This window comes from Balaenoptera ricei, chromosome 8 (assembly GCF_028023285.1).
Source record: "Balaenoptera ricei isolate mBalRic1 chromosome 8, mBalRic1.hap2, whole genome shotgun sequence".
Classification (NCBI taxonomy): Eukaryota; Metazoa; Chordata; class Mammalia; order Artiodactyla; family Balaenopteridae; genus Balaenoptera; species Balaenoptera ricei.
This window is the reverse complement of record NC_082646.1, coordinates 98915741-98985978: the sequence shown is the minus strand read 5'-3', so window position 1 is coordinate 98985978 and position 70238 is coordinate 98915741. Positions and strand designations below refer to the sequence as shown.

Below are 70238 nucleotides of genomic sequence, written 5' to 3'. Positions count from 1 at the left end.
CCTCTTCGCACAGGGTGGGGGATTGGGCCAGATTCTGAAAACATGAAGGATGAAGGCCTCTGCCCGGAGTGCTTTTCCTCCCCATCTGTGCCTATTAAAATACTACCCATTCTTGATGGTCAGTCTCAGTGCCTCGGTCCCTGAGCCTTTCACGGTTCTCCCCGATGGATCGGAGTGCTCCTTCTTGTGAGCTAAACCCATAGTTCCTGGTGTCCGCCTCCCTTACCCGGGCATGCTACGACCCCGGGGCTTTTGTATCGCCGTTCCCCCTCTGGGATGCTTCCCCCCAGGTAAGCACACAACTGGCCGCTTCACTTCCTCAGACGTCTGTGAAATGTCCACCTTTGCAGAGATGCCTTCCCTGACCGTCCCATGTAAAACAGCCATTCTCTCTACCCAGTGTACTTTATTTTTTTCATAGCACTTATCCCTGCTTGGCATTTTGTATATTCACCTGTTTATTATCTCTCCTCTGCAGTTAGAATGAGAGCAGCCACTTCGTTTTGTTTACAATTATAGTCCCATGACATGACACGAAGGGGCCACTCAATGAACAACTGTTGAATGAATGAATGAATGAATGAGTGAATGAATGAACTGTCCTTGTCACTCTTTGCCTCTCAGAAAACTTCTGTTTGAATTACAAGGAAGCAAGCTCTGCAGCCTGAGAAGATCTTGTATTTTATGCAACTTAAAGGAGAACTACCCATCTTTTATTGGATATTTGCTACAGACCAGAAAGTGTTCTAGGGCTTTTCCTTACGTTTTATCTCATTCAGCTCTCACAAAACACTCTGAGGTATCAGTACCTTCCATTTATAGATGACAAGACTGAGGCTCGGAGAATTTAAGTAATTTGCTCAAGATCACACAGCTAGGAAGCAATGCAGTCAGTATGGGAGCCAAGGTCTGGCTCTAAAGCTCTTTCCATTTTCCATGCTACTGTGTCCCTGAGGCTGGGAAGAGGGGAAGTGGCCCTCTGAGCCCCAGGATGGACCCTGCCACTAGATGTGACACCATGAATGGCCGTCCTGCTCAGGGAACCGACCGGCCCTATTTTCCATCTTGCTCATCTTCCTTTTCTTTATCTTCCTCTTTCTAATTTTCCACGTCTCCAAGCCTGGAGTGCCTTCAAACTCCTGTTTTTCTGGGATAGGCATTTCAAATTCCAGCTGATCCATTGGAGTCCCGTGGGAATCTTCGGGACTCCTGGGTTGCCAGGGAGAGATGGCAGGACCTGGGTTTCATTGTGGTGACAGCTTGTCTAAGCTGGGCCAGTGTGGCCATGTGCTGTCTGGTGAGACCAGGAAACAGGAAAGTGTCTCCTCACTAAGTTTATTGTTCCAGTTGAACTATGGTCCCGTCAGTGGCCTTGCTCCTCTGGGGCCAACTGAGGACAAAGCAGAGGACAGGAAGGATGTCCTCGGGGGTGGAAGAATGGAAGAGGCGGTGGGAGGGAGACACAGAGCCCCTCTCCTTCGAGGACATCTCCCCTTCCTTGGGACGTCTCCTCCCGGACTGGGACTCCAGGTGGTCTCCTGAGCAGATGGATGGAGGGGGCGGGCTGGAGTCTCTTGGCCCTGAAGGTAGCTGCAGTTGTACCACTTGTGATTGTTTGAGTTTGAGGATTTTTCTAGGACCCTCGAACATTGGTAGTCCACGTATCCTCCAGAGCCTGCCAAGATTGTTATAGGTAAGAGTCTGCGTCAAGCTCTCTTATTCCTTTGGGAGTGGTGACGGCCTTCAAAGGGGAGTGATGGGAGAGGATAAAGACCCCAGGTTGGCCCTGGTGACTCAGGGATGGAGAGAAGTCCTGAGTGGGGAGGTGTCTTAGGGGTCAAGGTGGCAACCTGAGTCTCGTCCTGGGGCTCTAGGTCATCTTTAAACCCTCAGTGGCAATCCTTGTGACATACTTGTGCAGAGTGCGTGATTCTGTCTGCCCTCCCCGTGCACCCTGGACCTCAGATCTTGTGCAGAGAAGCAGGCTGGTGTCTGTGGGAGCCAGAGGAGGCCTGTGGTTGCTGTCTTTGCCCCAGGGTCTTGGGGGAGCAGGATTGGGGGTAGGGGTAGGAGCTGCGGGCTGGCCTGGAGGTCTCTTCCAGCTCTAACGTGTTCTGGTTTTATAGAAAGAAGCTGGAGAGAAAGGCGAAGTGTGCATGCTCTGACTCTTCAGTTCCTACTTTCCAAAGGCAGGAGCTGGATGGATACAGTGTGATAAGCAGCCAGGCCCTGAGGACTCTGGAAATTGAAACGGGACAATGGTGGAGGCCAGAATGGGCAGCAGGTGGTGCTGAAAGATAGCCGATCCACTAGACCCGGGCTGGCCCTCTGGGAACTAGAAGAAGGAGCTGGAAAGAGAGGGGTAGCTGGAAGCTGCCCCAGAGAAATTGGGCCCAGGGTAAGGAAAAAAAAGAAACCAGACCCTGGAGAAGAGGGGAAAAAAAAGAGAGAAGGATCTGCAGGGGGAGACTTGGGAGGAGGAATATTCCAGTTATTCTGGGCAGCAGGGGGCCTGGGCTGCTGGGCCTGAGGCCGGGGATTGGGGGTGGAGGGGGACTAAGAATGAGCCGACAGGGCTTCGAGATGCGGGACGCGTGTGTGTCTGTGTGTGTGTGTGTGTGTGTGTGTGTGTGTGTGTGTGTGAAAAATCAGAGCTTCTCCTCAGGGACCTGCTCTGCTCAGATGGGAACTGGCTCCAGGGGACAGATGGCATTCTCACCTTAGTACGTGACAAAGAAGAGATGCTGGGGCACAAAGGCTGTGGCCCACAAAGTGGAGGCCCAAATCTCCTCCTGTTGCCCCTTCCTTCACCCCCGCTCTAGACTTAGGACCAGGTCCTGGGCTGCCCTCTCCCTCCCGCTGTGATTCAGCATGTCCCCTGCCCCCAAGGCAGCAGTCTAGTCCCCCAGCTCAGGGGGGCCGTGAAGACACCCTCGTTCTTCCTTATCGTGGGTCCTCTGCTCGGCTCCCCTCTTCTCTTCCCATACTTTCCTTCTCCTCCCTACTTTTCTCCTTTGCTTCTTTTTTATATGATTCCCACATTTCAAAAGGAATATATGCTCATTATAGGAAACTTGGGAAACTGCACACAGAAAAATACACAAGAGAATAAACTCAGAACCTCACTGCATGGAGATAACATAGCACTTTGGTCTGGTTTCTTTCTCCTGATCTGGTGCTTTACCCAGGCTTAACTGGGTAAAGAGGTAACATACCACTATATACGTCAAGCTTTCTCTCTTTACAGCATCTGCATTTCCCTATGCCATGAAAGACTCTTCAAACAGATTATCAATAATAATCTATCCTAAGGAGTTGCCACTATTATTTGACCATGCGACTTTCATCAGACAGTTATTACATTTTTACAGTTTTTCATCAATGTAAATTACACTGTAATGAGTCTCTCAGTGCATAATTCTTTGTCTGTGTTTTGGATAATTATTCCCTCCATTTGCTTCTGCCTGGGAAGTGTTTTCTACCTAACTGAGAGTAGGCATTAATCCAGAGACCCACCTGCAAGGCTAGCTCTGCACAAAACTGCAAGAAGGCTTCACCTAGCCTTTTTTATCTGAGGTATCTAGTGCTTTCCTGGGCTTGTCCTTCCTTTAGCAAGGAGCCAGGGAAAAACTTTTGAGAGGGGGTCTTTACAGCACTATTTCTCCCCCCCAAAACCCATATGGGTTTTCTCCCCCCAAAACCCAAATGTATCCCAACCCAACAAAACCAAAAGCCACTATAGCGAGGAGGCCACCTGTCTGACTTCTGGGTGAGGTGGCTTCCTTTGGCCACATTCTGTTAAATGTGGATTGGTTAATATTCTCTACCACCCATCTGCTCCAGGATCCAGCCAGGTACAAAACTCTCGTCTCTGGCTGAAAAGATGCACCACAGCGAGGCAAAGGGCACATTCTTCACCCCATCCTGTGCTGTAATGGGAGGCTCTTTCCCAATCCTCCCAAGGAGCAAAGCCCCACACTTGCCTCTAGCAGATTCTGATTACAAGTCAACAGGGAAGGGCCCACTCTCCACTGGGGAGGGAGATACACATTTTTAGCAAGAGGCTTGGGGTCCATATCTAAAAGGCAGGATGGTAAGGTACTGTTCAGGTGACTGTGAAAGGCTCCGGGAGTCCTTGGTGCAGAGAAACACCCCAGGCCCAGTTCACCAGGGAAGTAAATCTTTGCCGTTTGCTATTTCCGTGTTGTCTGACACAGCCTGTCAGTGTGCTTTTTCTTTTGTTCCTCCCCATTCATTTGTCAAGCGTGTACTGAGTGATTACTATGTGTCCAGATCCCAAGCTGGATTACGAGCAGGTTTAGGAAAAGTGCACGGCATGGTTTCTCTTAAAGAAGCAGAAAATCCGATGGGTCACAGGCAGGCCCCCAGATTCCTAGGATAGGACCGTAAGACAATCATGGAGTGTACAGGAGCAGGTGGTTCTCTCCAACCTGGGGGGGTTCTTCCGATGAGACAGCAGCAGGGTTCCAGGAGGGCCTCGAAGGAGGAGCAGGGGTTTGAGTTGAAGAGATATGAGAACAGGCCTTCCAGGTGTGCGGACAAGGGTAAGAGGTAGGGCGCGCACGATGCTGGGGGAGGGGAGGGTCTGTGGTTTTCGGGAGACTGTGTCCCAGGTTGTTGCTGGCAGCTTACCTGAAGAGGTGCTTTCCCATAATACAGGCGTGTGCTGGTGAGTTGGCATCACAAGGGCGAGGGAAGGAGGTGACAGAAAAACGTGGAGAATGATTTAGGCTTTAGTGAGGAATCCCAGCAGCTGGCAGCTGGCCCCTGGCTGCCCGAGGGCTGCTCACGAAGCTCTTTCTCAGGCTGAGCCCCCTTTGACTTTGGGCACCAAGTCCCACCTTGGGAGGTGGTTGCTTCATCCATGGTGCGAAGTGAGGCCATGCTTGCGTGAGCGCCCCTGGCGCGGCCCGGCACCCAAACCATGTGCCTAGCCCGGAGCTAGGTTCCCAGCATTACCCTCCTGCCAGCCCAGCAAAGCCCCACTTCACGAGTAGGGAAGCCTACTTCCTTGAAAGTGTGTGACACAGATGCACAGGTGATCTCGGGTGGCTTTCTCCAGCCCACACGCCTGTCATTTGACTGTATTGCCTCTTGAGCCAAGAGGCTAGGAGATCTGAGGTCATAGGAGGTGACTGAATGGGGCTCAAACTCAGGTCTTTTGTCTCTGAAGACCTGCGCTCTTCACTCCCAGTGCAGGTGGGCTGGGGGTAAGGGTGGTCGTGTGGAGGTGAGAAAAGGGTGCCGGGAAGAAAGAGGGAGTGAAGAAAGGTGAGAACACCAAAGGGCTTTTTTCCGGACGATATTGCCAAGGGCTAAGGCCCTATGGTATCCATTGTTGAAATATGTCAACATTTGGTCTCATCAAAGGAAGGCCATCTGATTCTCGACGTCAAAGACATGACCCTCGTGATGATGCCTCCCATGGAGGTGATGTCTCCGCTCCCCTGTGATGGGGTAGCAGGATGGGGTGAATCTTCTCCGAGAGTGTGAGAAGGTGATAGGGTTGAACGGCTGGGGTTGAGAGCATGGATTCAGAGACTCGCCCTGGGTTCAAATCCAAGCTCTGCCACCACCGGCTCTGTGACCTTGTGCAAACTGTTTCCTGTCCCTGTACCTCATCTGTAAAATGGGGATAATAATAGTGCCTACCTGTTGGATGTGTTGCAGAGATTAAATGAGTTAATGCATGTAAAGTGCTCAGAATGCTGCCTGCCTCCGAGTAAAGGCTGCGTGAGCGTTTGCTATGATTTCCCCACTCTGGCCTAGTACTCGCTTCTTGTGGCAAATACCCTCAGGTTATTCCAGCCCTATGGCTTCTCCCCAGGGTAGCAGCTGCTAAAATGTGAAGCTGAGACTTGATAGGCACCGTCAAGATGACTTCTCTGGGCTCTGGGGACCTTGCCCCTCACCCTGTAGCCCTCTGCCCAGGATTAATATGTCTTAGAGTATTAAAGTACTCTAATCCTAGAGTCTTAGATCCAAAGGGTTCCCAGAGATGGTCTGGTCCAAATCCTTTGTTCTTCAGAGGCTAAGATGGGGGACGTGGCTTCCCCAGATGTGCCCAGTCAGCCCCAGTGCTTGTACTGGCCTAGGCCCTTGTGTTCCCAGTCCTGTGATGGTGCCCGCATGACCACAGACACTTGGCATCAGAGGTATCCTGGGGCCCTGCAGGTCTGAAGCCTCGTGACAGAGGGGAGGCCGCCTGGGTAACCAGCAGAGGTTTAATTAGGTATGATATAAAGCGCGTGGCTGGAAATGCTACTCACGTTGGTTTTATAAAACCCATTAGCATGCTGGTGAGTAGGGCAAAGAGGAGGAAGAGAGTTAACTCCTTTGTCTGAGGGGTGGGGTTGGAGAAGAAATTTAAATCCAGTGGAAGAAGAGATAGGAGGCCTTGGGGAGGAAGGGAGAGGCTGGCTGAGGGCAAGAGCAGCCTCCACCCTGCTGGGCTGATGGGGAAGGAGGAGGGAGGCAAAAAGAAGAGAAACGCCAGGTGGTGGAGGGGAGCAGGATGGGGCAGGGAGGCGGTGCCTCTGTCTTCATGACTTGGATCGCGGAAGACGAAGAGGAGTTCTAGGGACTTGTGGTGACAGCTAGCAGGCACAGAATCGCAATCCCCACCCCTTTCACCCTATCTCCATCCCAGGCTGCTTCGGGGAGCACCTGTAATACCCTTCTTGCGAAAGGGCCCTGCTGCAGAGTCTGTGGAGGGGAGCTCCCTGGAGTTAACACTCTCCAGAGGTTCTGATTGCATAGGTGTGGGGTGGAGCCTGGGAACCTGCATCTTTAACAACAAGCTTGCTGAGTATTTCTGCCGTCAGTGGTCCATGGACCGCACTTGAGAAGCTTGACTCTGGAATCTGCAGTCAGACCTTTTTGGGGAGGGCAGCAGGCGGCTTCCTGGAAGGAACGATGGGTATTTGTTCAACATCTCATTGACGATCTAACATTTGTTGACGGTTACTTACCGTGTTTCGCGCCTTGTACTGGGCACTCGGGGAGCTACAGAGATTCTCTGCCCCCAAGGAGTTTGGAGATAAGCTGGGAGACAAACCAGAACCAAAGAACTCGAATGACACTCAGAATAGGACAAGTCCTGTAAGAGATGGACAGACAGCAACTGTGGGCTCAGGGCAGAGAGCGGCAAGAGAGCAGCTTGGAGACGGTGGTGGCACCGGCTCTGGGAAGGCCTGCGCTGCCACACTGCGGATTTTAGACTTTTTTCTACAGAAGGCCCAGAGAGGTTGAGCTAAGCCCCCTGGAGGTCAAGGGACTTGCCTAAGGTCACACAGCTAGTTAGTAGCAAGACCAGACTTCAAACCCACTCAGGAGAAATCACTCAAGGAATTTCAGTAGGGATATGATTGAAAGTGCTTTGGGGACCTTCATCTTGTACATAAGAAAGATCAAGTGTGGAGAGGTTTTTAAATTTTTTAAATTTTTATTTTTTTATTATTATCGTGGAGGATGGGCCGTGCTGGAAGGGCTGAGGACCACTTTAGGAAATGATCTTAAATGCCCGTATACTAGTGTGTAGGGGCTGCAGCTGGAATGGAGGAGGGGGGATTGAAGAGGTGTTGGACTTCTTTGAACCTCCCATAGCATCTGGTATAGCACGAGTGCCACCAGGCCTTTGCTGAATGACTTTATTAATAGAACTTGGAAAGAGATCTTGGCCGCCCTTGTTTATTGGTGGCAAAGAGAACAGGCAGCCCGGAACAGGTGAGGCTCCCACGGCTGCTTGTGCCTCTGAGGCAGAGCGGCTTTTGGCTCTGCCTGGGACATCAACCCCTCTGCCCCTCACCCGTATTTATCCTCAGTAGCGTGCTAGGAACACTAGAAAATTCACACCTCGTTATTCACCCGCCCCCTCCCTTCCCCCTGGGAATCAACAGTCTGTGAGTGGCATATGCATGAGGGACGGAGAGTGAGAGCCCGTGAGAAACAGCCTGGGTGGATCGCTCCTCCCCTTGCCAGGGTCCTGGCCAGCCATGCGGACACCTGGGGGGGGGGGGGACCATGACATTCTTCTCTTTGTCCTGAGCCTCCTGCTCACCTTCCAGAAGAGCCCTGTTCTGTCAGTCGGGACCTTATGAGGACAGCAAGGGGTAAAAGAAAACAAGCGCTCAGCTCCTACCATCCCTGGAGGCAGGTGAACTTGGTAGCGGTCACTGTGGCAACGCGGGCAGGAGCCAGGGCATGTGGTACTCCCCGCAGCAACCAGCTGAATCAGCTCTTCCTCCAGTCCCGGGTCGAGTACAGACAAAGAGCCCTCATAGTCAGAAGGTTGAGGTTTGAAGTCTGGTCTCAGCAGCTAACTACCAGTGTGACCTTGGGCAAGTCATTTGACCTCTATGGGGCTTAGTTTCTTCAACGGAGAACATTTGAACAAAATGTAGTCCTAAGAGGGAAGCTTGGGCCCATTTTATTCTTCCCAAAGAGGATGGGCCCCGCGTGTAAGCTTGGAGATGTGCTTTGGTCGTGAGGGGCTCTGGCTAATGGCTTGGGGGTTGGGGGAATGGTGGGATGAAGTTTCTTCCAGGAACCTCATCTCCTCATCAGGGGCCTACAGAAGAAAAAGAAAAGAAAAAAAAGAACTTGCCGATCTTACTTCTGACACGCCAACCTTGAGTGAGGACTGGCTCCCCGTCTTGGACTGGCTCTTGCTTGGAGCCTTGACAGGGAGACAAGCCGAGGGGATGATGGGAAGATGGAAGGTCAAGGTGGGGTGGGGCTGGGGTCGGGACTGGAGTGCCTGAGACTCCCTCGTAAGCGAAAAAAAGGATTTTTTTCTTACCTGGGACATGGGTTGGCACAATAACTAACTTTCCAGCCGCTGTCTGGATTTCCTCTTCAAATCTGTGGTGGACACAACTTCCAGATTAATCTCGAAGCACTGCTTTTATGATGAAGCTCCCACACCCTCGCCACATAAACCAAAACACTTTCAATTCCTGACAAAAGCAAAACAAAAACAACCTGTTCTGGTTCACAATGCCTGACCCTGAACTTCGAAAACACTGTCTACCTCATTGGTTCGGCACCTTTCTACTCTGTAATCTTTAACTGTCTCTTCAAGTTTTCCAATTAAGTTGGCGGCCAGTTGATTCATTTCTTATTCATTGCTTCAACAAACGTGTACGGAGTCTGTATTGAGTGCCAGGCAGAGTGCTCGGAGAAAAAAACGCCTCCTCGTGTTCAAGGAGCATGTCTCATCTAGAGACCGTGACAGACACAGAGACTGAGAATTACAACGTAGTGTGATTCCCGAATGTTCTGCTAGGGGTGCACCGGATGGGAGTGGTGCAGGAGGCCACGGTGCTGTGGTGCTGATGGAAGTTTCACGGGGAGGGGATGTGAGAGCAGAGCCCATCCTGAAGAATGCAGGGAGGTTAATTAGGTGGAGAAGCAGGCTTGGGGATTCTTGTTGATTGAATGGAATATTCAGTGGCCTGGAAGAGGGGGAGGGGAGAGGGGAGGAGAGGTGGAGAATGGGAATCAGAAAGAGAGCAGCAAATCCTGGAGCATGGCGTCTAAGGGAGCACAGCAACCTGTGAGCCCAAAGAGGTGGGCAGAGGCCACATCCTTAAGGGTGTGTCTTCCTTCCTGATAGCTCAGGTTCTGAAGACAGTGGGAGCTCCTGAAGCTACTTTCAACTGGGTGGTGGGATGCAGTCTAGGTGAGACGTGATGGGGGTTTGATTTGCCTGCAGCTGTATGAAGGGGGGCCAGGATGGACCTGAATGGCAGATGTCAATCTGATAGAAAAGATCTCCAGCCACTCTTCCTCTCCTGAGCGCCTCATCTCACCCCACTTAATCCATGTCATAATGTCATAGAGCTGGAGGAGAACCTAGAGATTGTGTGGTCCAACTCCTCTTCCATTACACAGAAGGGGAAAACTGAGGCTCAGTTAAAGGACCTGCCTCGGCCAAGGGTAAGAAGAGAAATGGCTGCTGGAAGTACGTGGGGCCCATAATTAAGGTTAAATCTACCTGCTGGTGATTTTGCATCTGAGGGCTGCCTCCTCTCTAGTTCCTGAAAAGGAGTGAGGTCCCATCCTACTAGGTGGATGTGAGTCCTAGTTCAGCCTGGGCACAGGAAGCGGGAGTTAGATAAAGCTGAAGCCACTCACCTTGCAATGCTATGGAGGTGCCATCTTGATTCTACCACCAAGAATGAGTCCCAAACTCAATTTTAAAAGGTGACTTTAATAGAAAGTCCCTCTAACCCTTTAGCTCTATCTAGTATTAGGAATAGCAACAAAAAATATGAGTCTGAGCTTTTGAAACTACCCTCTAGAAATGCAAACTGAGGTCTGTTAGATACTTCGTGACAAAATATCTGGGAACTAAAACACGATGGCTCCCCATCTACAACTAGAAGAGCCAAAAATTTCGAAGGGATACCTCAGCATCCTACCAGAGTCAGACTGAGCTTTGAAAAATATTCTGAAAGTGAGGTGGTCAATGGCTATTAACCTGAAATAGTGCTGTGGCATGAAAAAAAAAAAAAAAATCCAGGCCAGGGTGGACTTATGAGGATTTTAAATGCCTGTAAGGCGTAAATGAACAGAACCCTCAGACTCCCTGAAGAAGGGCTCTGGCCCACCCAATGGTTTAGTTCCTAGGTTACTGTAATTATGTATCCATAACGCATGTTATAGGAAAGGAAAAAAGGCAACTGGGTCCTGGGCTGTAATGATCTAGGTCTGTGTCAGCTGCGTGCAGCCTCTGACATGTTTCTTAATAGCAAAGGCCTTGGACCCTCTGTAGACTGATTACCTAGGCTTTAACCTACGTTTTACCCAGGGTGTTCCAACCTTGCTCTAACATGTCAAGGAGGGGAGCTTGTCCCAATCTAGGCGACGCAGATTTTAGAAACTGGAGTTGAGCTCATGCTGTCGGAAAAAACAAACAGACAAACAAACAATGGATCCAGGGTTAAAGACCCTGAATTGGATTCTCAGTTATCTTCCCCTATGCCATATTGTGAGGCCCCCGTTTCCTCATTTGTAAAAGAAGAGCTCCTTCTGCGTCAAAGTTATTTTATAATGAAATGCAAAAACCCTTTGGCGTGGTGTTGGTATTCGGTGTTTGGTAGGGTGAAGATGAAGCCTGGGAAGGAAGGTTAGGGGGGTACAGCTCAGCAGAGGAGCCTAATTAGGTGAAGGGCCCACGTGTCCTTGTGCATTCAATGAGTTGTGTTCGTCTCTTTGTGGAGAGGAGAGCTTTTGTCTGGTTGATTTTGATTTGTTCTCTTGACGTGGAGGGCATTATACCCCCCGCAAAATGTGTTCAACATTTTTTCACCGTAAGGATGGTTTTTGTCTTTCTTTTCAGATGTGCTCTCTCCTCTGTGGTCCCGCATGCTTTTGGTGGTAAACTTGTTGCGGCTTTGCACACATGTAGCCTCCTTCCCAGATCCTCCCTGTATGAGGTGGAGGTGGGATGGAGTGAGGCAAGGGGTGTCCCCCCTTTAGGCAGCAGCAAGGGGCAGAAAAGCAACTGAGATGGCAGAAGGGCTGCAAGTCCTTTGTAAAGATGTGCCAGCTGCCAGGTACCAGGAGACTGGTCAGACTGGTAAGAAAGCGGGAGGCAGCCCTGCTTTGGAATGAGCTCTCTGAGTCCCCAGGCTCAACCCAGTCTTTCTTGTCTATGACCCAAGTCTTCCCCCAGGAGATCCCAGGCCTTGCTCTCTGCACAACCTCCTTCCAAGAACTGCCCTAGGCTCCCTCTCACTCTGTGGCCAGCAGAAGAACGTCAACACTGGCAATGTCTTCCTCTTCCTCATATCTGGGTCCCTAATTATCTTGCTGATCAAGACACGTTTTTCTGGCTGTCTGGGTTGTGCTCATTTAGTTCAGTCTAGTCTACTTCTGGAAAAAAAAAACAAAAGACAAAAATACCTCCTCCTGCCCCAACATATCCAGAAATGCTTACAAGATGCTATTTTCATGTCCAGTACTCTCCATCCTGATACAATTTCCCCTTTGAGCGGAGCTGCGTTTCATAGCATGTATCACCTTCTGTCTCTTGTCGAGTTGCTTATGTATGTGTCAGAGCCCTCCAGCCAAAGGTCACCAGAAACACACCTCTAGTTGAACAAACTTGGTTTATTGGCTCATTGCAACAAAGGAGAAACACACCTCATGGGGAACATGGGCAGTCTCAGTGAGAGGGTGTTAGAAAGGACTTCTAGGATTTGGGCTTGTTTAAGCGATTTTGGGAGGAGGATTCAAGGAAGCAGGGCTTTGCTCTGGATCGGATGCTGTCAGGAAGAGGTGTTAATTCTATGATTGGTATCTTAATAAGTCTTTCCTAGAAGGCAGGAGGAATGAAGTGAGATTCAGGCCATAACTGGTAAAGAAGCAGCAGTCACTCAGATTAGCCAGAACAGGAGGGTGTGTGGTCATTGTTGTGGCTTGGAGAATACCAAGGGCTAAGCGAGAATGCCGAGTCAGGACCTGTCAGGGGCTGCTTCTGTCTTCACTAGTCCTCCCTTTTGGCCAAGGGCAAAGTCAGACAGCAAGGCATTCATCTGTGAATTTCAGGTCTTCACTATTGCCAACATTTTGCTGATTGGGAGGCTGTTTGCAGAGTGTAGTCTGTAGTTGGATAAGAGCTAGTCTCCCCTGCTCCTTTGTGGCGCAGGGTAAGTTTTCTTAATCTTCTGATGTGAGAAGGGTTGCCTAGCAGCTTTGAAGACTCTGAGCAGAGTACACCAGGCAGCTGTCACAAGGCAGGGAGTGACCAGAAACAAAACTTGTTATTGGTCCTTGTAACTGATCCTGAAGACAGGGGCCAGAATGATCAAATCTAGGCAATGAAAATGTGTCCCAAATCCAACTGTTTTTTTCTAGAGATCCGAGTGACTTTTTCTTTTAGCCTACTTCTAGATTGTTCTACCCAAGCCTGTAGTGTTTATATAGGTGCCGCCAGAAGGGTTTGCTATGGTGTAGATTCCCTTGGGTTATTTAAGAAGAAATTAAGGGCCATGTGATCATCCATGACAACGCTGGCTGATATATTTACATTAAAATGGTTGGTTTGGCTTCCAGAGCAGAAGCGGTGTAATTTATGACATCTATTAGGGTCAGGGGAAAGTTTGGGGCCATCTTTGCCAGCTGACTTGTCTCTTCTGTGGAAACTGCAGCTTGCCTAGTAGGTCCAACGAGCAAGTCTGCTCTCTCCTCTGGCAGCCCTCTCAGGTAGTCTGTGTGTGCCTCATTTTGGAAGTTTCTGGACATTCTTTTCAGGGAAACATGATCCACTGGAGGGTTGGTAATTTTAAACATCTGAAAGTCTCTAAAATTTGTCCTGAAAACAGAAGACAAGTTAGAGTGTGGCAGGTGGCATAAGCCTGACGTCCACATAAAAAGCAGTATCACAGTGGTGCACAGACCATGTTGGCAATGTCATTTACCCCAGCAGGAGTGAGCCAGTTCTTTTTTTTTTTTTTTTCTTTTTTCTTTTTTTGCTTTCAGGGTCAGAAGATTTCCTGAATGGAGTTAACCAGTTTCTGCAAAACAGTGTGGAGTGTCTCTACAGAGAACAAACTATTGTAGCAAAAATATTTCCACTATTAGTTTCCATTTCTGATGGGCTAAGTTTTGCTGATAGGGTTATAATGACCTAAACAGAAGCATACTTGTGACATGGGGGTCAAGGTCCATTTTTCTTTTTTTTTTTAAATTAAGTTTGAGATTAATTATATGAGGGAAACTTAAGTAAGGACTTTTAGAAGGAAATCTACCTTCTGAATTATTTAAAGAAACAGTTATTAGATGTTTGTCATCGATTGTTGGCAGTAATTGTGGGCTGAGAAAAATACACTAGAAAGTTTCGCTTTTTTCTTAAGGTGAGGAAGACCTCAGGGGGGTGAAAGATGACAGGATTTAGATAGGGGAGGTCATGCAGAGAAATCTTTTAGTTGGTTAATAGAGAGTGTCAAAGTATAGTTAGTAACAAGATTAGTGGTGAAGGGAAAGGAAAATGACACTGCAGAATCAAAATTAATCTTGTTTTGTGGTCTCAGGTGGAAGTGATCCACTTCTGTAGGCAGCAGCTTGTCTGTTGTCTCAGGCAGAAGCTCTCCTTTTCTGCAGTAAGCTTTTCTTTGAGGTTTTATAAGAATCCTCAGTTTGAGGTCTTCCAAAGGAATGGATGTCCACGAGTTCGGTGATGTCTATCTTTTCAGTGGGGAAACACGAACCTGATGATCAGCACCTTGGCATTTTACTGCTGTGTTGGTGGTTAACAGTACTATAAGGTCTTTCAAGGCTCAAAGGCTGTTTTCATCTAGCCATTTCAGAGTACCAGGCTGCTGAACCTCCGGATTGCAGGGCATGCAGAGGCTGCTTGAGTGGCACCTCCCCTGGGTGGAGGCCCCGGGGTCTCAGATGTGTGTCCTATTATGGAGTCCAGGGTCCTGGGCCAAGGCGGGGAGAGCTTTAGCCGTATCTCCCTGGAACCTCCATGTCTGTTACTACCCTCTCCCCAACGCACCTGTAGCTGAACAAAGTTGTGTTTATGGACTCATTGCAATGAAGACGAACACACATCATGGAGAACTGTGGGGCTCTTCGAGATGCTTCTTTTCTTTCTCATATGTCTTCCTTGACCGAACTGGACACTTTGGGAGGACAGAGCCCCTGTGCGGTGTCCCTCACTATGTCTAGTGCCACACTAGGCCCAGAGTGGGCAGCTCAGCAGATGCCATTTACGTGATCATCTGGGTAAGGCCTGAAGGGATTAACCTTGTAAAGAGAGGTCTGTTACCTGGCAGAGTTGAGAAATTACAGTCACTCCTCTTTCTCTAGAGGCCAAAAGGGTCAAAAAGAAGACATAGACTCGTTTGGAGAGAAGTTGAAGACAGCACGATAGAGAGCAAACCTTAAACTCAAGCCCTCCTTCCTGTTGCTTTTCAAGAAAGGGAAGCTGAACTTCTACTCCTGGGCTGAACTGGGACCGTGGATGCTGTGTGGGGTGGAGGCTCTCAAGGGAGAAGGGAAGGCCCTGAGAAGGAAGGGAACTCACAGAGAGCTGCCTTTCCTGAAGAAGTGAAGCCATAGTAAAGCAGGAGCAATTATGATTATTTCCTGCCTGTTTATCTTGGTTTCAGTTGCACCTGCTTTCCTTGTCCTCCTTTCCCTCTTCTGCTCTTGCAAATTCAACAATTCTGTAAACATTCGTGGTACTTATATGCGGGGCACTGGACTTGGCTTATAAAGATGAGTAAGGCATGATTCCCAAGGTATTCTCGCTCTCCAGTGACTGATGGAGTTGGCGGGGTGATGGCAGAGAAATGGTAACCAATCAGATTACAACTGCTTCCTGTTCCGGACCCTCCAGGCTCCAGATGACTTTTGGTTTCTTCTTTTGTTCTGTGCAAGTGCATAGAGAAAGAGGCATCTTTTGCTCCTTGAAAGCCAAGATGAGAGTCTCCTGATGTGGCTACTTGTGGCCATTTGGAGGGAGGGGAGGGCCTCACGTATTGGAGGCGTGGCCTTAGCCAGCAACGGCCCAGCGCTGAGGGGTCTGGAGGAACAGGATGGAGATAGGGAGGAGGGAGGAGCAAGGAGCAGAGCGGTTAAGTGGTGAGTCAAGGATGGCGAAGGTCAGAACGAGCGCTGGGAATGATAAACGGGGCAGCGAGAGTGGTCTGGCGGTTGCTGGGAGAGGGTCTTGTCCAACAACCCGCAGGACACCTGAGCCTGTCCTGATCTTCCTTTCTGAGATCTGGAGAAGCAGGGACTGGGGGGCACTCCCCCTTGGATGCGATGACTACCCTCTCCATGCCCTGGAAGACCCTCCTGAGGCCCGAGGGCTTCATTCTCTCCCAGCCGGTGGACTCGTCTCTGACTTCTCTCCCTCCAAATCCATCTTCATTAGTAACTATAAACGTCAGAGTCGGAGTCGTTAGAAGGCTGTTCCTAGATAAATAATGCTTTTCATATTTAATTTACGAGTAGTTCTGCAGCCTCTTTGGGGTGTGCTGGGTTAATTAAGAGCTGAATTAGATGGAGCTGCATCTCCCTAAGGAGACTCAATTAAACTCTTTCTGGCAAAAAAGAATAAAAGTGAAATGAGGGAAAGAAAGATGGTTGAAGAAAGGGGTCCACTGGAGGATACTGCCCCTTCACGCTGACCTCAACCTACGGCTGTGCGGAAGAGATCTCAGCCTTTCCTCCTCTTACAGTTTGGAACCTCCCCCAGTCCCCGAGGCAGGCAGTCCAGGCCTGCGGGAGGTGCAGGGTATTGACCATGGTCAGTCAGCCAGGACGGCTTCTGTGGCTGGCATGGGGCTAATGCCCTGTAGCTGGGAAACTAGCCCGGAGCCCATAGGACGCTGCTAGGAGTTGGATGTGGTGCTGGGGAAGCCGATTCCAGCCTCGGCCAGGATTGTGGCTCTGAAATTCCAACCCCCATCCCTGGCCCTTCTGTCCCCAAACTCAGACCCCTTTGCTGGGGCTGAGCAGGCCAGGGCTGTGTGTGCCCAAGCATTTCACGAGCAGTTGATGAAGCCCCACAGAGCTCTGGCCTCTGGGTCCCGGCTGCTGGGAGAGACTGCTGCAGGGGTTGGGGGATAAGGCCCCTCTCTAGTGGGGCTGCATCCCACCCCTGCTCCCGCCACTTCAGGGGATCAGACTGCAGAACTCAGACAATTTTGTCCACTCCTCCCATTTAAGGGGAATTGATTCAGCCGAAGTCCCAGGGTGAGTTGGTACAGAGGTGGGCCTGGAATTAGAACCCTCGGCTGCTGCCACCAACAAGATCCAAAGTGCTTGTGCACGTGCACGCACTCCCCCTTTCAGGGGCTCATGGTCTCGCACACCTCCCATCCAGCAGCCCTCAGATACTCAGAGGCCTGCAGGGACACGTACCCCCCCCGCCCCATCACACGCAGACCCTCCAGTCCCTGGTTCCCAACCGCTGTGCAGACAAGAGCCTCCCCACACCCCTGGAGACCCCATCACATACTGTGTTGTCACTGAGTCTGCACACTTTCAGAGCAGCAGACACTGTCAGTACCCCTATGTCCCCAGACATAGTCACCGAGCACCAGACAGCCAGTCTCCTGACCTCGTTGCCACACGCTCCCCCTCCTGGTGTAAGCCTTGGGCTGGGGAACAGCTCTCTGCCCATCATGCACGTGCACGAGTGTGTATAGACACAAAGACACACACATACACCCCTCAGCACGGGGCTCAAGTCCAGACGGCTGCTTAGCCATGCAAAAAGTTTGGAGCGCTCTGTGTGACTGTCCCTCAGCCTCCCAAGCAGTTAATTGTAGACTTTGCAGCAAGTGGAAAATGACCCTCCTTGTGAAGAAGCCATGCACGAGTGGGGCTGAAGGGATCCCTCAGTGTGAGCATGCGGACGTCCCCCTACCCTGCAGACTCCAGGAGCCATTAGCTCCCTCACCCATCAAACCTGGCTTTGTGACATCTTGGACTCTGAGGACCTGTTTCCTTCAAAGGCTCCTACAGCAAACCAGGCTGAAATTTGGCCTCTGCCTGCCCAGTTACCTTTGGTGAGCTCTCCATCCCATGGCGAGATGTTGGAGCCTGAATAGATGGGCCTCTTAGACATGGGCAGGAGGGCTGCTCTGACTCTCTGCATTTATTTGGTTCCTCATGCGTGGCTCCCCCTCCAGTTTCATGGCCAAGTTCATACTGGGGATAGATTCGGCTTCTCTGGCTAGCCCGGGGGGCTTCTCCTTGGGCACAATTTTGTCCTTTCCCTCGGTACCTTGCAGGTGCCCACCTGGACAGATCCTCTGGGGAGATGGCCTCCCCAAAGCAGTTTAAGAGGTTTCAGTTCTGACTTAAGGGCTGGGAGGGCCTCAGAGATCATCTCTCCCCACCCACCGTCATATACAGAGGAAGAGGAGGGACTTGACCATGGCCACACGGTGGGGAGTGGGGGGCCAGGGGCAGACGGATCCAGACCCAGGGCTTCTGGCTCCTGCCAGCCTTCTTCTGCCCGGCCACCCTTCACTGCCCACACTGCAGCTCTTCCTCATCTTTGCTTTTCTTCCATTGTTTCATCTTTACCTTGCATAGGTGTATCTTGCTTTATACAACAGATAAGTTCTTTTAAATGTTGCAAAGAGCTTTTACACATCGAATCATATTGTAAAGTGTGTCTTCCCTCCCTAGGGGAGTTTGCTCTTTAGGTCCTTAAATTTACAGAACTGTAGTTTAAAAGGGGCTTTACACATTTCCTTTGATCCCCCAAAGAGCCCCAGAGGACGGCAGGGTGGGCAGTGAAATGACCCCTGAGAGAGAGAGGCAGAGCTAGACCTCTGCCTCGTGTCTGCCTTCCGGTGGGAAGCCTCTGTCTGTCCCACTTGATCCCTGAATTCCTTGTTAGATTAAATACTACCAAACGTAAAATGGATAGCTAGTGGGAAGAAGCCACATAGCACAGGGAGATCAGCTCGGTGGTTTGTGACCACCTAGAGGGGTGGGATAGGGAGGGTGGGAGGGAGGGAGACGCAAGAGGGAAGAGATATGGGAACATATGTATATGTATAACTGATTCACTTTGTTATAAAGCAGAAACTAACACACCATTGTAAAGCAATTACACTCCAATAAAGATGTTAAAAAAGAAAAGAAAAGAAAAGAAAAAAATGAAAGGCTTTTCATGAATCAAATTTATTACAAAAAAAAAAAATACTCGACTTGGAAACTGGATTGCTTAGATCTAGTTTTGTGTTTTCCGAAGCATGTTCCATAGAACATTGGTCCTGAGAAATCTGCTTTGATAAAAGGGTTCCTTGGTGGTAAAAAAAAAAAAAAAAAAGTTTGGGAAATGCTGCATTCTATCTCTCCCTCTCAGAAATTTGCCATGCACGTTAGTGTATTAAAGACTCTGGGAAGTCCTGCTAGAAACACCTGCTTGGCTCTGCTTTTCCAAAACTTATTTGACCATAGAATTCTTTATTTCTGGTAAATACCTGCTCTTTGGAACACATGATAGGAAATGTTGGTCTAGTTTATTTTCTGTGTTGATTTGGGTTTGTCACCTCTCATATATACGTGAGGCCCCCCTGCCATATTCCCCTTGCTGGGCACCCTGGCTTCCCTGTCCTCGTCGGGGCACAAGAGGCTGGAGCTGTTTTCTCTGGCTCCTTAAGGAGAAGGGACAAGAGCAAGGAGGGCTCACGGTGGGGCTGGGCAGAGTGGCCTGGAAAAGCTCAGGGGACTACGTGAGACAGGAGGCCGGTGGAGGTGAGACCAAGCCGGAGCATAGAAGAGGAAGCAGAACCTGTGCATGAGGAGGCAGGCCCTGAGGGTCTGTGTGGGGCCTCTGGTCTCGGGCATTGTTCCACGCCCTGCACCTGACCGTGGCCTTCCTGCTATCGCCCCACCTGCCGAGCACGCTGCACCAGCATCCATCGTTCTCTCGGGAGCCGTTAGAGACGGCCTAGGGGTTGTCCTCTCCTCCTCTCCTTGTCTCCATTACTCCAACCATAGCTTGGATTTCTTCCTTTCACCCCTTGACTGGCCCCCTGGGCTGAGGGGCTATGAGAAGTGGGCTTTCCAGCCACCTTCTTGCCTTTGATTATACTGCTGTCCTCTCCACCTGCAGTGGTCCACCCACTGCGTCCTGTTCTTTGAGGCTCAGCCCAGTGTTCACCTCTGCAGTGCCTGATGCGGAGCAGGGCCTCCCCAGGCACCTGGTGGATGACGGGGGGTGGTACTCACCTTGTCTGTGGCCCTCAGAAGTGATTCCAGCACTGGCTATCCAGTCCACCACAGAGAGGACAGGATGCGATACACCTCTTTGAATGCAGCATGAAAACCAAGCCACACTCTGCTCTAGCCCTTTAATGCCTTGTCAGCACTTAAGTCAACCGGGCACAAGGCTTCCTTATGGTAATGTCTGCCCGGCTCTTCCCCGGGCACCTGCGGTTGGCTTTTGGGCTGTAAGGGCAGGAGTCCCTTTCCCCTGAGGACTTATGATGGTCAACGCACTTGTTCCTCCCTGCCTGATGCCTCCACAACCTCAGCCTGGCCATTCATCGCAACGTGCGAGAGGGCAGCAAAGAGTCCCGGATGTGAAGCCAGGCGGTTTGGCTTTAGAGAAGCCACTCTGTGCCTCAGGTTATTAATTGCCCAAATAAGGGAGACTGGTGCTTTCCTCATAGGGATCTAGTGAGGGTGAAGCGTGGCGATAGATACAAAAAGTACTTTATAAACTTTAATAAAACAAAGATAGCTTGTCAATTCCTTCCCGGTGAGAATGGAGGAGGCCACCTGGCAGGGTTTCCAGGCAAATGGAGTGATGGCACTTAGCCATCGTAGGTGCTGGTAAAGTGAACTTCCTTCTGTCACTCTTATAAAATCTTCCTCTCACTTGCTGCTGGTCACCTGAAAACCCTGCTCTCAGCTGCATCGGCCTCCGACCCGAGTCAGCCTCTACCTCCTGTGTATTCTTTGCCTGAAAGCACAGCAGGATTCTGCCCCAGCTTCTGCCCTCCGGAAGCACGGTATGGCTACGTCTAGGGCAGCACCTGCCCCCTTGGACAGTGACCTCCCCAGGGGTGGGATTGTGACACCAGCCCCCCCAGCTGGGTGCTTCCTGTGTGTTGAATGAGTGAGTGATCCATCTGGAAAAACGAGTGCCTACTTCCTGCCTGGACCCAGGTTCTTCTTTGTCACCCCTGGGACTCCCAGAGCCACAGCCCAGGCTCTTCTCAGGGAAGCAGTCTACGAATGTGTGGGGCACAGCAGGATTTTCAGTCCAGCCTCATCCCCACATCTGACCCTTGGGACCCCTCTTGTGGGAGCCCTGTCTTCCCTCCCTGCCTCCTTCTCTCCCTCCCTCCTTCCCTCCTCCCACTGGATTCTGTTTCTGGGCAAAGAATGTGACCTTAGGTCAGCACAGGGCGACTAGCCCCCCTCTGCAGGCAGGCCCAGCCCTGGGGGCTGGGGGTACCATGGCAGTGTAGGTGAGTAAGTGCTGTTTGGAGAACTGTAGCTTGGGTGGGTTTAGCTGGAGCCTCGGGGGGACAGTCACCCAAATGCTGGCATTTGGATCTGTGTCTTTTCTGTCTCCCTGAGATGAAGGAGGTGGTGGTCGGCATGGTGAATAATCAGAAGGGCGTGTTCGCAGTCTTGTGTGCAGGACAGGACAGTCCCTGGGACAGAACGGTCTCTCCCCATCTGAGTCTCAGGCCGGGGTTCCCTAAGCACCAAAGGATGGACAGACGGCAGGATCTGCTGGTCCAGACCAGTGCCCTGCTTTGGGGTCAGTTGGAAGAACTCACTGAGTCATGTCAACCTCGCATTCCGAGGTCACGTCTGGGGTTCATTTGGCAGTTACTTAGTGGCCGCCTGCTATCAGCCTGGTCCTGATCTAGGTCCTGGGTTTACAGAGACGAGTAAGCTAGAGCCCTGACCTCAAGGTGCTCCCAGTCTAGCAGGAAAGGCAGATGCATAGACGTCTAAAGGGGCAAAATGGTAATGGATGGGAGTGTGAAAAGTGCGTTGGATTCCCCTTTCATGGGAGGGAGCTGGGGCAAACGGCTTGGCAGGGGAGGTGACCTGAAGTGAGACATCAAGCCTGAGTAGCTGCTCTCCAGACAGATGAGGGCGAGGTAGGGAGGCTGGGCCTGAGCTGGCTCCTCTGTGAAGGGGAAGGTGTCAGGCCAGACCGTGGTGCTGGGGGTGGCATGAGGTGGGGGTGGCCTGGGGCAGGAGGTGGTGTGGAAGAGCAGGGGGCCAGCACAGACTCGCCCTGACTGAGGGACCGGGGATCAGCCCGATCCCTCAGAATCAGCCCGATCCCTCAGAATCAGCCCCGGGTCGGAACAGGTGCCAAGGTCACCGCTGAAAGCCAGAGTGCTTCAAGGCAGTAGTTTAAAAAGGCAGGTGGAGGGTGAAGGCTTGCCAAGTTTTATGCAGATCTCTGGGCAGCTTAGCCTGTTAAAGGGGACTTTGGATTTGGCCTCCTGGGGAGCTGTCAGTCCATCAACAGCCCCCGAGGTCACTGTGCCGTCCCAGAGCATGGGAACAGGGCAAACCAGAGGGAGGCAGCCCTCCCCGCCCTGAAGGAGCAAGCGTGCCCTGAGAGCTGCCCCCTGTCTCCTGCCGCAGGGGGGCCCGATGTGGAGGGCCCGCAAGGTTGCTGAGGGAGTGGTGAGAGCTGGGGATTGGTTGAGAGGCCCCCAGAAGGTCCTTCCGGGTTGGACTCTGGCCTGTCACCAGGCCCCCTGGTTCTCTGGCCCCATGCAGAGTGTGCTGACAATTCTCTCTGCGTGACCTTAACAATCTTCCCTCTTGTCAAGGTTCATTTATTTTCTTTTTTCCTCCCCGTAAGACAGAGTTGATATAAGGGCTCCAACTCGTGGTGCTGTAGGGTGCGTGCGTGTGTGCGTGTGTGTGTGTTTCCCGCCTCCAGGTTTGATTGGTCTTCTAATTTCCTTCCAGCCTCCCTCGCAGTCACCTGTCTGAGCCCCGCTCTCCTGCTCAGCTCCTGCTAGGCTGCCTCTGCCCTTATCTGCTGCTTGCAGCTGTCTCTGGGGACTCAGGCCCCCTCTTTCCCCCCTTTCCTCCACTCTCCACTTCTGGCTCCGAAGGCTTTGCGCATCTCCAAGCAAGGCTTGAAGTCCCATTCCAGAAGCCCAGATTTGTTTGTTTGTTTGTTTGCAAGCTTGAGCAGACATTGATGGTGTGTGTGTGTGTCAATAATTGAGGGGAGGAGGCGGTGGTGAGGGGCTCAGGCAGTCTCAAAGCCATAATAATAATAATAATAGCTGACATTTATTGAGTGTCTACTATGTGCTTGTTACTTTAAATCCTTTATTTAATACATTTATTTCCCTTACTCGTCTCAGCAATCCAAGGAAGTATGCATCATTCCTGTCCCCATTTAAAATGGGGACCCAGAGAGGGGGTGAGAGGAGCCAGCTGTTTCATTGCTTCCTTGGTGGGAGATCTCTCTCCCTCAGGAGAACGACTCTCTAAAGGCCAACTGGGGAACCCCTCTGCTCCAGCCAGGACTGACCCAGAGAACCACGTCTGGTGAGGAGGGCTCTGGACCAGGCTGAGGGGTCTTGGGTAGAAGTTGCTTTTTGGTGTCTTGTTCAAGGTCCTAGTCAGAAAGTTGTTCTTCTGGCTGAACTGAAACCCTCCCTACCCCCCAACACACCCCTGTATTACAGGGAGTGTCCTCTGGAGTTGGGCAGTGCAAGGAAGTGGGGTCAGTGTTTCCTCTCTTACCACCCCACCTTCTCAGTGGGTTGAAGCAGGTGTCTGGACCCCAGGAACCTTTCCCAGGGACCCTATTTCAATGTTCTTCCTTCCTTTGGGTCCCACGATCCTAACGTTCTCCCTCTGCCCCCAGAGATAGACCCTGGGCCTGGGGCTTTCCATCCCCCTCTCCTCCCTCACAAGCCCTGCTCTGTGACAGTCCTTACCGCTCTAAGGAGTGGGATAGGGAACTCCGTACCCTGGTATGTGTCTCTTTGCTGTTTTCACAGCCTGGCTCAGGGCCCTGCGGGCTGCGGCTGGAAGATTTTGCCCTTTAAAGAGATGTCTCTCTTTTAGAGGCTGAGGAACTAATCATTAATGTAAAGAGACCCTTCTAGAACAGATGTATTTTGGGCCTGCCTGGAAAATAGTTGAGCAGCAGTGGTTGAACCACTTTGGAGAGGAGCAGAGATAACTCACCTCCAGGGCAGGTTTTTCTGGAATGCCCAGAAAGCCAGATGGGCTGGTTGCCATAACTCTGGCGTCTCCCCACCTGCCTCTCAGGCTCGGGGGGCGGGTGGGAGTGGTGGTTTGGACCAGTGAGAGCCTCCCACAGGCTAGGCAGTCAGTGATGCTTGATGCATCACTGACTGACGCATCATTACAGGGGACTTTTGGAGACAGCATTTCTGGCATGGATTTGAGCAGGGCGAGTGGGTAAGGGGGAGAGGGGGCTGTTTTAGGGTCTGGGGAGACCCTCTCACCCCAGAGAAGGGACTGCCTGCAGCTCTCACTTGCCAAAGAATGACCTTGGGTGGCAGGAAGTTTCTTACCCACAAGGCCTGGCCAGGTGCAGCCAGTGACCTGGGGAGGCGTCCTGGGTGGGGATGTACTGAGTGGTCACAGTAGTGCTGGGGAACAGCAGCCCTGGGAGCCGGGGCTTTGGGTACCCATCCCAGCGCCACGCTGACTGCCCTCTTGGAGGCTTGGTGCTCACCTGTAAAACAGAGGGTTTTTGTCCCACCTTCCTGCTGCCTCTGAGGCTGTTCTGAGGGTGACATGAGCTCCTGATGTGATGCTCAGAGCAGACTTGGCCCAGGAGACATGGGGTCTGCAGGTGAGCCCCTTTCCTGGCAGAGTGAACCCCTTCCTCTGTGTTCCAGGGTGTTCGATTCCCCCTTAGTTCCACCATTATCACCGTGTGGCCTGGTCCCTTACTTTCTGGCTTGTCTCCGCCCTGCCCCACCATGCTGGAATGTGAGCTCATTCAGGACCAGGCTGCTGTGTGTTTATTGTTACCTCTCCTAGGCCTGGCATAAGGCCTGTACAGGAGGTCGTCCTTAATGTCCCCAAGTGAAGGCTGCAGACGCCACAGACTCTGCCTCCTACAGGGATTTCATCCTGGAGGGATGGAGGTGGAGAGCTGCTGCCCATCAGGGTGGTAACAGGCTATAAAGAGCCCAGCCTGGGACATCTGTATGATCCTTACAGACAGGGAAAATGGGGCTCAGAGGTTCAGTGACTTGCCCAAAGCAACTCAGCTTCCAGGCCAGACCAGCCCAGGTCAGCCCCAGCCGCAAGGGTCTAATGCCTGTGCAGTGGGGGTGTGTGTGCAGGCCCTGTCTGCTGGGGTTGCAAAGCTGGGGGGACCTGGTAAGATAAGGAAAGCCAGGTAGGTGATGCTGAGATGCTGCACTGACACCTGTCCCACCTGAAGCCCCACCATCTCTGCCTTGGTGTTCTTCCTTGTGGTAACTCTTGGAGACCTGGAGATGGGCCCGGGGCCATCCTTCCTGCCTCTCGGCCCTGAGACCTGAAAACCAGGTTTCCAAGCCCCCCATCCTGGGCTCCTCCTCAGCTGTCAATACTCTGAACTGTTGTGATGACCCTGGGGCAGGGAGGGACCCGGAAGGGACCTGGAGCCCTGGCGGGGACGGGCCCTCTCCCTTGGTCACCCCCTTCTGCGAGGCGCTTTACGAACGTGCATAGAGCTCTGCTTAGATGCTGCTGCTGGGTGGTGAGGAGGGGATCCTTCCGGGACGCGCCTGCTCTGCTCCAGCCTCCGTGCTCTGGCTCCTCTGCATCTCATCTCCCCTCACAATAATCCGGACAGGGACATGTCATTCTGTAGATGAAGAAACTGAGGCACAAAGAGATGAAGTTACTTGCCGGCAGTGTTATGGCCAGGAAGTGGCAGAGCTGGGATCCGGAGCCAGGACTCTAAACCAAGCTGGTCCTTTTCGAGCAGGACATGATGAGCGGCAGTGAGCTAAAGCCCCACGTTCCTCCTCCGAGGGCTGCCCCTCACTGCCCGCCTGCAGCCAGGTTGGGCAGGTGTTCTGGCCACACCTGTTGGCCTCCCTGGGCCTGGGCCTACCTGGGTTTGCTTGGAGGCACCAGGGAAAGGAACGTACGAGAAAGCAATAGTAGAGTGAGGAGCAGTGGGCAGGGCGGGGACCTGGGCAGCCGCCCTCAGCTGGAGGGCGGGGTGGTCAGCACCCCCGCGGCACCCACCCTCTTCAGGGGCTGGTAGGGGGCTGGGCTCTCTGAGGTCAGCAGCTTCTCCGCAGCTCCAGCCCTGGCCCAGCCTCCAGACCCTCAGGCCACAGTGGGTCCTGGATGGTCCACGGTGGAGCCCAGCCATGAACTTTTCCCAGCTGGGCAGCCACAGCCAGATGCAGTCTGGCTGGGTTCGAGGAGGGGAGACAGGCTGGAGACAGGTGGGGAGAGTGGAGAGAGGCCGTTTGACTTTGGAATTAAATGCTCTGAAGCAATGGATATAATGGCTTGGGAATTGGCAACTCAGGCACTCTTTTATTGTTTGCTTTAATTTCACTTACTTTTTGAAGAAGTAATACACTCCTATGGGTTAAGAAAGGGGTATATGGTGGAAAGTCTTCCTCCAGCCTGTGGCCAGCCATGGGGCTCCTCTTCCCAGAGGCAACCGTGGCGACTGCGTGTCTGTCCAGAGATAATCTAATCTAAGCATACAAACAGATTTGTACAGACAGTATTTTAAAACATGTGTTTGCGTATACCTGGAAACTAATGTTTTACACATCACTCTTTTTCACTTAACAGTGTATCTTGGCGATCTATTAATGTATTAGTATACAAAAAGCTTCCCTCGTCTTTCATTATGGCTGGGTAATATTCCATTCTATGGATGTACTGTCATTTTTTTTACTTAAATATAATTTACATATAGCAATTTATATACAGCAAAATGCACAATCTTCAGTGGACAGCACAATGAAAGTGTGTGTCTACACCCATGTGACCACCACCCAGAGAGAGAACTTTGCACTATCCTGGAAAGTTCCCTTATGCCCCTTCCCAGTTAATACCCCTGTCAGGGAGTTACCATTATTCTGACTTCCATAACCCCACCTCAGGTTCCTTATCTTAAAATGGGGGGTCATGTTGAGACTGACTCACTTGGTTGTTGTGGGGATAATGAAGGTACCTAGTCCAGTGCCTGGCACATAGCAATTGTCTGACAAAGGATGGATATCAGGATTATTATAAATAAGTCCCTGGTCGGTGCTATTTCTCCTGCCTCTGCCTGGGCTCTCCAGTTACCTCCAGATTCTCTCTCTCTCTCTCACACACACACTGTCTAGCCACTGAGATAGACCAAGAGGGTCATTGTGCAAAGCCCAGGCTGTGTGAATGGCTCCACTGTTTCTGGGCTGACTTCTCAGAGCCAGCCGGTGCAGCACTGACCAGGGCTGGGCTGTCCAGTGGGAGGTGCCCATGGGCCCCTTGCCAAGGGCTGACTGCACCTGGCAGAACACTCCCTTCCTCTCCTTCCCCAGAGGGAGGAGGGAAAGAGCCACGTTTTGGCCTGGGGCTGGGCAAGGGGAGCCCAGAGGACACCTCCCCTTCTCCACTCGGCCTCCTGGCTCCCGAACGCCAGGGGCTGGGATGCCTGCAGGTGGTGGACTCTGCGCTGGCACCTCGGAGCCCAGAGGTTGGGGGCAGATGAGGCGTGGGGAACAGGTGAGAAAAGGGAAGTGGACACTGAATGCTTACTCACCCCTTCTCCCCTCCTGGGGTCAATGGATGTGGACAGCCTGGGGGTCTGGAGGAAGTGGCCCATAGGGAACACCTAGAAGCAGCACCCCTCTCCAGGCAGCTCACACCCTGGGAACTGGCCCAGGAGGCAGGCCTCCTGGTTGCCTCTGGGCCGGACTCCCCAGGGTGGGACTTCATACTGGCATGAAAGGTGAATCTTTACCCCTGCTGAGCTTCTCCAAGATTCCTCAGACGTGAGGCCTCCGGACAGCCCTGGCATCTATCTCCTGACCCTTCACCCTCTAATGTCCACCTATGAGATCCAGTGCGGTGCCCACTCTCGCCCTGCTTGTCACCATCTGCCAGCAGAGAATGTGCCAGAAGGGCTTCTACCTTCTCAGCACCAGCCAGGGCTGGGGAAGGGATTGATTGCCTTGGGGACCAACATGAGGTGAGTGCCCATGAGCAAGAGGTAATGAGGGGGCGTGAGGAGTGACAGGCCGGAGGCAGAACAGGGAGGGGCTGGCCTGGAGGCAAGTGAGGGCATTGGTGGACCTGGCGAGTCGGGGACAAGGGTTTACCAGACAAGGATCCAGGCTTCCTGAGGGCTCTTCCTGCCTCAAGAGACCAGACTGGACTTTCCTGGCCGCTCTAGGCAGCCCATGTCCCTAGAGTCTGGGCCAGGGTGCTGGTGGCCTCCCATAGTCCCAGGACATGCCATTAGTTACTTTTTGGGCCCAGATACTGTCCCTTCTTCCCTATCCCTGCCACCTGGGCACCTGCCCCACAGAGCTTGGGCCTCTATGTTGCCCGGTTCCGAGCTGGACCATACACCCTGGTCTGAACTGTCCTGTCCAGGGGCTGAGGCTTCTGTAGGCAGGAGCAGAGGAGGGAGCCCAGACCTGCCAGGAGCCTGTCTTACCTGGTCAGCCTCTCTTGCCATGGTAACAGCCCTGCTGAGGCCTGGGAATTACCCAGGATGGGGGGTTTTAATTGCAGCCCACCATCCTGTTCTGTCCACTCCCAGCTCCCAACACCTCCCCAGCCCCAGGGCCTATCCACTGTACCCTATTTTTACATCAGACACAGGGAATGCGGCCCATCTTAGGCCTTGTCTGCCTTTGGTCAGTCTGTCCATCTCTTCCATGGTTCTGTGGCCGGCTGTCTCGGGGTTTGCCCTGGGTGGGGAGACTGAGGTGGAGGTCTTCTCCAGATGAGCACAGGCTATGGGCCTGCATCTCCACCCTGCCAGCAGGTAAGCTCTTGGAAGCACCTATGGAAACATTGGATCCCGAGAGCACCCCCTGATTTTCCTCAGCCTGGGCCTCTGTGGGTAAGTGTGGCAATGGCCGCAGAGTGGCTTAGGGAAGGTCAACTTCTGTGCTGGACTTCTTCCTCAGAGGACAGCCAGAGCAGACTCCTTCTTCAGAAGGAAGTGGCCATCTGGCCTCCTGTGACCTCTCTGTCCTCCCGGAAACTATGGGGGACTTGGATGAAACTCGCCTTGCCAAGATCTGGGCTGGACCATGTGAGGCCCGAGGAAGGAAGATGGAGCCTGGAGGATGGGATGGGGCCTGCGTCAATCAGCTGAGAATGAAGACAGACCACTCCTGCCTCCCATCCAGCAGGCCCAGAAGGGCCGGAGCCCTGGGGTGGCCGGGCTGGTCTGGGCAGCAGGTGTGTTGTGGCTTGGTTACCTACTAGAAGTAAATAGCTTAGTTTCCTTGTTTCCTCCCATTTACCAAGATTTGCTGGCATCCTCTGATTTACTTGGAGCATTTTGTTCTGTAACTGGAGAAGGAGAGGGACTGTCTGTTGGGAGTAGGTCCAAGAAGAGAAGGAGTAAGGAGGGAACAGGGCCCTTCTCCCTGGCCCCTTGGCCTGCCTCTGAGGCCAGGGATTAGAGGTTGTAGCCCCCAGCAGGACAAGCTCTTCGTAGAGAGGTATTGGGAAGCTAGGGTACAAGCAGTTATGCCTCAGGGCCCTGGGGACCTAGGACCCCTGTGTTGGGGAAGATGCTGCTCATCTGGCCCCTGGCAGCCCAAGGACTGGGGCTCTGGGGGCATCAGGAGTCACCCCTTGGCCTGGACATTAGCATCTCCACAAAGGCCAAAATCAGGGAGACATGACAGGGGGTGAGGGCACTCCTTCAAGTAGCCTCATGGCCTTTGGTAAGTTCTAGAGCAGAAGCAGACAAACATGACAGATGGCCAGCGGTGACTGCAGCTGACACCCTGGTCTGGGAGAAGCACAAATTCCCTTTGAGGGATTCACAGAGACCCTTTTAGGTGGGGCAGTAGGGTGACCTTTCAAGGGGCTTCGGCTGAGAACCTGACAGGGCAGGAAAGGACAAGAACAGGAATTTTGGGGTTTTGGCCAAAATGATGTGGTATTCTGAATCCAGGAGCTGGCAAGGCCTGGTGACTTCTGGGCCTGGTGACCCACAGGGATCTTATGGGGAAGATATGGGATCACATATTCCTGAGGGAACAGTTCAACACCTGCTCCCAGGCAAGGTGTTCAAATATTTCTTTTATTTTAACCACAGAGAAGTTTAGGTCCCTTGATTCATCCAGAAGAGGAATTTATCCAGAACAAGAATTCATCTAGAACAGGGCAGAATTGGGGAATAAGAGGTATGTATCAAACCTTTTCCTCAAAAAGCTGGAGACCCAGCTGAAGGCTCAGCTCACTTCCTGTGTGGCCTTGGCTAAGTCATTTAACCTCTCTGGGCCTCAGTTTGCTCATCTATGAAATGAGGGAGTTGGTACAGCTCGGCTCTGAGGGCTCCTCCAACTCTTATCATTGAATGGGCCTCCTCACCAGCACCCCTTTCACTGCATCTGTGGGGAAACTGAGGCTCCAGAGGACGGGTCCACTGCGCTTTGCCACCACTGCCCAGGCTTTTCAGGTTGGAACTTTCTCTACAGGTGCTGCAGGCTCTCAGGCCTGAAGTCTGGGAATAGTCAGGAGCCATTTTCCATGCACTTGCTGCCTTGTCAGCGTCCCCGTGAGACAGGGGAAATTCAGGATCACAGCGGCAGATCTTAAATCAAAGCCTGTGCCATCAATCTCCTGGAACGGACTGAAGTAACCAGGTGGGTGGCACAGACTGCCACTGCATGGACAGCAAGAGATATTAAAAAGCTGAAATCTTGAGCCCCCAAACCCCTTAACCAATTTCCCCAAACCCCAGGGACCTGCATGCTGAGGGGAGAACTCATTTTAGAGTTCCCCAGGGGGATCTGGGGGCTTTATTTGAGAAAACCCCTATGCCTGGGGGCTTCGGAAGGCGCTAACCCCTGCCATTGCCCTCCCCAGCCCACTTGACCTGCTGTTCCTCCCTGCGGGCACCCCCACCAGAGTCGGGCTGGCAGTGATGGGGCAGCTAAGTGGTTAGTAGGTAGAGCCAGACTGCTCGCTCAAATCCTGGCTGCATTGCTCACCAGCTCTGCAAACCTGGGCAAGCTGCTTCACCTGATTGGCTCTGTTTCCCTCATCTATAAAATGAGAATGATAATAACTCCCTCATAGGGTTGTTCTGAGGATGAAACAGAATAATACACACAAAGCAAATAGTACAGCGCCTGGCACAGGGTAAGACCTCTAACATTAGCCATTAATGTTAATCTTCCTATATTATTCCACAAATGAGCTCCATCCAGCTAGCTGCTGCTGCTTCTCACAGGCTCTCCTGCTCTTTTACCTTTTTACACCCTACCCATCCCTCAAGCCTCAGTTTAATTGCCTCTTCCTCCAGGAAGCCCTCCCTGAATGACCCGCCGAGGCTACATCTTCCTCTGACTTCCAAGGCTACGTATTTTGTACTCAGTTACATTTGCAGCAGCTGCTTTTTGCTGCTTCATTGGGATCCAAATTCCCTGAGCAAAGGCCGATATTCTCCTTCCTCTCTTCCCCTGTAGCATTTGCCACAGTGCAGTGCACACAGTAGGTGCTCACGAAACACTCCCGCTTGTCAACTGGGAGATTCCAGAAAATGAAACAGAATCCCGGTGTTCCTGAGACCAGCTCTTTTGTCTATTTTTAGAGTTGAACTATTCTTCAAAAAAAATTTCCAAATTTCACTCCGTCTTTACACTACAACCCCACCAATCTTTTCATGTCAGCCAGATGTACATTTCCCTCCTCTCCACCCGAAATACACTAGAATTTGAAAAATGAGGTGTTGGATCTGAGAGGGCGAGATAGAGAAGGTGCTCTCTAAACGCTGGCTATTCTTGTCAGGCTGAAGACTTGGGGAGGGATTAGCTCTGGGTGAAAGAAGGTTCTGATGGCTCAGCTCTGGGCTATGAGAGGTTGGTTTTCTACAGAGGGACAAATGGGATTTTGAAACATGAAGCTCTTGCTTCTGGAAGGTCAGCACTCTTGTTAGGCATCCCAGGGCACTGCCACTCCTCGGGGACACGCGGGGAAACAGATCCGGTCACCCTGAGTTCGGGATTGAGGACTGGCGCTACCATCCCGGCTGTGGTGGGTGGAAGGCGGGCAGGGCTGAGGCCAGGCTGCTGCGGCTGCAGCAGGAAAACACACTGGTAGATGAGTTTGGATCACGCTGGCTCACACTGGCTTGATGGGGATCCACAGCCAGGCTTGTGGCCAGCGGTGGTGGGGGAGTTTCTAATTACGAATTTGCAATTGTGACCAAGATAAATGACTGTTTCGTTTGGTGGGACCCTGGGGGCAGGGGCTTTCATACCATGTGGTTCTGTGTGGAGAGAGAGTCTTAGTGATCCGAATCCTGAGTCCCCCAGAGAAGCATAGAGGCCACGTCCTCCTCTGGGTGAGTGAGCGAATGTTCATTCCTGGCTGCCCTGAACACCAAGTAGTCAATGACAGTAACAGCGCTGCGCAATTACCAAGCGCTTACCACGTGCCAGACACTGTGCTGAGTGCTTTGCATACATTTTACCATCTAGTGTTTTACAGCAGCCCCATGAGGTGAGGGCCGGTATCTCCATCTTCTGGAGGAGGAAAATGAGGCGCAAAGAGGCTGCATCATTCATGCAAATACATGGCAGGTTGTGCCCCAAGAGCTCCTGTGCCACGCTCTGCAACACTGTCTGCGGTTGGGTGGCGGCCTTCAGTCTTGGGTGAGGAGGCTTCCGCAGGGTGCCTGAAGTCCTCAAGTCATCCGTGGCTCTCTGGCCCCTGTCTGGCTATGACTGGAAATCAGAGATTCAGAGATGGGTGGAGATGGAAGCTGACTGCCTTTCCTGGCCTGAGAAGATAATTGCTTGGGCAGAGCTGAGGAGCGACAGGGGATCAGCCAGTGCAACCACGTCCCCTTCTCCAGATGAGGCTTCGGTGGTGGCGAGCCCCAGCTCAGATGCAGTGGCAGAGCTGCGCTCCCCTGCTGTCCCCTCCAGCCCAGGGGCCACTAATCTCATGTATTCTCTGCCTGTTTACCCTGCTTCTCCTACACTTCACTCTGAGAGGCCAGGGGTCCGTTTGTCTTGTCACCGAGTCCCTGGTGCCCATGCAGGCCTGGCCTGCGGGAGATGCTCAGTCAATATTTGTGCAAAGAATGAGAGGCTGAGGTGCTCAGCCTGTGGGATCCGGGCTCTGTGGGCAGGTCTCCCTACGTAAGGGCAGCAGTGACTCCAGGTTTCCACCTAGGAGTGCCAAGGGCTGGTAGGAAGGGGCTGGGCGGGGGTGGGGTGGGGCATTGGCCTGGAAGAGGTTCTGCCAGCAAATCCACCTTAATGCCCCCCCCCCCCAAACCACCCCCTTGACCCTGCCCAAGAGGTACAAATGGAACGGGAGCAAATGATTCATCTACACAGCTCAGAAGTAAAGGGGGTTGAGGGGGGTGGGCTAGGGGGTGCGTGTTGAGGTATTGGCACCAAAAGATGGTTGGCTCCAGTTCTGGGTTTTGGAGTCCCCCCCGCCCCCAACCCCGTTGCGCTGGCTGGGGAAGGGGTAGAGGACAATCGGCCCGGGGCTAGTCTGGGGCTCCAGCCGAACTTCTGGAAGGGGAGGGGCACTCAGGCAGAAGGCCCTCTGAGAGCGCCCCCGGGGGGCGGGGCGGGGGGGAGAGGGTACGGAAAGAGGTGCCAATGGGTAGCCTGCGCCCTGGCTCACCGATCTCCCAAAACCCGGGGTGTGGGTGTGGCTCCCCCGGGTTTGGGTGGGTTGGCACAGAAACCGGCCTGTGGAGGGGGTGTCGCTAGCGCTGGTGGCTCGGGCAGAGCGGGGAGCGGGAGCCGGCAGGGCGGCGCGGGGAGCCGGAGGGCGCGCGGTGGAGGGGTGGGGAAGAGCAGGGGGCGGGCGGCAGCCGAGGGGCGGGCGGCTTTGGGGGGTGGAGCCCGGACCGCAGCGCCTGCCGCTCGCTCGGCGCTGTAGCCGCCGCCGCCGCCGCTGCTCAGGACTCGGGACGCAGGGCGGGCGGCCGGGCGGGCGCTCGGCGAGGCTCAGGCGCTTGCGGCTGCTGCTCTCCTCCGGCGCCCCGGGCTGCGGCGCTCCGGGTCCCGGCCCACGGCCCGGCGCCCCTGGGGCCCTCGCGTTCCCGTCCCCAGTCCCGCGCCCTGCCCCGGAGAACGCTCTCAGCTGGCCCAGCCGTCCCGGGCTCGCGCCCCCGGGCCATGAAGAGGGGCCCGTGAGGGGCGCGCGGAGGCGGTGGAAGAGGAGGGAGGAGGGAGGCCGAGGAGGAGGGCGCGGGGGGCGGAGGATGCCGCCGCCGCCGCCGCCGCCGCCACCGCCGCCCGCCGGCCCCCCGCGAGCCTGACTCCAGACCCGAGGATGGAGCCGGCGCGGGGCGCTGCAGCGGCTCCCGGTGCGCCCCCGACCAGGTACCGGCCGGGCCCGGCGGGCCCCGGGGCGGGCGGGCGCGGACACTGGCCGCAGCAGCCGGGAGGGGCGCGGGCGCGGTGGGAGACGCCCCTCCGCTCGGGGACGGTCGCTAAGGGCGGTGCGGGGCGGGGGGAGGACAGCAGCTTGTCGGGCGCAGGAAAGGGCTTCCCGGGCTGGCGGTGGGTGAGCGCCGCGCTCACCCTAGCCCTACCCGCCCCCATTTGGGGAGGGCAGCAAACTTGAGACGCGCGGCGGCCCCGGGGCGCCCGCTCCCCTTCGCTGCGAAGCGCACTCGGGGGCTGCCCGAGGCTCATCGTCCCACAGCCTGCCAGGCTCTGGGCTGCTGAGAAGCCGGGAAACCCTGAGGTCCCCACGCCTGCACCAACTTTCCAAACCAGGGTTGCACGCGGAGACAGGGGCAGCGTCCTGCTTCCTGCCCCCCGCCCCTGCCCCGCACCGGTACCGACCACGCTGCGCTGGACTGGCCGGGGGGGGGGGCGGGGCAGGGGCTGCTGGAAGGTGCAGAACCCCCGCGGAACCACCCTCCTGCTCTTCCCTGGGTAGGACCCGGAGAGCAGCGCCTCCCGGGCTCTGGGAACCCAGAGCGGCCTTGGCCGGGAAGCTAGGGGTTAAAAGGTAAGACCTAATGGTCGTCCTAGGGTGACACCTTGGCCAGATTTTGGATACCACAGGGAGGCTTCTAAGAAAGGCCACTGGGGAGTCCAAGTACCAGAGGATGGGCTTAGACCTTTGACAGAGAGGTGGGGGCAGGAGATGGGGAGGTGGATGTCCAGTCAGGGACAGACATTGAGCCCAGCATCTTCCCGAGGGCCTATAGGGGCTGGAGGCAGAGGGGACCTGGGATTGGGGGCAGGAGGTAGGCACCCTGGCTGGGAGGCCAGAGGAGCTGTAGGTATAAGAGGCAAGCAGGTGGGGGCCGAGGTACCAGCAGGTACCTGCTTCAGGGGTTCCTCAACCCCTGGAGGTGGGGTTGGCTGTCTCAGGCAGAGAGACCTTACCTGGGCAGGCAGTACCGAGGCTCCAGTCCTCGGCTGCTGGGGACACTTAACAGGCATCACCATGACCCTGTTTCTTTTTCTAAGTGCTCTCACCGTCATGACTCACACATCGGATTCACCAGGGAGGTATCAAGCCTCCAACCTATTCTCTTCCTCTCCCTCCTGGGTTTTCAGGGAGCTACTGGGGAAAGGAGGGGGTGGATTTGCCCTGGGCCCTTAGCCCCCTGAGAGAGGCCAGGAGCCTGGCATTGCAAACTTTGATTTTCCTGCTGCTGTCCTGATCAGGGCAGGTGAGTGGCCTAGGCCAGGCCAGGGTGGGAGGGCAAGTGAGAGAAAGTCTCTTCTAATGATCCCCCCAACCCTGCTGAGGCTTTGAAATCATAGCGCCGCCTCCCTCCTGGCACAAACAATTAATGCCGACCTCCTCACCTTAAAGCAGAAACACATTTCCCCCCTAAAATCCAAATTTCCCTCTTTGCTGAGTATTGCAATGTTTTTGGCCAGAGGTTTGCTCTTCTACATCTGAAGTCAAGCTCCTCTTGCAGACAAGCTTCCCTCCTCCCTGGCCCTGAAGTCCCGCCATTAGAAGGGATGTAGAGCCCCCTTACCTCCCTGTTCCCCGCCCACAGGGCCCTACTTCCAGAGGAGGAGTGGTGCCGATGGTGCTGATGTAGGGGTATGTGTGTACCGGCTGCACACACACGGAGGAGGTGTACATCTGTGCTCCAGAGTCTGCAGGGGGCCCCAGATGCCATGCTCTCACTGCGGGGGGGCAGGCTTGTGCCCCACCCCCAGTTCCCCTTGCCCACATTCCTGTTTCTCCCCCTTGCCCACTGTGGGTCTCTCTTTACTTTTCCAACTCACTCTGCATTGGTGCGGGGAGAGAGCATTTGATATTCATAATCTGGTTCAGAGAAGGTCCCGAAGCCCTGAGTCACTGTATGGTTTCTATGGAAACAGACTTGTTCAGAGGACTCGGTGTAGCGCGGCCAGCGCTGGTCGGGGAGAAGGGAAACATATAGTAAAATCAGGCTCCACAAGTGTGGCAGGAGTTGGACCAACTCCCTTCAAGGGGGGCAGGGAGAGGCTGGGCAAGGCTCTGGGGTCCTTACAGGAGGGGCTGCCTCTCCCTACCCACTGGGGTTACGCCCCTCCACCCCAGGAGCTGCTCAGCTCCCTCTGTGGCTCTTGGCAGGTTGCTGCTTCTCCCATGGGCTTTCTGACTAGGTGCCAAGGCTTATGGCTGCCACCGTATGCCTCAGTCTCCTCCTCTGTGAAATGGGGAAAATAAGAGCACTTTACCTACCTCATAGGGTTGTTGGGAAGGTCAAATGCGTTAATATGAGGAAGACACTCAGAACGCAGCCATAGTAAGTGTTCAATAAGTGTCATTATTATTAATTCAGGGTGTTGGAAGGAACTCCCCTGGCAGTGCATTCACCTGGATCCATCCTCTGTGTTTGGCAGGTGGTCTTGACATCTGGCAGGGCTGGCCTCCTGCTTTGGAAGAGCCTCCCCAGCAGTGCCGGTACACCCCCAGCTGGGAACCAGCCATCCATTTCTTCCTCCCACGGAGCACTTATTTAGGTTGCTGAGGGCTTGAGCACCACGCTAGGGAGTCCTGGCTCCCGTTCAGACCCCACCTGTCTAGGAGCTTTGTGGGAACAAATCCTCCAAGTCCAAACGGATGGGCAGCTTCCCGCCTCAGCCCCCTAGAAATTGGGCCAGAGGTAGAGGGGCAGGAGAGGTCCAGGCTCTGAGGACAGAGAGAGGGGACTGGAATGGGGCAACTTTCCCTGATCCTGGAGAGGCCGGTTCACCTGGCTGGAGAAGCATCTCCCGATGATCCACCAAAGAGGGGTCAGGAACTCTCCAGAAAGATAACAGACGCTGGCCTCCTCATCTCCGCAGGTTAGAACCTCTGTTGCTGAAGTGTTCGCGACGTACCCTACAAGTCTGGACTGGCTCGGGGCTCCAGCCTGAGGCACCAGCTGATGTGCTACTGCCCAGCAGGCTGGGAGGGGGGCCTGCCCACTTCTGCTTACCCCAGCAGCGCCTGCCTCGGCAGCAGCTGCGCGTGGCCTGAGGGCATTCTGAGCTCCTGTGATGGCCCAGCCAGTCTCCCGCACCGGCCCTTCTTTCAGTTGCTGCCCTCCCCTCCCTGGCCTGCAGACAGCCCCTCCTCCTCTCTGTGTCACCGTTCCCCCCCTCCCCTCCCATAAGGTGGGCTTCAGCTCCAAGCTCCCTAAAGGCAATCCCTGTATCAGTACCAGCTCTCAGAGCTGCAAACCATCCTCCATATCTGCTTGTCCTTCCTTCTGTTTTACAGATGGGAAAACTGAGATTCTTGGGGTTTGCCTGTTAAAGCCATCACCCAAGCTAGCTGTGGCTGCTCCCAGCCCCACCCCAGCCCTGGGGATGCCCATCCCTCTTCCCTGGCTCTCCAGGTAGCCCCAGATGCTGCCCAGAACCTTCCCTACCCTCCTCCATGCTGACAGTTTCCTGCCAAGGTTCTTCCCCCAGGTCTCTCTGGACCGCTTTGCCATCCTCATTGGTGTTCACAACACCTTCTAATTTAATATCCTCTGCAAATTTCATTAACGGACTGTTTACTCCCTCTCTCAGGATCATTAATGAAGATGTTAGATAAGATCTGACCCAGCGCTGGGTCTTGGCAGCCCTGCCCCCTCTCCCAGACTCTGTCCCTCAGCCCCTTACCTCTGGGTTTGCCTCCTCCACCCAGGACCCTTGGGACCTGCCCCCTCTTGCTTTCAGCTCCATGACAAGTGCTTAGGGCCAAGTCTGTTTGAATTAATTTTGTAAGATTGCTTGAGGCGCTGTATCAAATGCTTTGCTAAAAATCAAGATATATTACCCTGCCTGCATTTCCTTCATCTACCAGTCTTGTAGTTCTATCAAGAAAGCTATCAAGTTTGTCAGGCATGATTTGTTCTTTATAAAGCCCCACGGTGCCGCGTGGGGCACACAGTTCCCGTGTTTTCTAAATGTTTAGAGATTCCCTCTTTGTGTTTGCTCCTTGATTAGAGTTGCAAGGCTGTGGGCTGGGAATTGTCGGGAATGCTCATCTCTTCTTCTGGGATGGGGAACAGAGCACAGCCCTCCCCTTCTCCGGTCTCTGCTTGGGGGAGTGAGTAGTTTAGCACCCACTGAGTCCCTGCCGTGTTCTGGGGGCCCCAAGCTGTGCACTGGGGGTGGGGGTGTGCAGGGGGCCTGGTGCCCTCCCTCAGGGATTCTGTAAGCAGATGAAGACGACAGACAAGTCTGATGCTGACATTCCGAAGGTATCACTGAGTGAGTACTTCGTACCATGCACTGAGAGCGTTACCATAACGCTAAGAGCATTATGTTTGAGATCTCAGTTAAGACCCTCACCTCCCCTGGGAGGTGGGCATGATCTCCCCTCCCCAGGGGCCTGCTAAGGTCTTGGGAGGGTAAGGCTGCCCTGGATCCAAGGTCTGGGTGTCACCCTCTGCTGTGTTGCTCCTAACCACTTAAGTGCACCTTACAGGGTGTACAGCGTCAGGAGAGTAACTGCAGTGGTTCAGACCAAGGGTTTTAGCGGGTCAGAGAGGGAAGGAAGGGAAGCCTTTAGGGAACGCCTTGGACAGGGGAGGACTTCGCTGCATATGCACCTCACGTACAGCACCCCGTGGCCCGCATCCAGTTCCCTACCCCGCCGCTTCTCAGCTATGGGAACAAGTTGCGTAACCTCTGTGAGCCTCGGTCCCTCACCGGTGAGATGGGCCCTCCATGAGCAGCTGCCATTATGTCTTCTGGAGGTCCCTGTTGACGTAGGGGCAGGGATACTCATCCGATTGTCATGTTACCAGTGAGGGGCTCTCCCTAACGCTTCTCATCCAGGAGACAGAGGACTGACAGATTGAACTGTCTGGCATCCTTGGGACCAGCTGCAGGCTGGTGGTAAGTTCTGGGCTTAGGGACCAGGGGGGACCTCTGGGCCTTGAGCCCAAACCCTTTGCCCCATTCCAGACCACTTTAGGCAAGGTGGTAATGAAGACACCATTGGTGTCCTCTTGGCTGCATAGGATTTGGGCATTCCTGGCCATGAAGCTACCCACTCCCCCCTCTACTTGCCTGGCCAGACCTGCAGCCCGGGAGTGGGGAGCAGAGTGTGTTTTGGTTGCTGCCCATCATGTGGGATGCAGCACCAGGCTGGTCCACACCCATCATCTCTTCTAATCTTTGCGATGATCTCCCCTTTGTCATTCAGCTGGGGAGGTAGAACCCCCTGGGAAGTGGTGAGAAGATACCCACGCGCACGCATGTGATGTGCTGGGAACCAGGCAGGAAGGGCCATAGGCAGCCCGCATCCCTCCAGCTGACACTGCAGGGGTCTGGTCCTTGGAGACGGTCACTAGGTTGGATGAGCCCACGTCTGGGTTTGGGTGAACGCCGAGGTCAGGGTTGGCACCAGTGTGTGTGGAGACCCTGGTGGCCACCTTGGCCCTGGCACTCCCTGCCCCTCCCCTCTAGCCTCCTGGTGCTGGGTGCAATCTTGCTCTTGGGTGTGGCCTGGGGGCTTAAGCTTTGTGGTTAGGGCTGGGGCTTGGGGGTCCTCGGAGCCGAGCTTGAATCCTGGCCCGACCGCGGACTGGCTGTGCGCACTTGGACAAGTTCCCTCACTTGCCCCAGCCTTGTGCTCCTCATCTGTGAAAGACGGCAGTGGTACCTGCGGTAAGAACCCACTCGATGGGAGCCAGGACCGTGATCATATCTGGGTATCCGCTCCTGCAGCCCCTCCATCCGGTGTAATAGCCCCCGGGCTCAGGTGAGCCTCCCCCGGCGCCCAGCCCTCCCTCCCTCGTCCCCAGGGGCCAGCTGGGCCTTAGGCAGGTGGCCCGAGACTGGAGACTCCAGGATCCAGGGACAGATGGCCCCCCGCCCAGCTCCTCCAGCAGCAGCTGCCCGTGCTTTAGCTCCTGTTGGCGGTTTCCCATCCTTGAAGCTGGGAGGAGGGGCTGAAGCCCCGGTATCCAGGGGGTGGGGCCTGGGTACTCGACTCGGGCCGTGGCTGCTGCGGAGGGGAGGGGGGACAGGAAACCGGGGCCTTTCCGCCCAGTGTCGGTGCAGAAGGGTCCCGCCTACCACAGGCGGTAGGCCGGGCTGTGGTAGGATCAGCCTGAGACAGGGAACCGGGCCCTTCTGACTCACTGCTCCCCGGTGGGGAGTCGGGCACGCTGGAGCCTTGTGCCAGGAGGTCGGTCCCTCTCCCCGCTGCTGGGGAAAACTTCTCTCAGGTCGGGCCGGACCCGCTGACCTGCTGGGCCCAGGGCAGGGCAGTAGGTAGTCTCTGCAGCCCGAACAACAAGGGTCTCCAACCACACAGATGGTGGGAGCTTCGTGGAGGAGGCTGTGGCACTGTTTTAATTCCCTGAACGTTTCCAGGCCACTGTAGCCTGTTCGTAGGTGAGAGTAGTCCCTAAAAATCAAGCCCAGGGTTCTTACTTAATGCGTCCTGCTCTGTGCCCAGCCCTGTGCTAAGCCTCATCAGCTTTCTGTCTCACAGCCCAAATACTCGAAAGATTCTGTGATCGTCTTTCCCATTTCACAGATAAGGACAACTGAGACCTATTGAGGTTAGGTGCCCTGCCCAAGGTCTCATAGCTGTAATGCATCAGCAGTGGGAGTCAACCCGGGCCTGGCTGGCCCTGCAGCCAGGGTGCCCAACCATCACCCAGCCTGCTGCCTTGCGTGCCTGTGGGTAACTTCTCAAGGAGGCTTGAGATAACGTGCATGTCTCCAGGGTCCTCACGTGTGGACGCTGGAGACACCAGAGCTCGTAAGAGGCAGTCAGGCAGCTCTGCTGATGGTGAAAAGTTGGTGGACGGTCACTCTCCGGATGCTTGTCTTTGGAACCACGATTGTAAGAACTTGCCCTCATTGGAGGTGCCCGAAGGATGTTCTGGTTCTGTGGAGTCTGTGGATAAGCCACAGGGCCCAGGGGCTATAGAGATTGTACACGAAACCCATGTTCGTGTTGGTGCAGGTTCTGGGGAGAAGGACCATAGACCTCGCAGTGTTTCAGACTGAGGGGGCACGACTCCAAAGAGAAAGAAGCACTGGGGCCTCCAGTAACCCCTTGGCTGACCCAGACCACAGAGGCTGAGTTTGGACCCCATCAGATCGCCTCCCCTGGAAGGTTGCAGTGGCTGAACTATATGTGGGCATACTGCTCCCCTTGAAGGTTGATTCAGGACACAGCCCTGCGACGCTTCTCCTTGGACTTATTAGGTGTGAGGTCTACCTGCTCAGGGCTCTCTAGGAGACCCTTAAGAAGAAATATTGTGCTGGATTCAGTAGCAGTAATAGCTGGGTATCGCTTGAGCAGGTGCTTTAATCTTCATCTCACGGATCCTATGAAACATGTAAGTGAAATATTCCCTTTTTCCCACTGGCAGCCAGGTAGCTCTGACCTGTCTGTGTCGCCCAGAAGTGTCTTGGCTGTTGTACACTACCTGGCTCCTAGTTCTTTCAGACTTTCGTACCCCTGTTTTCCCCTTGCCTCATTTTCATCACCCCATTTTCCTTAGGAAGAAAAAACCTTGCCGTTTTATGTGTTTTAGCCTTAACTAAACAAACATTTATGGTGGATGGATGCTGGCTACGGCAGACGCAGGGATTAAGCATTTCCTTTCTGCAGTCTCCATCCCAGAGGCCTGTTTGCCAACTCCCCCCCCAACCCCGCCCCCGTCCAGTTCCCTCTGCCCCTTACTCCAGTTCCTGGGACCCCAGAGCCTTGGGGCCCCTCCATACTGGCGCCCAAGTCTGGTGAGAAATAACAATGTTCAGGTTTCTTCCTCTGCTCTTCCTGTCTCCCCAGGGCTTCACAAAAGGAGGAGAAAAGTGGACAGGGAGAAAAAACAGAGAGGGGAGTCATTTCCCCATCTCAGGCCTTAGCTGCTCCCCAAAGCCCCAGGCTCCCTTTTGAGGTCTCGCCCTTTTTCAGCTGCTGCCTTGTCTCAGCAGCCCCAGGTGACTGCTGTCCCCCACCTGAGCAGACCAAGCCCAGTTCTGGCGGAAAGGTGGTGAATTCAACCCTGGTGCCTTGGAAATGGGGGGAGGAGAGAGCTGGCCGGCAGTGCCCTGGGGACGGAATCGGGGGCACGGTGAGACGCCAGTGCTGAGTTTCAGTGCCCCACTCTGTCGTCAGTTGCCCCTCCAGTTCTTGCGTGGGGTAGCTTCACTCTCTGTCCCCCAAGGTTAATAAACTCAAATTGAATCAACAACTCAGTATAAACTGTGCCTTCCTCCCACCCGTCTCCTAGCTCCTCCCACTGGGCAGCTACAGTTAACTGGTTCAGTGCAAGTTCTTGTGGTTGTTCATGCATAAATTCAAATCTATAGATATATATTCACACACATCCCCTTTCTAAAAATGAGAAATGGTGGCACACTATTGCCCATGTCTTTTTTGGCCCTAGATTTTTTACTTAATAATATATTTTGGGTGATGTTTCCACATCAGTGCTTACACATCTGTGGAGCCTTCTCGGATAGAATCAGTTGAAAAGAAAACCCTAGGGTCGGGGAGAATGCTAATAATGAAGGGGTTAACCCTTTAGGGAAGAGAAGGGATGCCCACATGTGAGTTTTAGGAGGTTTAAGAACCTTCTAATTGTGTGTATAAAATTGTGGGCACACATGGATCTTCCTGGGAAGAGGGATTGTGTCTCTCCAAGGGGGGTCCGTGGCCCAGAAAAGACAAAGACCCATAGCACTGTGTTGCATGGGATTTAATAGAGCAGGTGGCAGGGGCTAGCTCTGCAGAGGGCAGAGCCCCTTGGTCCTTGGGCCTCACTGGGGCAGCCACGGATCAGACTGAGGCAGGGGCAGAGCTGCCAGCCCTGGTATATTCTTGGAAGGTGACTGGAGCCTTCCCACTTCCGAAGGAGGGTCCCCCAGCCTGCAGCAAGGGTGGCCCTGACTCTGAGGATGGAGTATGGGGCCTTCCTTGGATCAGAAAACTCCAGTGGCCAGACCTGGGAAGCCCTTAGAGTCATTGCATCTATGGAAAAACTGAGGGGCAAAGAGGCCAGGCGGGTGAGTCCAGGGTCACCCAGCCAGGGAAATGCAGAGCCTGTGGGCTGCCCCTGCCTGTGACATTCAGTTTAGGGTTCCTTCCCCTGCCAGAGCGGAATGAGACTAGGAAGCAGAGGCCCTCCAGATGATGTGAGGCTGCCTGTTGCTGCTTGCCTCTTGGTGTGTGGGTGAGGGAGAGGGGATGCACAGAGCGGGGCCCGTAGCTCGAGTGGCGTGTCATCCTCACACCTCATGCCACCTGCAACATCACCTCCCGCTGCCTGCATCCTCACATTAGGCTGCAGCCAACCAGCCAGGACTTCTGAACACAGCCAAGACGCAGCGCTAAGCGGCTGCACTACAGGACGTGGCCACTAGAGGGAAGTAGGAAAGCCACTGCGGTGGCTCCGCAGGAGAAAGCTCCCAGGCTGGGAGAGGAGCCGAGGGAAGAAGGGGTTTTGGGCAGAGGCCCGCCTGGCAGAGGTCTGGGCACAGCGGTCAGGGAGAGTGATGATGTGTTCTGAGGGGCTTCCCTGAGACAAAAAGCAAACAAGACATTTAATGATGATAACAGTAACTTACATTTGTTGAGTGCCTACTCCATGCCAGGCACTGTATTAACTAATTAGTCCTTACAACAGCCTTGTTAAGATTGTCCCTGCTTCTCAGGTGAGAAAACAAAGGTCCAGGGAGATTGAGAAATCTGGCCGTCAACGGGGCTGGTGCCAGAGCCAATGTCCCAAGCACAAGGCTGTGCCATATTATATGCCTGTTCATATAACCACTGCTATGGTTATACCTATGGTTATACCTGGTTTACGGGTGGGGAGACTGAGGCTCAGAGACAACTGGTGAGTCACCCAGGTCCAGGCACCTGCTAAGTGACAGATCCAGGTGGGTATGGTTTCATGGCTTGAGCTCTTAGTTCTGAATTACAGTTCTCCCAGGAAGAGGTGTTTTCCACTCCCATCCTGTGCCCTGCTTTGAAGGTGGCTGATACTAAGCTTTCTTTTGGGAGTGGGTGACTTCTGTAACAAGTTACAGATTCTTGGCCCCCGTGTCTAAGGCTTGCCTGGATTTTGACTAACCAGAGGTGGAGGGAGGCCATGCCAGAGGCTGCTAGAAGCCCAGAGAGGGGCTCTGGGGCTCACAGTCTGGCTTAGAGGTTGAGGGCCTTGAGGAATCCTTTGCAGTGGCCAAAGCTCCCCTGGGAACAAAGGGCCTGGCCTCAGGGCCTCTGGTTTCCAGGGCAGATGCCTCCAGCATACCAAGGACGCTTGGCCGGCCGTGGTCCCGGCTCTGCCAGGCTGGCAGGAGAGCAGGGGCAGTTCTAGGAGGGCCAGACTTCCTCCATCTTCCCGTTCCCATGCCCTCGCTTTGCCCTCCTGGGGCGGGGAGAGGAGGATGGCTTGTGTCTGGGCCTTCAAACACATTCCCCTCCTGTGTGTCCAGGCTGTACCTAGTGAATCTGAGTCCTACTTTTTTAGGGATTTATAACATTGCAATGATGCTTTAGTTACTTCTGATTTATTGACAAAGACAGCAGGTTCCAGGCCTGGCCTTACGTTTCTTTGGGTGGCGGTAGGGAGAGGAATTGGGGGGAAGAAACTTAAATGGTCTCCTCCCTGAAAGATGCTCCTCTTTAAAGAAAACCTTGGGTGCATTGTTTTTGGAACTGGAATCCTAGAGTTAAGTGGAGTCTCTTTAAGACTTCTGTTTCCTGTCTTGGTGGGGACCAAAGGGTGTTGAACGTAGTTGAAGAGGGAGTGGGTCAGGGAGGAGGATTCGAGCATGGACTCTAGAGCATACCGCCTGAGCTGGTATCCTGGCTCTACCTCTTACTAAGGGTATGAGCTTGGGGAAGTTATCTAACCTTGCAGAACCTCAGTCTGCTTATCTGTAAAACGGGACTATGACCTCATAAGATTAGTGAGGGCTAGATGAACTGATGCCTGGGAAGGGAGCATATGCCTGGGAGAAACATCTCGAATGCCCAGTAAGTGCTTGCTTTCCTTTGTGTTATTTTACCCGTAGTGCCCAGAACAGTGCCTGGCTCATACTAGGTAACTAACATGCTTGTGAATAAATACAAAGGAAATACAGCGGAACGAAACAGCATTGCAACTAAAGAATGGACCCCTAAATAACTTAAAAATATTACTTTGCATGAATATTGGTGGCTTTCCCTCCCTGTTCTCTAAAGGTGTTCACATTTGTCTTAGGGCACTTGGAAAGGGTGGGCCTGCACTTTGCAGGGGAGTCACATGTAATGCAGAGAAACTGTTCTCTCTGGGTACCGATGGAGACAACATCTTCTGCTGTCGTGGGGTGAGGCAGGGTGGGATGGGATGTGGTCAGGGCTGTGGTGTTTCTCTGATTACATTGGAGTTTCTCTGGAATTTAGACTGTGCTTTCCCCTATTTACTGCCACCTGGTGACATGGTACTGCTTCCTCTAGGTACCAAGTGGAGTTTCATACTTAAAACAGGACTCCTAGGCCCCAGAGCCTCAGCCGGCCCACTGCCATCTCACTCCAGCTTCTGTGCCCTTCCTCAAGCTTCAGCATGTTTCTTCCCCGCTATGCTGGTGTGAAAGGGCCACAGCACTGGCCTAAGAGTCTGTCCCAGAGGGATTCGAGTCTCTGCTACTTCTTGGTTGCTTATCATGCCCATTTGCTTAGTCTTTGAGTCTTAATTTCATCATCTGAACAATGGGAGTGAGGACGCTGACCTTCCAGAGGGGGCTGTAAGGAATAACATGATGTGGCGAGTTGGGTGAGTGAGCCGAGCCAGGCAGCACTGCAGGTTTGGGAAATGAGGACCTGCTCGCCCTGCCCTCAAGGGAGTCGTTCCATACAGGGGATGTGGGAAGAATATTCACAAGGCACAGGAGTTCACCCCATCAGCCACGAGCCAGTAGATCGACCAGACCAGACAGCAAAGGGAAGAAATATGCTCTAAGTCTCAGAAACCGTCTGAATGTCCCCTTCTAATGTCCGGTCGCTCTCATGCTGATTCACAAACAAATGGGGGGCATTAATTGAATGCATGTTTGAAGGCCAAGTACAGGTAACCTGGAGGAACAGTAAGTCAAATCTCCTCAGAAGGAAGGAGAGCGGGCTCTGGGGAACCTGCTAGATGGGGGTAAGCCAAGCGTGTGAGTTCAGGCAGGTTTCTCCACCTCTCTGTGCCTCAGCTTTCTCTCCTGTGAAATGGAGCCAATACTGGCTTCCATGTAAAGTTCTTGCAGGGAATTGATGAGCTAGGGCGGGGAAACTGCTTAGCACTTAGGAAATACTCAGTAGACACTAACAAAAATAATGTTGCCGTCTTGGTGTTTTAACTTAGGATCTGTGAAGAGCATCCAGATGCCGGATGCTCCCTGGTCCACTTTTGCTTTGAGTTTCAGGTAGCCGTTCTCCTCTCTCCGCGTGGTTAGAAGAGGAACCTCACTTCCTGGCTGTCCCCTCCTCGTGGGCCTCAGCGTGTGGGTGGTCTCGACTGAGCCACCGCTTCCGCCTGGAGATCTGGGGTGAGCACCCCTGTCCTTGCTGACTTCCGCTAACACCCCTCTTGGGGAATCACTGAACAAGTTGAATTGCGAAGGGTCAGGATGCTCTGCTGATTTTAACTGCAGAACCAATCTGGACTGTGCCCCGGCCCCATTTGCTGGGACAACTTTGCCTCTGACCGTTCCGTTCTTGGGCACTAGCCGCTGTGTCTGGTTGGGTCAGTCTGGTCACCAGAGCTGAATTGAGCTCGCCAGGCCTGGGGATGTTAGCGGCCAGTGGATTTCTTTGCAGCTCCCTCTGGTGGTAGCTGGGAGGGGTGCCTCCACGGGGTGGTTGCCCAAGTGGGGCACCAACGCTCAGCCAGCTGGGCGGACAGGCTTGCCAGCTCCCTGCCCACTGGGGCGTGGTGTGAACACAGGGACTGAGACTTGCTAGGAGGATATGGGTAGGGGGTGGAAGAGGTGGGTGAAGGGGGTGGGATGCAGCCCAGGCCTCAGAGGGCTGGATCCAGGGGATCAGAGATGGCACTGGCTTATTTGGAGCCCTGAGTCAGTGATAAATCTGGGAAAGCAAGCAGGGCCTTTGTTGCCCAGCCCTGGAGAGCTGTCTGTGGGGCGCAGGACACAGGAGAGAAGGGGTCGGGAGGGAGGAGCTTGGAGCCCCCCTTCAGCACCCCTGCCTTCCCTGTCTCCTTGCAGTCTTCTGGCCACAGGGCTGCTGCACAGGCAGTGGCTGCCGCCGGGGCCTGGAGACCTGGTGGCTGCGGACTGCCCAGCTCAGAACAGCCCCTGTTTGGTGAGTAGTGGAGTCCTCTCTGCCTCGCCTTCCCCAGGGCTGGTCACTGAGCTAGCCCATCTCGGGGGCGGCTTTCAGATGCCCAGGTTAGCTCCTCACCCTCGCTCTCCCTGCCCTCCCCATCCCCCATGCTTTCTCAGTTCCTTGAGATGCCCCTTCTGTACCACCCCTTCCTCTTCTCACTGCCCTGCCTGGGTTCTCTGGGGCCACTGTTGGATCACAGTGGGGTCCCTGCGCTTACCCTGTGGGCAGAAGGGGGTGAGGGCCTAAAGATGGAGGCCCTTGAGGACTGGCTGGGGGAGGGGGGCTGGAGGAACCAGTTCACTCTGCTGACAGTAGGGTCATCTGCCCCATGGCCTGGACCCCTCCCTCAGTGGCCAGGAGCAAATCCTGGAGGGCGCTGGGGCCCAGGAACGGAGGCTTCTCTGCAGCCCCTGGACCCTGTCTCTGCTCTGGGCCAGCTGGCTCTCAGGGACTCCGTGAGCCCCAGGAGTCCTCTTCCGGAACAAGCTGGTCACCTGCATCTGTAAATTTGGGGGGCGGGGGGGAGGGCATGACACAGCTGTGCACCTTTCCCGGCCCAGTGGGCATGGGATGCTAGCAGCCCACCAACTCACTGAGTGCAGGGGTCCTTTCTGCATGAGGACTTGGGCCAGGGGGAGGCATCTGACATGGACTCTTCTTCCTCTTGGGGGTGGGCAGAGGATGGAGGAAAGATGACGCCCTGGGGAACTGGGTGCCAGCTCGTGGGGGTGGAAGAAGATGCAGGTGGGCCCAGGAGATGCCAGCAGGGGTGACAGGCAGTGACAGGGGAATGGCTTGAGGTGGGAACTGGTCATTCCCCAGTGTGGGAGTTGGGAGTGTGAGGGTCTTGCCCAGTCAGGCCCCACTAAGGAACTCAGTTCATGATGGGAGGCCCCGCAGCCTTCTGTAGGGTAAACCCCAGGGTATGGGAATCAGTCCCTAATAGCTCCCAGGAGTTCCCAGAGAATGGTAAAGTCTAGTGCAGGAGCCATTTAGGCCTCAGATGCATGTGTGAGCTCTGGGGCAGGGAGCTGGAGCCCTTCCCCAGGCGGGCTGGAGACCACCTTCTCCAAGGGAGCAAGCCAGTGCCCCTGGCCTTAGGAGGCACCCAAGCCTGGCTGCTGCTCCCTGACGGCTGCCCGCCTTTGCCCACAGACCTCACATGGTGGAGAAGCAGCCCCATGAAGGTGCCCAGCCATGCAATGTTCCTGGAAGGCCGTCCTCCTCCTTGCCCTGGCCTCCATCGCCATCCAGTACACGGCCATTCGCACCTTCACCGCCAAGTCCTTCCACACCTGCCCGGGTCTGGCGGAGGCGGGGTTGGCCGAGCGGCTGTGCGAAGAGAGCCCCACCTTCGCCTATAACCTCTCCCGCAAGACTCACGTCCTCATCCTGGCCACCACGCGCAGCGGCTCATCCTTCGTGGGCCAGCTCTTCAACCAGCACCTGGACGTCTTCTACCTGTTTGAGCCGCTCTATCACGTCCAGAACACGCTGATCCCCCGCCTCACCCAGGGCAAGAGCCCCGCGGATCGGCGGGTCATGCTGGGAGCCAGCCGTGACCTCCTGAGGAGCCTCTACGACTGTGACCTCTACTTCCTGGAGAACTACATCAAGCCGCCGCCCGTCAACCACACCACCGACAGGATCTTCCGCCGTGGGGCCAGCAGGGTACTGTGCTCTCGCCCCGTGTGCGAGCCTCCGGGCTCCGCGGACCTGGTGCTGGAGGAGGGGGACTGCGTGCGCAAGTGCGGCCTGCTGAACTTGACGGTGGCCGCCGAGGCCTGTCGGGAGCGCAGCCACGTGGCCATTAAGACGGTGCGGGTGCCCGAGGTTAACGACTTGCGGGCCCTGGTTGAAGACCCCCGGTTAAACCTCAAGGTCATCCAGCTGGTCCGAGACCCACGTGGCATTCTGGCTTCCCGCAGCGAGACCTTCCGCGACACGTACCGGCTCTGGCGGCTCTGGTACGGCACCGGGAGGAAGCCCTACAACCTGGACGTGACGCAGCTGACCACGGTGTGCGAGGACTTCTCCAACTCCGTGTCCACCGGCCTCATGCGGCCCCCGTGGCTCAAGGGCAAGTACATGCTGGTGCGCTACGAGGACCTGGCCAGGAACCCCATGAAGAAGACCGAGGAGATCTACGGCTTCCTGGGCATCCCCTTGGACAGCCACGTGGCGCGCTGGATCCAGAACAACACGCGGGGAGACCCCACCCTGGGCAAGCACAAATACGGCACCGTACGAAACTCGGCGGCCACGGCCGAGAAGTGGCGCTTCCGCCTCTCCTACGACATCGTGGCCTTTGCCCAGAATGCGTGTCAGCGGGTGCTGGCGCAGCTGGGCTACAAGATGGCCAACTCGGAGGAGGAGCTCAAGAACCCCTCCATCAGCTTGGTGGAGGAGCGGGACTTCCGCCCCTTCTCGTGACCAGGGCTCTGTGGGTGGGGGCGAGGGGGACACGGTGTCGGTTTTGATAAAATGGACCGTTTTGAACTGTTGCCTTATTTCCCCCTCCCTCTCCCACCCCGTCTTTGTGTCCTCCCTGCGCCCTGTCCAGACCCCGCTTCCTCTGCCTCTCTTTGTCTCTGAAATTTGCACTAAGTCTTGGACAGGAATCTCTGGGGCAGAGGGGGCCTGAAGTGGGGTCCAGCCCCAGCCCCACCCCGTTCAGACACAAGGATGTGTGTCTCTGGTAGATGGTGACAATGTTTACAAGCACCGCACTTACACATTCACATATGCGCGCACACACACGGGCACCTGAGAGGAGAGACACCCCAAACCACACAACTTCTGAAGCTTCTCCAATGGACGAGTGGCGAGGGTATGGTAGTTTTTGCACTGTCTTACTTCTACGAGGTAAGGAGTTAAAAACAAAAAGGCCACCTCTCTCTAATTTATGAATGGCGTTTATCCCTCCCCGTCCTGCTTCTGTCCCCCAATGCCCACTGCCCCTCCCTCCCTTGGAGCAGAGAAACTGCCCCCTCCTGCCCGCCCTTGCCTGTCAGGTGAGCAGGTTTTTACTGTGAGGTGAATGTGGACCTTGTTTATTTTTTCCAGTCTGTGGCAATGCTGTTCGTCTGTCTGAGTCTTGTGACTGCCCCTGGACTAGTGACGGCTGATAAATGTTATGGTTTTCTGATTGATCTTGGGGTCCATCTGTGATATTTCTTTGTGCCAAAAAGAAAAAAAAAAAAAGAGTGGTTCAATTTGCTAAATGAACATTGAAATGCTTTATCTGTGTTTTCTGTAAATAAAAGAGTGCAATAATGTCTGACTGTGATTATGGGACATTCTGAACGGGCAAAGGCAGAAATCGGTGGGGTCTAGGTGTTTCTGGCTTTGGGGAGGAGAGAGGAGGAGATGGAGGTGGGGATTCAATGACCAGTTGCTGGCTTTCAGAATTCATGTCACCCTCATCACCCTCAACACTGAGTTCACGGTTTCATTTCCCTCCGGTCAGTTGAGACCAGGCACCTTCTAGCCAGGCGTGATGTTCAAAATATTTAACCAGTGGTATGGCTTGCCGAATCAGTGTCTGGAGATCCTGATGAGGTCCTGGTGACCCTTTCCTGTGCCAGATGTTACCTCTATTAACTGCTGGGTCTGTGGAAAGGATAGCCAGGTGGGGGAGGGATATTCAAGGGGTGTGTTGGCTCAGGCCAGTGGCTGCTTATCAGTGGTCTGGAAGTATTTCAGGATTTTAACAAGTAGTGCAGGTGTACTGCTGTCCACACTGGTGGAACATCAGCTGTGCTTACTTCCTTTCCCATCCTTGGCAGTCTAGCAGCTTCCCCAGCTCTTTTTCCAAGAAAACAGCTGGTCCCTGGGGTGGAGCTCACCGCTTTGTTGTCCTGGGACAGAGCGAGTGCCTGGGATTAGGTAACCCCAGTGGTCTTGGGCTTCTCAAGCTTGGAAGAGCCGTTTTACCAGGTCACCCAGGGCAGTTCAGCCTTCAAAGGATTTATTTATGATAACCAAGCCCGCATGACAGAGAATCAGAAACCAGAGTGCTGGCCTGCTTTTAGGGTGAAGACCCAACTCTCTGAGTGCTCTTGGAGGCCCTGCATGTCCTGACTCCTGCCCAACTCTAGTTTCACCCGCACCATGCTCCCCTTCACGTTCACTCTCTGGTCTTCCTGCTTTCTTTTAATTCCTTGAACCCTCTGACGTTACAGTCCCCAGTTTGTTCACCTCTCTCCATAGCCACACCCTTGGGTAGTGCCCTCCCTCCCACACCGATTTGGGCTCAGCCATGTGCCTTGCTTTAGCCAATGGGACAATAGTCAGAGTGATGGGTACAGCAGCATGAAAAGTACCTGAGCTTTGGAGCTTGTCCCTTTTTGCTGCCTTTTGGAAGCCTTTAACTGCCTTGTGAAGGAAACCCAGGGTAGCTTGCTGGAGAAGGACAGACCATGAGGTGAAGAACCAAAGAGCCCCAGCCAATGGCCAGCCAGTTCCTCACTGACTTGGCAACTAACGCAGATGCATGAGTAAGCCCCAGCCAAGATCAGTGCCACAATCTGGCCTAGACTGTTGGAACTGCTTTGCTGGACCCAGCCAAATTTCTGACCTACAGAACTGTGGGTTAAAAAAAAGTGGTTGTTGTTTTAAGCCACTAAATTTTGGAGTGACTTGTTACGCAGCAGAAGCTAGCCAATGCACATGGCACTTTAGCTCGTTTCAGGGTCTTTGCCTAGATCATTCCTCATGCCTGGATTACTCCTATTCCCCTCTTAATCTAATTAATGTCTGCTCATCCTTTGGATCTTAGCTTCATTATCAACACTTCCTTGGTTTTATCAGATTAGTTCAGTTATCCTGATCATAGGCCCCTATATATCCTGATTATAGGCCCTTATGGCACCATGTACATCTCTTTGATAGTGTTTACCACAGTTATAATCACAGTTTTAATTACAGGACCTGGCATACAGTAGTATCCAATAAACATTGGTTGCATGAATAAAAGGAGGGATAAAACAGGTGCTTCCCACCTGATAAAAGAACTTGCTTGTCCTGGGCCTTCACTAGGGGGTGGGCTCTTAGGGGTCTGAATGAGACCTGAGGCAGGTAATGCCCTCCCAGCCTGTTTCTCACAAGTGACAGGGGGTTGAGCTGGGTTTTGGGTCCAAGAATCCACATCACCCCCACCGTAGTCAATAATTCTTTCTAACTCCACACACCAACATTGGCTTTCCTATTTCTTCGCATCGGTGCCATCACCCACTTTGCCACTTGTTACAATTTCCAAGGTTAATGCTCAGAAGGAGAATAACAGTGAACAAACACATGTACAGAATTTTACAGTTTACAAAGCACTCTTCCCCCTCCTATTAGTCACACCTCTCCAGCGGCTGTTTCCTGCTGACACAGAGGCACCTTTTTCTAGCCAGGAAATGGTGGTCAGAGCACCACGTAGGCAGGGCTGGCCCCGCCCCCACCTCATCTGTGTGTAGCGCCTTGATGCCTTAGATCCTAAGGAGCAACTTCCTGGTCTTGTCCCCACACTCAGGGCTCCTCTCACCCCATGGCTCTAAGGGCCATGTCCTGTCAATTCTTTTCATCACGGCCTTCCTCTGTTTGTGTGTTCCCACCTGCTCACCCTAGTTTCTTTCCTTGCCACAGCAGAGACTCTGGCCTCCTGACCCCACTTCCCTGGGACCCTGCAGAGCTCGCTGGGCGCCACTTCCCATCACTCCAAAGGGTATTGTCCAGAACAGACCTGCCATTCCCTACTCATCCCCTCCCTGGGGAAGAATTTCTCCCAGCTGGAATGCCTTTCCTCACTGGAAAGGAAAAGATGTAATGAAGCCCCTTCACAGACCCACTGAGAAAACACATAGGCTTCTGTTTCCTGAGGGCTGAAAAACAGGTTGGAATCAAGTCCTCATGGGCAAATAGCCAAGGTTTGGATGCACCAGGGGGTGTAGCTGCAGCCATGGGCCGAGTGGTTATTGGGGTGGGCTTTGTGTGTGTGTGTGTGTGTGCGTGTGTGTGTGCACACACGCAGCTGGGAGACTAATGCCCAAACTGAGGATCTGGCTGGCCTGGGAGCCTGCAGCCTGCCTGCCCAAGGCACACACGGGGCAATTACCCAGGCTTCACAGAGCCCCTAAACCTTCACCAAAACCTCCAATCTGCCTACCCTGGCTCTCTCTAGTTGCACTTTTTGCTTCTGGGAGTTGTCACCTGCAGATGACTTGACTTAATTACAGTTAAGTCTTATTCATCTTGGGAACCATTGTGATAAAATGCATAGTTCTAGGTTCCAGTCCCATCTTTGTCACTACTTGATGTGTGACCTAGGGCACATCACTTAATTTTTCTGAGCCTCCATGTTCTTATGTGTACAGAGGTAATTATTATAATACCTGCCTCAGAGGGCTACTCTGAAGATTGCATAAGGTAATGCACTTAAGTGCAGAGCACCGTGCTTGGTGTATAGGGAGTGCTCGGTAAATGCTAGCCATTGTCATCATCATCATCATCATCATCATCACCATCATCATTTTACCCATGGTTCTTAGCAGGATGCCTGGAATATGCTCAGTGAATATTTGTTGAATGAATACATTTTTTTGTGAGCTCTTTTTTGTGAATTGCTATTGATGCACAAAGTTACACCTGAACAAAATGGCACAGCTGTCAATGAAGTACCCTTATCAGCCAAGGCCTAGAACTGAAGGCTAACTAGGGAGAGACAAGTAGGGGACAGCCAGAAATGCCCACAGAATGGCTGCTAAGCATAAGGACAAGCTGGCCTACCCACAGGACAGTACCCGTAGGCTTCCAGCACCCTTAGAGGACTAACCCTCAAGAGTAGAAGTTGGCTGAGTTGACCCGCCATCTTCTGGCCACATGCCCCAAATTGTCTAACTTCCTGGGAAAATTGCTTGCCTGGGGATGGTCCCAAGTCAGCTGCTCAGCTGCTACCTCTAGGTCAGATGGACTTGGCCTTTCTGCCCCCTTTAAGGCACCTGCATTCGTGCTCCTTTTCCATTCACAAAGGACCATTTTTAGCATGGAGGCCCAGATGTCTTCTTCCTCTTGAAAGTCCAGGAGAGCCCACTGTCTCCAGCAATGAAGGATGTAGAGTTTTCTTAAGCCTGAATCTTTGAGCTTCCTGGAGAGGGTCTGGGAACAGCCAGACAACCACACCCAACTGTCGGAGGTTTCCTCCTCTGGCAAATTCCAGCATCAAATTCCACGGCCTTTGACAACAATGCCTTCTTCCAGCATTGCTTCCTGCTTTCTTCCTTCCTTGGTAACACCTCAGCCTTCAGCAATGTCACTCTGGCCTTGGGCTGGCTTTTGGAAGCTGGACGTGGCTTTGGGACAAGGACCTTTGCACGGAGAGGAACAGGAGGATTTAGAACCATCCGGGAAGAGTAGAAAATTAGCAATTTAGGTAACAGGAGACTCATCTTGAGAACTTGTTCTACTGCGTCTTGCTGGACAAGCCAGAAATCTACCCTGAGCCTCAGTGTCTCAGCTATAGCCTGGGGACAATGTTGTAAAAGAATGTGTCTTCTGCAACAGTTGGATATAGTGGACTACATATGCCCATCTAGTCAAGTTAAACATATTGGCCAAATATGTCTCCAGACTTAAAAAAAAAAATCTGTTTATTCTGATGATTACTGAGAAAGGTGTGTTAAAGATTTCACACTGTGATTGTGGGTAGATTGATTTATCTATTTCCCCATGTAGTTCTGTCATTTTTTGCTTTTTGATTTTGAGATTGTGTTTTTAGGTGCCTACAAATCTAAAATTGTCATATATTTCTGGTGATTTGAACCTTTTCTCATTATGAAGTGTTCCTATTTGCCATAGTAATGCTTCTGCCTTTAAGTCCATTTTGTCTAATGTCAATATAGCAACACTAGCCTTCTTTGGGTAGAATTTGTGTAATTTAATATTCTATCTTTTAGTTCATATACATGCCGTATAATTACTGATATATTTGAATTTACAGCTACCATCTTATTTTGTGCTTCCTATTTGTCTCACCCATTATGTGCTTTTATAACCTTACTTTTGATTCAGTATTTTTTTTTTTGTATATTACATCTTTTTCCCTCCACTGATTAGAAATTTACATATCTGTTTCTATTCCTTTAGTGGTAATTAGAAATGACAAATTCCCTTCTCAGTTAATCCAAGTCTAAAATTAGTCAATATCTTTACCTTTCTCTTGAAAAACACACTTAATACCTTAATACAATTTAATTCCATTTGCCTTCTTTTAAACTTCTCTGTGATTGTTGTGATGCATTTTTAAAGCATCATATGTGGTCCTTCATTGACTTTTTCTAAATGATCAACTTTATTAGGGTGTCATTTACACACAATAAACTTCACTCATTTTAAATATACTGTTTGATCAGTTTTGACAAATGCATAGTAATACACCACCACAATCAAGACATAGAAAAGTTCAACCCCCAAACTCCCTTGTGCCCTCTTGCAGTCAATCTTCTTCCCCAACCCCCAGAACTTGGCAACCATTGAACTGCTTTCTGTCTCTATAGTTTTGACTTTTCTAGGATTTTGTATAAAAGGAGTCATAAATATGTAGCCTTTTGTGTCTGGATTCTTTTACTTAGTTGACTATTGATAGTCATTCATGTTGAATGTATCAGTGGTCTCTTTCATTTTATTGTTGAGTGCTCACCATTCCTTTATATAGACCCAAATTTCCACCTGGTGTCCTTTTCCTTCTACCTGAAGAACTTCTTATTTAATACTTCTTGGAGTACAGGTCAGCTGATGATAAATTCTTCCAGATTTTCTCTAAAAGTCTATTTGCCTTCGTTTTTGAAAGGTATTTTTGTTGGCTTTAGAATTCCAACTTAGTAGTTTTTTTCAGCAATTTAAAGATTTTGATTCACTGTCTTCTGCCTTGTACTGTTTCTGATGAGAAATCTGCCATAATTCTTATTTTTTTCCTTTGTATATAATATCTCTTTTTTCTAGCTGCTTTTAAGATTTTCTCTTTATTCTTGGTTTTCATCAACTTTGATTATAATGTGCTTTGGTATGTTTTTCTTTATCATTTTTTTGGGGGGGTTCATTAAACTTCTTATATTTGTGGATTTATAGTTTTCATCAAATCTGGAAAAGTTTTAGCCATTTTTTTCTTCAAATATTTTTTTTCTGTCCTCCCACCCCCCGCCTTTTCTGAGATTCTGATTACACATATGCAAGGCACCTTGACATTGTCCCACAGGTGACTAATGTTTGTTTATTTTTTTCCAGGCTTTTTTCTCTCTGTGCCTAATTTGAATAATTTCTAATCCTATGTTCTCAAGTTGTCTGATTGTTTCCTTTGCAATGTCTAATCTGCTATTAATCCCATCCAGCATATTTTTTTATTTCATATTTGTATTTTTCCTCTCTGTATGGCCCTTGGCCATATCTTTTATTTTATATGTACTATTTCTCCTCTTTGCATTCATGTTCTCCTTTACATCTTTGAACATTTTTATAAGACTTATGTTTCAAAGTTCTTGATGACTAATTCTATTATTGCTGGGTCTGTTTTTATTGATTAATTTCTTTTCTTCCCGGTTATGAGTCAAATTTATCTGCTTTTTTTGCACGCCTAGTCATTTTAATTGGATGCTGAATGTATTGGTCAAGGGCCAGGCAAAGACAGAAACCACAGCAGTAATTTCAACAGGGACAATTTAATATAATTAATTATTAGCAAGTAAAATATGATTAATTACTGAAAGGGTTGTAAAGGAGGACTCTAAGGAATATAAGAATAGCAAATTCAGGAAATTCCACTTCCTCTGGGGCTGAAGGAGAGTGAAGAAAGAAGGAATTAAGAATTTGGAAGAGACATCCCCCATACCTCCTGCTTAGATCCAGACCTTGTTGGAGAAGATGTGGTTGCCACAGGAACACACAGCCTGTCAGAGGAGGAGAAACTTTCCAGAGAGTGTGGACCAGAGAGTTCCATAATGGCAGTCCACCAGATGGCTGAAAAACTCACCATAGGGTGTGGTGGGGAGGGGGGGGGTCATAGCTGATCTAAAGGATCTGCCTGTCAAGTGACCAGTAAGCTAGGGTACTGGTGGGTCAGCATAAGTCTGCAGGAAGTGGTCTATTGGGTTTCTGGAGAACTTGTTGGAGAATGAGTGCCACTAGGCTTCCTAAACACCACTGATATCTGTGGAGATAAAACACAGCAGAACCAGGAAGAGAAACTCCTTCCTCAACAATGGTCTTTTAGTGATATCTCCTCACCTGCTCCAGCACCCTTTAAAGACAAAATCTAACATAGCACCAATTGGCAAAGGAGATGGGTATTGAGGGCCCAGCTCCAGTATCACAAAGCAGGGCAAAGAAGGGTGCATTTAGAGCCAAGAGGCAATAACTGGCATATGGACATTATGCATTTTCTCTTGTTGAAAGCTGAATTTTGTAGGATTCCTTTATAGAGTATTGGAGTTTGTCCTGGGACACAGTTAAGTTACTTGGGATCCTTCTGATCCTTTCAAGGCTGAATTTTAAGCCACTACTAAATTATGACCCTTCTAAGGACTCTATCCAATGTCCCATGTATTGTGAGGTGTCACCACACTATATGGTGGGAACATGAACTATTTCCCTCTCTGTGTGGACTCCTGCACTTGTTTAGTCTACTACTTTCCATTGATTCTTTCCTGCCCTTGTAGAGTTTCATCTCATGCATGTGTAGACCAGAACTCAGACAAAAACTCAAAGGGACCCTCTGCAGCTCTCTGGATCTCTCTCTCTCTCCCTCTGCATGTCCCTTTTCTCTGGTAACCTGCCTCACAAATTTTAGCCACATCAATCTCCCTAAACTCTGATGTCTGTCTATTTAATTCAGTGAGACCCCTGGGTCTCACTTTGGGCTCTCTTTGCATCTTCCCTCTCTGCATTGCAGTCTGGAAACTGTCTCCAGGTAGTTAGCTGGGACAATGATGGGCCTCATCCCATTTGTTTCTCTTCTTTCAGGGAACAGTCCTGTGCTGTTTGTACAATGTCTGAAAACAGGTTTTTTGGGGATACATTTTCCCACTTGTTTATGGTACTAGGGTAAATCCTGTAGCAGTTTAATTCTTCATAAGCAGATGTGGAAGTCCCTTGTCATGCATTTTAATTCTATCTTTAAAAAATCCTCTTGCTGTATTATTTTTTATATAATTTGATGCAGTCAATACATAATTAGATTTCCCCATACAGTTACTGCTTCATTTCTTTTTCCACCTCAGACCTTCTTTCTAGAATTCCTTTTTATTTCCCTGTTGTATCAATTTAAGTGAGGGTCTGCTGGTGGCAAACTCTCAATTTTTGTATATCTGAAAATGTCTTTAATCCTTGATGTTTCAAGATATCTTTTATGGGTATGGAATTTTGGGTTGCAAGTTATTTATTTATTTTCACAGCATATTAAAAATAACATTCCATTTTCTTCTGGTTTCCATGGCTACTGATGGGAATCAGCCATCATCCAGTGGTGCTCTTCTTAAGGATAATCAGTATTTTCTCTCTGGCTGCTTTAAAGATCTTCTCATTGACTTTGGAGTTTGAAGTTTTACTGCGATGTATCTGGGTGTAGGCTTCTTTTTATTTAATCTCCTTGGATCCATTGATCTTGAACCTGTGGGTTTTCATTTGTTCTGAAAAGTTCTCAGCTATTAGTTTTTTAAATATTCCCTCTGTTTCATTTTCTTGCCATTTTCCTTCTGAAATTTGAATTAGCCATATATTAGACCTACTTACTCTATCCTTCATTCTTTTTTTCCCTTTATTTTTCTATCATTTTTGTTTGTTTGTTTATTTATTTTTGGCTGTGTTGGGTCTTCGTTGCTGCACGTGGGCTTTCTCTAGTTGTGGAGAGCAGAGGCTACTCTTTGTTGCGGAGTGTGGGCTTCTCATTGCAGTGGCTTCTCTTGTTGCGGAGCATGGGCTCTAGGCATGCGGGCTTCAATAGTTGGGGTGCATGGGTTTCAGTAGCTGTGGCACACGGAATTAGTTGCTTCACAGCACGTGGGATCTTCCCAGACCAGGACTCGAACATGGGTCCCCTGCATTGACAGGCGGATTCTTAACCACTGTGCCACCAGGGAAGCCCCCATTTTGTGTTTTGTGCTTAATTCTGGATAGTTTCTTTGCAATTATTTTTCAGTTCACCAATTAACTCTTTAGCTATGTCTAATCTGCAGTTAACTATGCTCATCCAGTAATTAACTTCAGTTACAATATTTTTTCATTTCTAGATATTATCTTTCTTTCTCAAACATGCTTAGTTATTCTTTACTGTTTCTTGTTCTCTGCACATATTTTCAAATGTATTTTTTTTCTTTAAATATAGCACACGTAATTATTTTAGAAGTTGTATGGTAAGTTCAGTACCTGAAACCTTTGCAAGTCTGTCCTGTTACTAGTTATTTCTGTTGGTTCTCAGTCATAATGCATACTTTCCTTGTGTATTTGTTTAGTTTTGTACTGTGGTTTGCTTGTTTTCCTTGGATTTTTATTTATGGAAATTTGTGAGACCTGGGATTGCAGAGGGTTCTTCCAAAGAATATTTTTAATGTTTTGCCTCTGCCAGGCCACTGGGGGCACTTCCTGGCAGCAACCACTGTAAATTAAATTCTTGGTTTGTGGAGTTTTGGGACAACCCAGGTGGTGTGAATTCAACTTTGTTGGTTACAAACTTGTGTAAGGGATGACTGATGGTTCCAAATGCTCAGTAGTTACTTTTTCCATTTTCCATTTAATGCCTAGCTTTAAGACATTCCATTTTTCTTGCAGTCCCCATGAAGGAGGGGGTTATAGATATTTCTCCCTTGTCCTTAACCCGAGAGTGTATCCCTTTGAAGTCTCAGCTGTTTGAGGGGAGTAACTCCTATCAGACTCCACACCATGGGCAGACCCTGGGCTTTGTCAGCCGTTCCCTTACCCCTAGTACACAAAGAAAACCAAAGCTCTGTTTCACAGGGTTCAGTAAATGCCCTTGGGGTAAACACAGTTGCTACTCTCCATACTTTTTGGTTCCTGCCTCCATTCAATGCATTTTTTGCCCTGGACATTATTTACTTTCTTGCCAGCTTATATTACATTTAAGAAGACTTTTTCTTATTTTGTCCAGATATTTTAGTTGTTTTCAATATGAGGGTCAACCCGGGTACCTGGCACTTTGTATTACCAAACTACAGTACTGGGGTCACACTCAGTATTCCTCTTCAGTACCTACAACATCGTAGGTTCTACACTAGTATTTGGCAAATAAATGAATGAACAAGGGAATGAATGAAGACGTATACACACGGTTTGGCTGCATGAACTGTTAGCCAGCCTAGAAACACTATGAGGTCAGGGACCTGGCCTGACGAGTTCACCACTGCCCAAAACTGTCGATAATGATCCATGCTAGGGTTCAGCTGATGTTAACTGATGGTGACTCAGAGTGGCCTAGAGGCCATGGGAAATCTGTCCTCAATAGTGATGCTTGCCCTGTGCAAAGAGCAACTTTCCAAATCTGTGGGCCTTTGGGGATGATTGGTATTCATATGGTGGGGATGGATTTCAGTGACCCTTCTCTGCTCTTCTCCTGGCTCCTCTGGGCTTTTGGCTGCAAATCTCTTCTCACAGTGCTGGAGTCTTGTCTTTGGTTTCAGTGCTGTCATCCAAGCCCATACAGCCCAAAGTGTGGCCCATGCACCCGCAGTATCTACATCACCTGGGTGCCTGTTAGAAATATAGAATCTTGCCCCCTGCAAGACTACTGATTCAGAATCTTCACTTTTAATAAGATCCCCAGTTTATTCACATGCACATGAATGTTTGAGAAACACTGCTCTAACCCAGAGCATTCCACCGTGTGTGTGTGCAGTGAATGAGTTACAGGTGTGCAGTGAGGAACTGATTCTTACAGCCTTCAGGTGGCCACGTAGGGTGACCGACTCATTTCCGTTTGGCTGGGACTTTCCCAATTTTAGCATTGAAAGAACCACATCCCTGGAAACCTCTGAGTCCCAGGCAAACTGGGATGATTGGTTCCTTGCCAGACAGGGCCCAGGTATCCCAATGGTTCCAGTAGATTTCATGAGGAGGAGCCACGTCTGGTACCATGTTGGGCTGGGCATCGCTTAAGGAGGTGATTTGCCACCTGGACACCTGTGTCAGCAACCAGCTGCAGAGCCCTGTTCTCCCTGTTGTGAACAAGGGCGCCCTGGACTTGCAAGAGGAATTCACATTCTTGGGGTCTTAGAAGCATGGTGCCCAGTCCAACATGGGTCAAGTCATGAAGGTGGTGATAAGGAAGCTGGGTGTGTTGTCCAGGGTGGATCAGCTCTGGGAGAAGGTGCCAAATCCCTGTCTTTACACTGGGTAGCAACTTAAGCCTTAATCTTTTCAGGTGATGTGTCCTTTTAGTAGCAACCACATTAGCTTCAGGAAGAAAGCTCTAACAATACGCACACACTCTGCAAATTAGAACTTCATCATTATTTTGAAATACTTGATATGAAATGTTTGATTGTATTCACAATCCATTCACATTATCACAAGAAATTTCAACGTTACATTTGTCAAAGAAAGAAGAGGAAGAGCTGTTAGGTTCTTTTAATATAATTTCAAGTGTTATACATTTTTGAATGGTTATAAAATGGTCTTACATTTTTTATCATGTACTCAGTGAACAAAAGTTTCCTGCCCACAGTGACTTTCAAGAATTTCAGGAGCTCGTCATTAAAAAGCCCCCATCAAGAATTGTGTATGGCCATTTCACACGGAAAGCCTGATATTAAAAAAAGTATGTTCATGGAAGAAAGCTCAAGTTTCTCATTAAATTGTTTGAAAACATTTGATTGGGAGGTTTTTTTTTTTTTTTTTTACATAATCAATATTTAATAGTCTCCCGATTACTTTGTACTTATTTTTCTTATCAAAATTATACAATTAAAGAAAATGTGATAGAGATTTTTCACCCAGTTCCATATAGGTGCTTCCTAGTTACCTCCAGTTTACCCCCAATGTGCTGTGCAAATTTGATCGTTTTCTCTGTGTGCCGAGGTGTGAAGTCCCTGGAAAATCTGACTGTAACCCTCTTTGCTCCCCACTTCTCTGAAATGACTCGGACCCCCTACATACTTGGGGAGAGGACACGGTGAGTCACCACACCCTCCAAGAATCTCTCTCCCATCTCTCCTCCCTGCTTCCTCTCTGTGAGGGACCCTTTCTTTAGTGAAAATCCCAGATGTCTCAAATAGTTGCTATGGTAACCCTCAAGCTGTGGAGGAGCAGATCTGGCCTGACTTGGGGATGGGCTTCCATGGCTCAGCTGCCTCTCCTTTTTGGGGCACAATTATGATGGTGGGTACGTGGGGTCAGGGCACTCTGGGGCTGCCCCAACCTCCCAGAGGCATAGGACCTCAACACTCAGAGCTGCAGGGGACATGCTCTCGCCTGGGGTCCCCCAGACACCTGGCTTCCACACTTCACAGAAGGCCTCTGGGTCTCTCTAAAGGTTAATTCATTATAAGGCCACACTCTGAACACAGTTGGTTTCAACTGGCCTTTCTTCTAGGGTCCCAGGGGATACTTCTTGCCTCATCCCTTACACTTTGTCTTCCAGAGTTTTGCGGTAGACTCAGCTGGTACAGGTATTGTGGGCTGTGTGCCTGGGCTTTGGAGTCAGAAAGATGTGGATTCAAGTCTTGGCTCTGTCACTTACTAGCTCTGGGATCTTGGGCAAATCACAGAACCACACTGAGCCTCAGTCTTGCATACAAAGGATGGGATTATTAACGGCCCATCTCATAAGGTTGCCATATGTGAGCTCATACTTTGTCAAGCTCTCAGCCCAGCTCCTGGCATGTAGTAGGTGCTCAGTTAATGAGGATTGATGTTATTATTATTTTTCCCTCACCTCCCTGAGTTGTTCCTTTCTTTTCTTTCCTTTTCTTCCTTTTTCTTTTTTCCAACAAATCCTGCCAGGCACCTGGGGTTCAGGTGGCCGTGACCTCTTTAGCTGTTCGTGTAAGCCTGACTCTCAAAGGAAACAGTCTCCCCAGGCAAAAAAAGAAACAAACCCCAAACTTTGTGCACATAAATCAATAATTCTGCACAAAGTGAGGGTAATTAATAAATGAAACCACTAGGAAATACCCAAGAGAGCTTAATATAGAAAAGAACAGTAAAACTGTTATCTAATGCTCAGAATTGTATACCCAGAGTTGTACTCACCTTGAGGTTTTGAAGCTGTGTTCCACTGGCCAGTGGTGTTTGGTGACCGACTCTCCAGCTACTCTCATTGTATGATATGGCTGGAGGGGAATTTAGTCTTTCTGCTTTGAAGTTTCTTATTTTTTGCAACAGACTAAAAATTAATAATTGACTGATAACAATTAGCATTGGTATTATTGTTTTAGCTGCTTTCTAAGCAAATTAAAAAAAAAAAATATTTATTTTTATTTGGCTGCCCCAGGTCTTAGCTGCGGCACACAGGATCTTCGTTGCGGCTTGCATGCGGGATCTAGTTCGTTGCGGCATGCATGCAGGATCTAGTTCCCTGACCAAGGATTGAACCCGGCCCCCTGCATTGGGAGCATGGAGTTTTAACCACTGGACCACCAAGGAAATCTCTAAGCAAATTTTAATGTAGCAAATAGTGTTTCAGGTTGGCCTCTCCCGGAAACAGGCTCTGAGACAAGTTTCACGCACAGGGTGTTTACTGGGGAGGGTGTGTGGGATGAGCACCTGGGGGAGGGAGGGGGAGGAAGCGGGATTGGGCAAAGGGAGGAGTCAGGCCCAAGGATGGTCCAGGCCGACCCCAAGGGGGGCTCTGCAGCTGACTTGGGTCCATCACGGTTGTCTGAATGGGCCATTGGCCAGGTCTTTTTCCCATCAGCCTCCTCGGGCAGTCATTGGCTACGAGAAAGGCATGACCTCTGGGAAGGGCGTGACCTCCGATGGTGGCTCGCCGCAGCTGGTGGATGTAGAAGGGGCACTCCTGGCAGCAGGGGCACCGAGTCGTTCCTTGAAGGGGGATCTGGGCTGCACATCTCTGTGTTCATCATAAAAGGTAAACTGAGGCCGGGGGCCTGGAGCTTGGTCACTCTGGATGTTATAGTGGCTCCTCAGGCACCCCACAATTTAGCAACCCCCCAAATTAGCCTTCTTCTTTCATCGATGAGCAAACTGAAGCTCAGATTGGGAAGGGACTTGCCAAAGGTCCCCCAGCAAGCTACAGACAGAGTCGCTCAGCCAGCCAGTGCCCCTTTTCAAAAGGTCTCAGCTCAGATGTTGCTTCTTCCAGCAAACCTTGCTGACTCCCAAGGCTGCGTTAGATGCTCCTGCATGTACGCCCCACAACCAGACCTCTGAAGTCTGGTCACTTTCCCGGCTCCCCGCCAGGCTGTGAGCTTTTTGAGGGCAGGGATGATGAACAAGACAGCTGTGAGATGGGGACTATCCTTAGGAAGGCATAAATGAATATACTTAGTTAAGGTCCTCGGCAGCTTGGTCCAGGGCATCTGGCTGGGACCCACCGTCAGCAACTCATGGAGAGAAACGTCCCTGACCCCTAAGGGACAGACCTTCAGGCTTTTTCAGGTTCAGGCTCAGGAAACTCAGAATTGCTTTAAGCCCACTTCTCAGTTCCTGCATCACTGGTCCATGCAAGGATATCTGGATGGATTTCTCTATTACTTCCCTGGGTCACTTCTGGGCTCCTTGCTCTGCACCCGATGTGCTTGACATACTTGCTTTTTTAAAAAATGATTTTATGAAAACTATATTATCTTATGTGCATGTATTTAACTTATGTAAACAGTATTGTGCTAAAACCCAATTCTATTTTTTTTTTCCTCTCCCAGGATTATGCTTTTAAAGATCTGTCCAGGTTACTGTATGGACCTCTAGGCTGTTGCCGCTAATTGCTGTATCCACCACATTTGTCCATCCCTCAGCAGTGGAGGGCTAGATTGCTTCTAAACTTCCTTTTCCCCTTCAAACAACCCCACAGTGGAGAGTCTCTCCCTCTCCTTCCAGATCTGCCTGACAATTTCTTTTGGATCTATATCCAGGAGGGAATTTCTAGTAAAGGTGTACATGCATACTTAATTTGATTAAATAGACTTTCACTTTCCATTTTTAAAGGATCCTACACGCATCAAGCCTGGGGGCTCACTAGACTGTGAACTTTCCCAAATAGAAGATTCTAGAAAATAATTAAAAAAAATTTTTGGAAGCACTGTGCCAGCCAAATAAAACACAAGAGATGTATTCAGGCTGCTGGTCTCCAGCTTACAAGTTGGAGGTCCAGACCTGAACTAGCCTTCACACTGGCCTTTGCACACAGAGGTCATGCATTCCTGACATCTCATGTGTGTCTCTTCAGGGCAGGGCCTGTGTCCACACTAACAAGCCTTGAGTGAAGCTTTGACTCCTCCTCAAATAACCCCTGTGTTGGAGCCCCGGACACAGGTCATGAATGAGTTCTGTGTGTAGTGAGGAAGAACCTTAGCAGCCTCGCTGACCTTACCTCTTTCGCAACCCCAGTCTTTCAGGACCGTCACCTGTCAGAGGAGATGAGATTTATCTGGTGGGAGGTACTTCATGCTGGCAGCCTGTCCCTGGAAGCTGAAGAGGGGTAGGAGAAGGCATGGAGAGGGAGTACTATCTTAGCTCGGGCTGCTATAACAAAATGCCATAAACTAGGTGGCTTATACACTTGTTTCGCACAGTTCGGGGCGCTGGAAGTCCAAGATCAGGGTGCCAGCATGGTCGGGTTCTGGGGAGACCCCTCTCCTGGGTTGCGGACTGCCCACATTGTTGTGTCCTCACATGGAAGAAAGAGAGGGTGAGGGAGCCCTCTGGCCTCTTATAAAAGCACTAATCCCAAAGCCCCTCCCCCAAGTACCATCACACTGGGGATTAGTTTTCAACCTATGCACTTTTGGGGGGACACATTCAGTCCATAACAGGAGCCCAAGGTGCTTGCTCCAGCTTCTCCAGCAAAAACAAAGGTTGTTGTTGCTCTGATTCTCACGAGTTTGAGGGAGCCCTAGACAGCGGGGAATGTCCAAACCATTGTGTGGCCTTAGACAATAGCCACAGGTGTTCAGAAATTCTAACATTTGCTTTCGAAAGAGAAAAGTATAACAGCTTTAAGTCTTGTTTTAAATGGGAGCTTCTGTGGCTCCCGCCCATTCAGTCGTTAATTCCCAAATCTCAGTAGGGCTTACCGGAGTTGGCTGTATTCCCCTGCTGGCATCTGGATTTCCTAAAGGCAGATGACCGTCTCCCAGGCCACCCTTTGTTTAGCAGGGTGAAGGGGCTGGGATGTTTGGGTTCAAGTCCCGGGTACAAGCCTGACCCTGCTGCTACCAGGCTGTGACCTTGGACAAGCCGCTTCATGTCTCCAAGCCTCAGTTTCCTCATCTGCAAGATTTGATGCAATTACCCACCTCACAAGGTGCTGTGAAGATTAGATGAGTTGATAGTTGTAAGGCTCAGACACATGAAAAGAATTCAAAGGATGGGAATTTCAAAAAGCAGCTCAGAGGATCCTGGGATGCAGGCGAATTAGGAGAAATATAACAATCAATAAATACTTCCCTGAGCCTACCATGTGCCAGGCACCGCAGTGCCTTGAGCTGCATCCTGCTTGCCTGGAGTTGCTGAGGGACCTGGCATCCAGCAAGGAGGCAGAGAGAGGAGGAAGGGCACGGACATGCCGTGCGATGGGGCTTCCTCTCCAGCCTCCAGTGTGAGAGGAGATTTTTAAATGTTTATTTGCCAAATATTTACAGAGTTGCAAATATTAGAACCCACTGTGGCTAGTTTAAGCAGAAAAGGGATTTATTAAACAATATGAGCCAATGCACAGAGTCATCGGAAGGGCAAGGAACAGACTCGAGGTAAGGCTTCCAGGAGAAACTCAGAACCGCACCGCAGAACTGGCTCGATGGGTGACATTATTGCTGCTGCAGCAGCTGCCACTGAGCTGGACGCCAGGAACTGACTTCAGTGCAACCATGGTCTCTTCTGCCACCGGAAGTTGACCTTGTAACTGAGGCCACCCTGAAAGCTAGACCACAAAGCAGAAGTCTGTGCCTGTTTCTGCCTGGGGTTCAGTTCTGAATCAGGGACTTTCAGGGCAGACCCCAGGTCACATGCCTCCAGCCTCGCTGCAAGGGAGCCTGGGAATTGTGTTCTGATATAAACTTAGGAAGGCAGAGCTCGGGGCAATTTCCCCAAGCGAAAAGCTTTTCAAAGGACGGATGAAGTGCAGACACAAATATGGCCAATGTTCCTATGCTCCTGCCCCAAGCAGCATGCAGGGAATGTGGGGAGCACGTGACAGGGGTTGGACCCAGCTCTTAGAGGTGCTCACTGTCTACTGGGGTAGACAAGTGTCCACACAAGTAACACTGCAGGTGAACGGAGGGACTTATAGGGGCATGGACTATCCATCCATCCACTGCACGTTCATACCTGACTCCAGTGGCTTTGTTGGTATGAGAGTGAGTGAATTTGTGACCTTTCCACTGGTGAGGCCGAACAGTAGAAAGGGGAGGATCAGCCGACCTGGGGTCAAGTCCCAGCTCTCCCACTGACCACACGTATGAGTTTGGATTTCTTAATTTCTCTGCATCTCAGTTTCTTCATATGCAAAATGGGCACAGCCCCACCTATCATATAAGGACTAGTGTTCACATTAAAGATAATGTATGTAAACTGCCCGGTATAATCTATGTCCAATAGAAGGTGGTTATCTTATATTTATTTGTATGAGCATGATGAGAGAGGGTTCCTTTGGCGGGGGCCTGCATGCAAAATGCTTTCAAGAGGTAGAGGAGAGGTTGGGAAAGACAGGAGGGTCCCGGACCCGTCTGCCTTGGGGATTCTGGGAAGTGTTACCCTTTGCTGATTAAGGCACCCTTGGGACTAACAGAATAAACTTTCCCTTGTCAAACTTCAGCTTTGATTGTCATTGAATAAAAAATATCAAGACAGCCTGCTTCCTCCCAACAAGAGAACACCCCCCTTCCCTCAGCGGGGCATCCTGGTGTTTTTCCCAGAGTCCCGATTTGAACAGAGAACAGTGAAGGGCAGGACTCTGGGTTCTGGGCCACCAGTTGGAAGGCGAGCTCCGTCCTGCAACTGGGGATGACTTGCCAGGGTTCAGCTCCCAGGGTGTGAACAGGAGGTGAAGGAGTGACATCCATCCGGGGTGGGCAGTTTCTCACGTGGTCAGGTCCGGGTTGTGGGGACAGTCAGGGGACAGGGTTAGGGCAGGCAGAGGCCACACTCAACCCCTCCTCTCTGGTCTCCCCTGTGCCCTGTAAGGTACCAGCCATAAGGCTTGGTGCCCTCTCAGCTTATATGACGCTGACAGCTGTCTGATAGACTCCATGGTGGCAGGGCAGGATGACTTGGGCACATTCCCAGAGGCGTAAAACTGGGGCATCTGGATCCCAAACTGCTTGCTTCTTCCTGGGGAAACTGAGTCAATCTCTCCCACCCTTTCCTCAAGCTCCCTCCTGCCCACATGGGCTGCTTCTCAGAACTTGACTCAGAGAGGTGTCCCAAAGTCCCTTCCTGAGGAAACAATAGCCCAGAGCAGGGCAGTTTGGTGTAGTAGAGAGAATGGGAAGGCTTTGGAGTCAGGCAGAATTGCTTTTGATTTCTGGCTCCTTCTACCTCTGGAGTGATCTTAGGCAAGTGACTTACTATCCTAACCTGTGAAATGGACACAAATATTTTCCCATGGGGTTATTGTAAGATAAAATGTGATAACATATGTACCTGGTAGAATTTCCTGCCTCAGAGTAGGCTGGACGGCCATTTGTATTCTAACCTAGTCTCTGTCTGTCCGTCTTTCTCAGAGAAACAGGGCAGCTGCAAAAGAGTCTACGTGAGTCAATCCACAGGTGAAAAGCACTGACTTAGAAAGGGGAAGATTTTAAAGTTCTAAAAAAAGATGAGAATGATAGGCAAATGTGATGAATGATGCAAATTATTCATGGCACTAAGCTCTAGAGGAGAAGACTGCTCAAAAAAGGGTTGGGAAGTTCTAAAAAAATGCAATTTAGACCATTCACTTCTGAATAATTCTATGAGGATTGAAAGAACTGTGTCTCTTTAGACATATCAGGCTTAAAAGGGCAGGTTCAAAGTGGGAAGAAAATACACAGGTAACGGAAAACTCCCTTCAAGATGGATTAAACTAAAAGGGATTTTATTGAAAAGTGTAGGGGTAGGTCGGGTTTTAGGTATGGTTTGATTCAGGAGCTCAAAAGATGTTATGGGACACAGCACAGGAGCCCATGCTGACTCTCTTCTCACATAGGAACTCCTCCCATGATAACCAGGTGGCAGCAGCAATTCCAGACTTACCTGGTTCAAGGCTCCCAGGTTCAAGTCCAGCAGGAGATGGAAGCCAGCAGTCCTAGCAAATGTCTCATTGGCTATTTCTGAACTAATCATTGTAGTCAGGAAGCACAATGCTTTCAATGACCAGGTTGGTATCATATGCCCATCAGTGGGGGTGGGGACAGGGGAAGTCAACACCAGCCCTCTGAGAGTGGGAAAGGGAGGCTTCCCAGAAGGAAATCAAGTACCATTACTAAAGGAAGATAAAATGGATACTGGGTGGTCCAAAAATCAAATACCCACTCTGGTAGGTGCAAGTAGACTGTCGCAGGAAACAGAAGGCCAATGAGCTAAGTCTTACTAACACATCAAGGATGACAGAAAGGGCTTTTTGTGAAATT

At 51.6% G+C, this 70238-nt stretch overlaps 1 protein-coding gene across 2 annotated transcripts; it reads left to right on the top strand.

The window, feature by feature from the left end:
- Nucleotides 1-34023: 34023 nt before the first annotated feature.
- Nucleotides 34024-50742, top strand: CHST1 (carbohydrate sulfotransferase 1). 2 transcript variants are annotated; one of them, XM_059929664.1, is made up of 4 exons: nt 34024-34055; nt 46545-46667; nt 47346-47442; nt 48622-50742. In XM_059929664.1, exon 4 carries the CDS (start codon nt 48664-48666, stop codon nt 49897-49899), a length of 1236 nt encoding a protein of 411 aa, XP_059785647.1. In that variant the 5' UTR covers nt 34024-34055; nt 46545-46667; nt 47346-47442; nt 48622-48663; the 3' UTR covers nt 49900-50742. The 2 variants fall into 2 exon arrangements, with proteins under 2 accessions (XP_059785647.1, XP_059785648.1); XM_059929665.1 differs by lacking the exons at nt 34024-34055; nt 47346-47442 and having other exon boundaries at nt 45468-46667.
- The last annotated feature ends 19496 nt before the right edge of the window (nt 50743-70238 follow it).

What these genes read in the sequence shown, in the direction of transcription:
- CHST1 (XM_059929664.1), top strand. Translation starts at nt 48,664, where the DNA reads ATGCAATGTTCCTGGAAGGCCGTCCTCCTCCTTGCCCTGGCCTCCATC.